General features: G+C 33.6%; 2 protein-coding genes, 1 non-coding gene and 1 pseudogene across 3 annotated transcripts; all 4 read right to left on the reverse strand.

The window, feature by feature from the left end:
• Positions 1 to 5,144: 5,144 nt before the first annotated feature.
• On the reverse strand, positions 5,145 to 7,496 carry LOC149498908 (UPF0481 protein At3g47200 pseudogene; annotated as a pseudogene).
• A 6,062-nt stretch (positions 7,497 to 13,558) lies between these two features.
• On the reverse strand, positions 13,559 to 15,200 carry LOC105637101 (UPF0481 protein At3g47200). The gene has a single exon (XM_089725550.1). The coding sequence runs from the start codon at positions 15,158 to 15,160 to the stop codon at positions 13,787 to 13,789; it is 1,374 nt and encodes a 457-aa protein (XP_089581676.1). The 5' UTR covers positions 15,161 to 15,200; the 3' UTR covers positions 13,559 to 13,786.
• Positions 15,201 to 17,695: 2,495 nt separating this feature from the next.
• Positions 17,696 to 18,202, reverse strand: LOC105637100 (F-box/kelch-repeat protein At1g15670). Its single transcript, XM_020680488.3, has one exon. It carries the CDS (start codon positions 18,200 to 18,202, stop codon positions 17,696 to 17,698), a length of 507 nt encoding a protein of 168 aa, XP_020536147.2.
• A 25,122-nt stretch (positions 18,203 to 43,324) lies between these two features.
• Positions 43,325 to 43,431, reverse strand: LOC149498909 (small nucleolar RNA R71). The gene has a single exon (XR_016319163.1). It is a non-coding gene; the product is annotated as a small nucleolar RNA R71 (small nucleolar RNA).
• Positions 43,432 to 54,801: the final 11,370 nt, after the last annotated feature.

Below are 54,801 nucleotides of genomic sequence, written 5' to 3' on the forward strand. Positions count from 1 at the left end.
TCTCCTATATGTGAGCATATGTCCCTTAGTCCTCTGAAGATATCTCATGACTCTTTTGGCTGCTTTCCAATGATCCATTCCTGGATTGCTGAGATATCTGCCTAACATGCCAACTATAAAAGAAATGTCTGGACGAGTACAAACTTGAACATACATAAGACTTCCTATAGCTGACGCATAAGGAACCTTTTGCATTTCCTGAATTTCAAGTTCACTCTTTGGACATTGTTGATTACTAAATTTATCACCTTTTGCAATAGGGGTATCCAATGGTCTAGAATTCTGTATACTAAATCTCTTGAGCACTTTATCAATATAGCTCTTTTGTGATAATCCAAGAATACCTCGAGAACAGTCTCGATGTATCTGAATCCCTAAAACAAAAGAAGCTTCACCTAAATCTTTCATCTCAAAATGCTTTGAAAGAAAAACTTTGGTTTCATGCAGCAAGACTTTATAATTAGTAGCAAGAAGTATGTCATCCACATATAAGACCAAAAAGATAAACCTACTCCCACTGAACGTATGGTACACACAATTTTCAACAGCATTTGCCTCAAAACCAAACGAAACAATTACTTGGTTGAACTTAAAGTACCATTGACGAGAAGCTTGCTTGAGTCCATAAATGGATTTCTTTAATTTGCATACCAGATGTTTTGGATCTCCAATTACAAAATTTTCTGGTTGCACCATATATATTGTTTCATCAATGTCGCCATTGAGAAACGCAGTCTTAACATTCATTTGATGAAGCTCAAGATCAAGATTTGCAACTAAGGCCATGATTGTCCTAAAAGAATCCTTCGAAGAAACTGGAGAGAAGGTTTCTTTATAGTCAATCCCTTCCTTTTGAGTAAAGCCTTTTGCTACAAGACGTGCTTTATATCTTTCCACATTACCTTGAGAATCCCTTTTGGTTTTAAATATCCATTTGCAACCAATGGGTTTCTTTCCTTCAGGTAATTGAACAAGATCCCAAACTTGATTGTCTTGCATAGACTTATACTCTTCGTTCATTGCCTTAATCCACTTATGAGAGTCAGAACTCTGCATGGCATGATAGAAACTAACTGGATCATCATCTATCATGTCTACAGTATCCTCATGTTCCTGAAGAAACACTATATAATCATCTGGAATAGCACTTCTTCTCTCCCTAGTAGATCTCCTCAAAGGCATTTGAACAGGCTCTAATTCTTGAGGTTGTTGAATTTGTTCTTGAGGAAGAATAGCATTGTCTTGAGTTGGATCTTGAATAGCGACATGAGCAACTGGAGTCTATACGCTATCAGAAATAACAAAAGGAATGAGAACTGAATCATCCTTACTTGATTCCTCTTCAAAGACAATGTTTCTTTCTTTATTTCTCCCTCCAAAATCAACATCCTCAAACAATGTTGCAATTCTCGTTTCAAAAAAAGTTCTGGAAGTAGGATTATAAAACTTGTAACCCCTAGACCGCTCAGAATATCCAACAAAGTAGCTGCTGATAGTTTTGGAGTTCAGTTTTGTTTCATTCGGCTTGTAAGACCTTGCTTCAGCTGGACATCCCCAAACATGAAGATGCTTTAGACTAGGCTTACGTCCAGTCCAAAGTTCATAAGGTGTTTTAGCAACTGCTTTAGATGGAATCCTATTGAGAATATAAGCTGCTGTCTTTAACGCTTCACCCCACAGAGACTCTGGTAAAGTAGAATGACTAATCATACTCCTTACCATATCCATAAGAGTCCTATTACGTCTCTCAAATACACCATTCATGTTGGGAGTACCAGGCATTGTATATTGAGGGACAATTCCACATTCCTGTAGGAAGAGCGCAAAAGGTCCTGGACGTTTGTTCGCCTGAACCGTCATATTTACCATAATATTCACCACCACGGTCAGATCGAACAGATTTAATCTTCTTTCCTAGTTGATTTTCAACTTCGGCTTTATAAGATTTAAACACGTCCAAAGACTCAGATTTTTCATGAATGAGATATAAGTAACCATAACGAGAATAGTCATCAATGAATGATATAAAATATCTTTGGCCATTTCTAGCTGCAATATGGAATGGACCGCAAATATTTGTATGAATTAGTTCTAAAACATTGGATGACCGAATGGCACCTAGTCTCTTTTGTTTAGTCTGTTTTCCTTTAATACACTCAATACAAGAATCCAAACCTGTGTAATCAAGTGTATCTAAGATACCATCAGAAACAAGACGCTCAATTCTTGATTTGGATACATGACCCAAACGTCTATGCCTAAGTACAGTTGAGTTATCAATATTCAACTTTCTTTTGGTACCTCTTGTAGTAACATGTAGGGATTCATGATAACTAGTATCAATGTCTAACATATATAGATTATCACATTCATTCAAGCAACCAGTACTCAAAACTTTTGAATTCATAGATAAAGTGAATACACTGTCTCCAAAAGAACAATGAAAACCAGATTTGTCCAAACAGGAAACAGAAATCAAATTCCTTCTAAAAGAGGGAATAACAAAAGTATCTATAAGATCCAAAAAATAGCCAGTACTTCCTCTACTTCAACCGGATCGCCATTTCCCACATAGACGTATCTTTCACCGTCAGTTGGCTTTCTATAGTTGAGGCAGCCCTGCAATGAAACACTTATATGAGCGGTAGCACCAAAATCCATCCAATAAGTGTTTTTAGGAGCTGAAGTTAAATTAACTTCACAACAGACTAAAACAAGGTACTTACCCTTCTTTGCAAGCCAAATAGCAAATTTAGGATAGTCATTTCTCAAGTGATCCATCTTTCCACAAAAGAAGCATTTTGGCACATAAGGCTTCTTTTGTACTGGATCTACAGCAGTAGCAGCAGCAGGTTTCTCAATAGCCTTTTCAACAGTCTTTGCAGAAGGCTTCTTTCTTTTCTTGTTCTTGCCCTTCCCAGCTAAAGAAACAAAATGAGCACTCTCTCTTTTGTTAGAATTCATCTTTTCCTCCTCATCAACACAATGAGAAATGAGCTCGTTAAGAGTCCATTTATTCGGCTGACAATTATAGGAAGTCCTAATTTGTCCATACTGAGAAGGAAGAGAATTCACAACGAAATGGACTAAAAGGTCATCTGGTAAAGCCATACCCAGCGCCTTCAGTCTCTTTGCAATCTGAGACATGCTAAGAATATGCTCCCGAACACCACCATTGCCAGCAAACTTCATGGAGGTTAATTTTCCTAAAAGTGTTCCCACTTCGGCTTTGTCATTCTTGACATAAGCCCTCTCTAGCTCGGCAAGATAGTTTTGAGCATTGTCCTTTTCAGCTGAGAAAGAGTCTCGAACATATTCTGGGACTCCTTTCTGCATGATCATCAGACCTAAGCGATTAGAACGCTCCCACTTCTCATACTGAACCCTTTGAACATCAGTGCTCGTATTAGTAAGAGGAGCAAGTTCGTCCATCCTGAATGTAAGATCCAAATCCATACAGCCCAGAAAGATCATAATGTCTGATTTCCAAGACTCAAAATTTGATCCCTCAAGTTTAGGGACACAATCAGGATTAAATGACATGTTAGCTGACATCAGAGAAAATAAACAAATAGATAAGTATAAGCTCACAATCCACAAATGAAACAATTCACATAAGTAGAGATCAAAAATGGAAATAAGATACAGACACAACATTAATATTCTCATCTTTGGATGTAAAACATTAACTTGTAATTAGTATCTCAACGCAGCAATCAAATATTGATAACATAGTCCTGACAAATAATAAATCTTCCTTCGGGCCGATATATCACTATCATGGAGAATAATCAAACAATTATCACATACTTATTGCCAAACATGTGTTCAAAACTCAGCCAGATAGCAACCTTCCTTTAGGCCGATTAACTATCCGCAACGAATTCTAATACACCTGTCTAATATTCTAAAATAAATCAATTCAAGCAATAGAGGTCACTTTGGTGACTTATTGATCAAATCAATTTATTTTAAAAAAATATCAAACACAATAGGGACTTAATCACTCCAAAATTTAATCTCAAATCGACAAATTAAATCATTTAATTGTAATTAAAACAAAACAATTGCAATTAAATGAATTGATTGTCTAAATGTTTAATAATCTAAAATTATTTAGCCCAAAATATATATATATAATCTAGTCTTTAAGTCACTAAATTAGAGACTAAGTTATAAAATTGGACTAAATAAATTTGAATAAATAAAGTTCGGGGTCTAATTGAATTAAATATATGTCCATGGGTCTAGACGAAAGAAAACAGGAAATTAGGGGCCTAATTTGAAGTTACAGAAAATTAGGGGCCTAATATGAAATTACAGAAACTTAGGGGCCTAATCTGAAGTTATCCAGGGACCTAACCGTTATTTTCCATCCCTAACCTTAAAACCAAAAAACGATTAGAGAAATGTTCTCCTTTCCGCCGACTCTCTCCAAAGAAACCAGGAACTGTTTTTTTTTTTTTTTTTTAAACAAGATCCGGCCAGCAAAAAAAAAAAACAAAATACCAAACGAACAATTAATCGTCAATGGCGTTAGTTCAAAACCTCTTACCTGTTCTTGGGGAATCCAAAGAACAGTGAGAACAAAATTTTTTTTTTTTTATTAAACAAAACCCTCAATCTGTAAACAGTAGGGTAAACAAATAAAAAAAACATTCGAAAATCAATCTAAAATCTAGTAATTATGCACAAGGCTCTGATACCACTTGTTATAAATTAATCTTAAATAATTCCACAATAACCTAGATCGTGTAAACCACTAGATTCAACAAAATAGATTGAATAAGAAAAGGTTGCGTACCTGACATCGTTGTTCGTCGATCTTGATGTATAGAATTAGGTTTGCAGCCTTCCAGAGAATTGAAGAATCGATTTAGCGGAAGCAATACGAAAGGAACGTAAAACTGAATCGTATTCAATTCCTCTGGAGACCACGACCTTTATATACCTGTAGCGTTAGTATAATTCCTATTTCGGTCCTTTAACGAAATAGAAATTATATAATGGTCTCTACACTTAATATCTATAATCAGTTGATACCTCAATAGTCAATTATTCACAATCAAGACCACATTTGAAATTGACTTTACAATTAGACTGCTGTACGTATTTATTTTACATATTAAGCCCACAATAGAAAATTAAATCCAACATCTACTACCTGTTGCTTCACCTTTAGAAGTAGGGATAAAGATCGAGCGGTATAGAGATAGTAAATGTTCGTCATCAAGATTGCTATGTTGGATGTTATTGACTTTGTGGTCGGGCATGTGTATTTAAAGAATCCGAAGATGAGTTCTTTCAAAGTGGAGGGAACGTTTCTTAAATCTAGAAGTGATATCTCGAATAAAGTTTGAAGAACAAAAAGAGGAATTTGATTTTCTAACGTAACAAAATCTCTCATTAGAGTATATAATATCCATCGTAAGGTAAATATAGGATCCTCAGTATGATCATTGTGGAATAAACCTCCTACAACACAAAGAAGCTCCATGATAAAACAACCATCAAGAACCATCATTTCAACTAAATCATAGCAGTTATATTTCAAGGTTTCTGAATAACTTTCTCTTATCTTCTTTTCTTTGAGTGCTATAGCCTTGAAAAAATCATCGATACTAACACCGCGTTCTTGCGTTCTAGCAAGAACAATGCCAAGAAATCTCCTTTTGTGTTCTTGAATTGTTTGGAGGTTTTTTCTCCCATGGTGGTAAGGGCCTATAGAGACTATTTGAGGTTTAAAGGCTTGGGGATGAATTTTCATTAGGCTTTGAGGAACTCGAAAGATTGAACAAGAACTCTTACCAGATGTTTTGTTAAGCAAATTTGGCAATTTCTTGGTACTTCGTTCTACTAATCTGAACCGCATCTCGTATTCAATCTGTGGAATGATGATGACATGTGGAGAGAGCTGTTAGGCATCAGCTCTGATACCAGTTGTTGGGCATCAACTCTGATAGCATTTGTTGGGCCCTTTCAACCAATTAAGAGAAAATTAACGCAGCAAAAAATAAACTTGTTACACACAGAAATTTACGTGGTTCACCCTCAACTGTTTAGGGCTGTTTTCGCATCGCCCCCGAGCGACCCAAAAACTTGTCCTTTTTGTTTTTGATAGAAAAAGGTCATCTTTGTTAAGAAAAGTGGGGACAAAAACACTTTTGAGATACGATGCCGATAGATCGGTCTTATAAAATATTTTGAGTCGCCACCCATTTTACGACAATGGGACCGTTTCCAATTTTAAAAGTGACTTCATTTAAAACCTAATTTTATTTAAGGCCAAATTATTTAGAGAACTGGTCAGGCGCACCAAGTGCGATTCTAGGTAAGGGAATTGGGTACGTTGGCCCGTTGGAAGCCGAACCCGAAAAATCGGCCTCTTTTAACCTACGATTTCTAATTTGTTTTTAGTTAGAAAAGCCAAACTATTTATTCAAACCCAACCCGAATAAATCGAACCGAGTTCCTATATGGAAAATTATTTTATCGTCCCAAACAAGTTCAATTATTGCATCCATAATCATTCAAACCACTCAAACCATTCAACCCAAAGCAGTTAAGTCAAAGTAAGCAAAAGACCCGCTCTTGCCTTATGGTTAAAGGCGGGCCACAAACCAAACCTAAAAATACATTCTACCCAATTTGAATCCAAGAAACCCTGAAACCCGAAATCATGCATAATTATATATTAATATACTAAACTTGATTAAACTGCAATCTGCCCACAATTGGTTGTCTCTGGACTTATTAAAAGAATTAAATATTTATTTAATCTATTAGATCTGCCAACCATCTTGTATCGCCGCTACAACTCTACGGGACACGCCGCCCAACCTCCTCTTGTCGGGAAGACTTTCGACACAAGGCACTACCTGCAGATCTTTTTTCGGTCTTTAGCTACCACAAATGAACCTTTTGTGAGCTTCCACTGACCATTTCTGAAGGTGCTGTAGAAACCTTCATCATCAAATCTACCAACCGAGATTTGGATGCATGCTCTAAAACTCATTCCTCATCAGTCTTCTCTTCCGGTTTAATTCAATTAAACACAGGCAAATGCATTTTAATTACCATAAGGAGATCTCTCATTTCTCCATATATGTTAATTCCCGCCATTTAGACTGATCATTTTGCTTGTCCATTTTGACTTGTGCAGAATATCATCACCAACATAAACCGTATACGTGAACAGCAGTTTACGTCAATAGTGACCATGAATACTAACAGTCTACTTGAATAGTAACTGTATGCATGAATAGTAACTGTACACGTAAATAGTACTATACGTGAATATTACTTGTATATGTGAATAGTACTATACGTAATAGTGCTGGTCTTAACAATGACGGGCTCAGCAACAATAACGCCAATGGTAACTATTCACCATCAACCGCGAGTTACTATTTTACTATTCATCACTAAGTCGATTCTGCAACGTCTTTCAGAGCGGACAACACCAATAGACTCGTCGTAATTTTCTCTTCATCGTGGTATATTTATTTTCAAAATATATCCACGGACCCGGTACCGCTATCTGACCGGTTGGACCTGCCAAAACCTTTGGCTCTGATACCACTTGTTAGGCATCAGCTCTAATACCAGTTGTTGGGCATCAGCTCTGATACCACTTGTTGGGCCCTTTCAACCAATTAAGAGAAACTTAACGCAGCAAAAAATAAACTTATTACACACAGAAATTTACGTGGTTCACCCTCAACTGTTTAGGGATACATCCACGGGACAAACTCCGAATCATTCTTACACTATTAAAAATAGTAGGTACAGAAATAGAGTAATACAAAAATAGTGGTACACAAAGTGTTTTCCAAAAACACCCCAAAATAATCCTCACTATTTTTCTCTCCCTTAGTTTTAGGAAACCCTTCCTAAAACTAGACACACTCTCTCTACATTTTTTTCTTATTCGTCTTTCTTCTGTGTGTGTTGAGATGAGTTGAGTCATCTCCTATTTATAGGAGAGGTGATGTGAGAGCCGTGTGTGAGTCACACACGGCTTTCCATTTAGTCATGGTTGGTTGCCAACCTTTGCCAACTTTTCTCTTTCTTTCAAATACACGTTTTTCTCTTTTTTTTTCTTTTCAAACTGTGTGGGTCTCACTTGAGTGGGCACCAAGAGCCGACCTTCTGATTCAGTTTGCTGGTTTTGATTGCTGGACGGATTTGACATTTCGGTCAATGAATAGGTTAGGAAAGAGAGAATCAATAGATTAGTTGGATGCTGTATTGATATATTAATTAATTAAAACATTATATATTGCTAGCAATTTCTTTAACCAATTAGAGGGGACCCTACAACATGCAAGTCTTTCGCGTCTCTAGCAGTAGTCAATCTAATACTGCTCAAAATTAATGGTACAGTTAATAGCTAGCTATCTACCGATAGAGTCCTAACGAAATCCATCTTGTCCGTATGCTCTCCGCTGCAAATAATTGAGTTTTAGAAATTATTATACGAAGACTTATTATTATTCATGTCTATTATATAAAACATATATGGACTCTGATCCTCTCACCCCCCCTTAATAGAATTCTGTAAAAGGCACTTCTCAAGAACACACTCACAGAAAAGAGAGAAGTCGGATGTCCAACACAACAAAATGGAATCAAACACAACAAAAAGTTTGATTCTTGTTTAAGTTTATGCCAAAATGTAATGGAAATTTATGCGTACCAAAAGTTGCTTCTTTTTTATGTTTATGCCAAAATGTAAGATTTGCTTTTCGTTTTTTTATAAATTTTTACTTACCAATCTTGATAGATGGATTAAGAAAGCCTTTGTTTCAGCTATTTCATGCAGTTGATAGTTGTTTCACATCTAATGGTTACATTGCATGTGTTTTGTAAGTTTTTTAATCAGCAGCTCATAGCTGATTTTGTTTCCATCAGCTAGATTTTACAGTTTTTTGGTATTAGCTGGAAATTAATTCGTATTTATATTATTTTGGATTTTATTAACCTTATAAAACTAATTGCCCATAAATTTTTTTTTCAAATTGATATTTTTTTATGATCATTTTATTTGTAGTTATTTGAAAATAAGAATTATTTTAAAATTTTTAATTATTATTTTATCTTGATAGATGGATTAAGAAAGCCTTTGTTTCAGCTATTTCATGCAGTTGATAGTTGTTTCACATCTAATGGTTACATTGCATGTGTTTTGTAAGTTTTTTAATCAGCAGCTCATAGCTGATTTTGTTTCCATCAGCTAGATTTTACAGTTTTTTGGTATTAGCTGGAAATTAATTCGTATTTATATTATTTTGGATTTTATTAACCTTATAAAACTAATTGCCCATAAATTTTTTTTTCAAATTGATATTTTTTTATGATCATTTTATTTGTAGTTATTTGAAAATAAGAATTATTTTAAAATTTTTAATTATTATTTTATTAAGATAATACATTAAAATAAAAAATATACATCTACATATATATATATATATATATATATATATATATATATATATATATATATATATATATATATATATATATATATATATTATACACCATAATATATAAAAATAATTAATGTTTTTCATAGTCATTCTATATTTTAACAGTAACCGATGCCAACATTTTATCAAACACGAATAGTAATCACCTAACAGCTATAAGCCACTAACCACCAGCAACTGCTGTCTGCTACCAGCTGGTACGAACCGTTAAACCAGACGGTCTGAATGACTATTTCTTTGAAAATAATAAATCATATCAATATATGTAATACCCTGAATTTTTATTTTCGAAACTTTTGAATTTTTATTAAATCAAAAATCGCAAATTTTGGCCGCGTGGGCTGCAAATGTAATATAGTCTCAATTCGAGCCCGAATTGTCGAATTGGGCCCAAGCCCAAAAGAGATTATTCGGAAATTTCGATTTGAGAACAGTTACAATTTTCAAGAAATAATATGAAACACAAGCGATTAATATATATATATATATATATTATTCTAGAATTAAATATCATTACTATTAATATTTTTATTATTATTGAGTAAATGGAGGAAATGTTATGGAACTTAATAAAAATAATTAAAATAAATCGAACCGGACCCGGGAATTAAATTGATTTTTCGGAAACTACACGAATAACTCAAAAACCAAGTGGAAAACCTGCAAAACGAGTAAGAACCGAGCGGAATCATTGAATTAGAGCAAATCGGTTCGAATCGAACCAGAATGGTCTAGAAGCTTTAGGCTTCTCTTTTCTTTTCTTCTTCTTTTCTTCTTCTTCCTTCTCCATTGCGCGACAGCCCCTCCTCCTCCTCCCTTCCCATCTCCGACCATTGTTCAGCGAGGACTAGGTGGCAATCAACTCGACTGACGCTGGGGGTCATGTTTCTAACCACCTCTCACGCAAAAAGGACCTGCATTAACGCAAATCGGACCTGTGCAAAGCGGCAGCCTGCATCTCGATCTCCTGCGACTTCTCGCCATTTCCGACAGGTTCAACATGAAGGATGGGAACCGATCTACTTTCCCCGCTTAAACGATCATTTTTCCCTCTGTCAATTCCGACAACAGAGCTTGAATTGCGAAACCACCATTAACGGCGACACCAAGCAACTGTCAGGCCCGATCCGGCCAGCTAGGAGACTGATTTCGCTCAACTGATGCCAGAATCGGACTCTTGGCAGAAAAACGAGTCAAATGGTGTAAAGAGTGCTCGGTTTTGAGCAAGTCCGATTTTTCGGCCACCGTGCACGGCGGCGACGAAGGAGGTCCGACGAGACTCCGGTGAGGGCTTCAAGAGGCAGAATGATCTCCTCTTTGCATGGATCACAAAAATAAAATCCGATTTTCGATCGGTACATTGTAAGGCCTAGTTGCTCATTTTCAATATAAAGTTCAAAACTCGAATTAATTAATTAATTGAATATAAGATTAATTGAATTAGTAGGAATTGAAGTTTTATGAATTTAAATACAGATAATTGAAATATATATGAACATCGTATATAGAATCGGACTTCTAGGTAGTTAATGGATAATAAAGACTTTCACAGAAAATAAAAATGCTTAAATTTCAAATTAGCAATCAAATTAATACGTAGATATTGTTACTGATGGTCAATTAAATTACAAAAGGAAAATAACAATTAAAGTACATTGGTGGTATAAGTCAATTATATTGTAATGCGTGATTATTAGGACAGTTCGATATGTAGAGACGAGTAATGTTGGAATTTTCGAAAAAGAGAATTATTAAAGAACTGGACTAGTTAAAATATTAAATGGGAATAACTAAAATTTTTAATATAACTAATACCATTGACTGATGTTGCTAATATTATTAATATTATCGTTATTATGGAATATTAAATTACTAACGACACTTATACGAAAAGATAAACAAATAAACAAATAAACAAGAGTACCGAATTATATAGTTTAATAAATTAAATACTGGCTTTAATTATTTAGCGAATAAGGATTTAATTTCTCGAATTATAATTCTTACTTAAATTTTCCTTCTAGATGCTTGTGAAGTTCCAGAACATCAAAACAAAAACTGAGAGTGGCAGTAATAAAGAAAGTCCTTTAAAGGACAATAATGAACTGTGAGTAGTGTTGATAACTAGTATCATTCGTTTGCATTCATGCATTCACGGTTAAATGTTATCATGCATTAATTTGTTGAATTGCCATATTGTGCTGCATTATTGTTTGATTAAGAATTGCTTGATTACTTGTGATGTGTATATATATATATACTGTGCTTCGTTTGTGTGGAATTGGGATGAAGTGAGTCACCATGGGTTTGTGAGGACGGTCAGTAAATTATGGATCCTGATTATGATGAAATTGTGAAATCGGACTATCGGCCGGGTAAATGGGAGATCGGCGCCCCCGTGTGCACTTGATGATATGATATGATATGGATGATATGAAAAAGAAAAGAGAGAATGTAAAAAGAATGAGAGGACTGGTCATGTGAGGATTAGACCGGTCGGCCAGATATGGGGGATTGGCTCCTTGAGTGCATACATTTGAGAGGATAGGCCGTGTGGGTGGACGGCTCGTCGGGGGTTTAGGTGACGCCACTGACTAATTTCCACGTGATGTGACTATATGAAGGTGATAATAACTGTGATTGCTGTTGTATTGCCATTTGTGTGACAAACTGCATGATCATATAACTAAACGAGTGACCAGATTAAAATATTTTAGTATCTGTGTGATTATGTGGGTGAGACGGTTATCTAACCCTACTCATTGAGTTTGGCGCTCACCCCTGCCTACCTATTTTTTTTCCGGTAATAGAAAGAAAGGAAAGGCTTATGGAGTTGAAACACTTATTGTAGAAGGCTGTTAATGATTTAAATAACGATGTAAATGTAAAGTTAGAGTTCTGCAATTGTATTCTAGATGGGTTGTAATTGGATAATAAGAGCATATATATTAATATTATGGATTGTATTTTTAATACATTGGTGAAATTAGTTAATGGGTCTGAATCCATAATTATGAATAGCATATGAGTTTTAAATAATTTAGGTTTACTACGGGTTTCGAGAGCCTTAAGTCCACCCAGGTTTTAGTGCCGATTCGGTCCGCGGAAATGGATCGTGACAATATAAAAATTCTGATTTAAAATTTATATGTTTAATATGGGGAAAATTGACTTTTACCTGAGTTCCCACATTATTCTATTTTATTTTGTTATTAGGTGTACTTTATTATTTTCATTATTATCATTAACTTTTTATTTTAATGATCATTCACATTTTGATAGAAAAAACATAATTAATTGTCATATAATAGATTGTTAGGTCACTTGCAGTTGTCATTATATTATTTAAGTAATTTTTATTCATTATTTTTTAAATATTATTTATTTGACTAATACATGAAGTCTTCGGTTATTTACTTATCTTATCTTTAGCTATCATTCACTAAGACAGCTACACAGTCCACATGTACCCGTCAGTGATAATATGTTTTCTTTTTTTTTTTTTTTTTTTTTTTTTTTGGTGTGTATTGATATGTTGTTAAGTCTGTATGTTTGACATTTAAATATATATAACCAATAGGCTACGATTTTTTTTTTATTTTTTTATTTTTGTTAATTTTCCTTTCTCCTTGATAGATTAAGGTCGACTTCACGGGATGAGTTTCATATTAGGAATTAGCTGTTAAAACCCAGTTTATGACATTTTATCTAATAAAAGCATTTTGGTCATTTTCATGTATTTTTAACCCAGTCCTCATTTTGAATGTTTGATTTTTTTTTTTTTTCCAATTTTGATGTCGTTTTAGAGATTGAAATTGAATTAGAAGAATTTTAACTATGAAATTTATATAAACTGTGTTTTCATAAATAATTTTTAAGTAATTTTTGGTGTTTTAATTAAACGCTATTTTTTATAGTGTTCTTCAATTTTTTGAAAGTTATATAAAACTCTAATTTTTCAATTATATATATATATATATATATATATATATATATATATATATATATATATATATATATATATATAATGATAATGATACAATAATAATGATATAATGATAATGATAATATATAATAATGATTACACATTTTCTTTCCCTTAAATGTAGAAAATGACTTTCAATAACCGTTTAATTAGCTGCACTTAACATATTCGTATTACAAAAGAGAAAGAAACAGCAGAAGAAGCTTCAATCAACATCCCAACGGATACAAAATTCAAATACCAGAAAAATGAAAAAAGAAATCAAGACAAGTCCATAAACCAAAGAAAAAATAATCATCAGACAGTACCTAAATCAATTGGGCGGTTTTACATATGCATAAACAGCAAAGAAGGTTTGAGTAACGGTAAGGAGGAGGAGAAATAAAGCAGCTGCAGCTGAAACGAATACCCATAGACTCCCAAAATAATTATACATGCATCCTGCCAATGTAACATTCCAAACATTACGATAATACTTATTAACATCCTCTATCACCTTGGCCAGATAACATTTTCCAACATCATAAAAAAGATCTTCCTTTAACTCTCTAAAGAATTCAGCAGCATCTTCATCAGCCCCCGTACAAATATTTCCGCGATCGAGCAAATATCCAGCATCAAAACTTGTATTTATAAGATTGCCCATAAAAGTAACATATGATGTAAAATGTATAGAGCAGTAATAATAACATTGTTCGAACGCAACCGAATTAAGTAAAAATTTTCTTGAGAACTCATCCGAAGGTGAGCTTGGAATTTCAAGAACACCATTAGGTTTAAATACTATATCCAAAAAACTTTCTGCATCCTTCTTTATCTTGATCTTAATTCCTGCTCCAAGTAGCTTTTTAATTGGTCGAACACTTTGGTAGTCTCTACTACCTGTTGCTTCACCTTTAGAAGTAGGGATAAAGCTCGAGCGGTATAGAGATAGTAAATGTTCGTCATCAAGATTGCTATTTTGGATATTATTGACTGTGTGGTCGGGCATGGTGTATTTAAAGAATCCGACGATGAATTCTTTCAAAGTGGAGGGAACGTTTCTTAAATCTGGAAGTGATATCTCGAATAAAGTTTGAAGAACAAAAAGAGGAATTTGATTTTCTAAGATAACAAAATCTCTCATTAGAGTATATAATATCCATCGTAAAGAAAATATAGGATCCTCAGTATGATCATTGAGGAATAAACGTCCTCCTACAACACAAAGAAGCTCCATGATAAAACAACCATCAAGAACCATCATTTCAACTAAATCATAGCAGTTATATTTCAAGGTTTCTGAATAACTTTCTCTTATCTTCTTTTCTTTGAGTGCTATAGCCTTGAAAAAATCATCGATACTAACACCGCGTTCTTGCGTTCTAGCAAGAACAATGCCAAGAAATCTCCTTTTTTGTTCTTGAATTGTTTGGAGATTTTTTCTCCCATGGTGGTACGGGCCTATAGAGACTATTTGAGGTTTAAAGGCTTGGGGATGAATTTTCATTAGGTTTTGAGGAACTCGAAAGATTGAACAAGAAATCTTACCAGATGTTTTGTTAAGCAAATTTGGCAATTTCTTGGTACTTCGTTCTACTGATCTTAACCGAATCTCGTATTCAGTCTGTGGAATGACGATGACATGTGGAGAGAGCCGACCTTCTGATTCAGTTTGCTGGTTTGGATTGCTGGACGGATCCGACATTTCGGTCGATGAATAGGTTAGAAATGAGAGAATCAAAAGATTAATCGGATGCTGTATTGATATATTAATTAATTAAAACATTATATATTGCTAGCAATTTGTTTAACCAATTAGAGGGGACCCTACAACATGCAAGTCTTTGGCGTCTCTAGCAGTAGTCAACCTAATACTGCTCAAAATTAATGGTACAGTCAATAGCTAGAGACGCCATCTTGTCCGTATTTGCTTTTCCTAACGAAATCCATCTTGTCCGTGTACTATGCTCTCCGCCGCAAATAATTGAGTTTTAGAAATTATTATACCAAGACTTATTATTATTCATGTCTATTATATAAAACATATATGGACTCTGATCCTCTAACCCCCTTAATAGAATTCCGTAAAAGGCACTTCTCCAGAACACACTCACAGAAAAGAGAGAAGTCGGGATGTCGAACACAACAAATGGAATCAAACACAACAAAAAGTTTGATTCTTGTTTAAGTTTATGCCAAAATGTAATGGAAATTTATGCGTACCAAAAGTTAAATATCAATTTATCACTAAATTAAATACAATAATTTTATTAATGTTATTTTTATTTTATATATTTATTTTAATATAAAAAATTATATAGCATAGCATAAATATAATTGGTATTTATTATTTATTTTTGTGAAATTACTATTTTAAAAATTTTTTAGAAAATAAAAACAAAAGAATTTTTAATTATGAATTTGTTCCACACATAAGTATGCAGAATTCAATTAAATTATATGTTTTAAATTAGTCATACGAATAATTCATTCACAAATAAATGAATTTTGGAATTCATTTATACCATACAGCGCATATAAATTCAATATAGTTTTCAATTAGGTTGTTTCTTTTTCTTCCAAGTAGAATAGAAACAGAAGAAAGCAATTTTCCAAACACATGTGTGGAAAATTTAGCACAAAGTTGCATTAACAATTTTCCACTAATAAGCAAGTCACTGTCATATGGAGAAAAATAGCTGATCTATCCAGTTAGATAATGGTGTTATGAAACTGTGAATTTCAATTCCAATTTTTTTTTTTTTTTTTTTAAAAAAAAAAAGATCTTTCAAGGATTTGCAAGAGAGTGTCACACTCCAGCATGACAAACACATGTGTGGAAAATTTAGCACAAAGTTGCGTTAACAATTTTCCTCTAATAAGCAGCTTAACTGGTCCGCCTGTAAAATCAGCAAAGCAATAATAACAATTCAAGATTAAAGGACAAAAACCATTATTAAAGAACAAAGGAACAAAAATTCAAATAGGGATAAATTTATCTCTTTTCTTTTTAATAATATATTGATATTGACTTCATTAAATTTAATTTATTTTTTATTTTTATGATTAATTAAAAAAATTGAATCCATTTGATATTTTTATTCTTTTTTTTTATTTATAATGTGTTGAAATAACATTTTTGGCTGCATTAATTTTCTTTTTAGCTGATCAGATTGGTGAAAATTATTGTGATCTTATAAACCATTAAGAACATACTTTATTGACAATTTTTTTTTCTTCTTTTTAAATTATTTAATGGTGATGGGTATCATATAGGTTTGACCAAAACTAACAAAAAAAAAAAGAAAAAAAAAAGATAAGGTAAATTAATAATGCGGATAAAAGTTGACTCATAGCTTATAATTTATTAATTGGATTTATTCAGTAAATTAACTGTTTTAATAGGTGTTAGCTGTTAATTTATCAAAATTCATCTCATTTTGTTCCTGTAATAAAAAATTTTCCTCTTAATTTTACTCGATTCATACATTGGATTTAACTGAGTCTTTCACTCATTTATTAAATTTATTGTTTGAACTAATAAATTTTTTTAATTTATTGGAAAAATCAAATGGCTGAAATAGTATTATAAATATACAATAGAAAGTAATTTGTTTTTTAAATTTATAATGAGAACAGAAGATCTAGAGTAGAAATTCATCAGTTGTGATGAGTTCTAGCGAAATGATAAATTTATATTATGGTACAAACTTCTTTGGCCGGCGTTTGGACAATAATTTCCCAATATGAACTCCACAAAAGAACAAACTTTAGCCCTCATGCCTTTATTTTAATAGAAAAAAACTTCACTAGACATGTGATTTGCCGGTTAGCCGGTTACATAGGTATACAAGTTCTTTAGGAGGAAAATGTTTTACATGACATACGTGTTTAATCACTCTAAATTAAATATTAATTTCATGGTGGAATATTTAAATTAGAAATTTATTTTAAAAATATCCCAAACACATAACAATGTATTCATTTATCTATCAAATTACCATCTTCACCAATTCAGAAAGATCAATTGCAAATTTGCCATCTTAGTACATGCCATTGACTTTACTGTTTGAATTGGAAATCGTCATAGCAAACCCAAAACTTGTATTACATTGTAATGACAAAAGAAGTTTAGCAATACCACTCATTCTTCTATTTACATTATACTGCCATTTTCTACCAAAAACAACTCAAAACGACGTCACCTTAATATTAACTGCATTTGCAACGACATCCGTTCTTAAATCTCTAAATAACAACCTGATTGAACATGGCCAGAATATTGCTGAGGTGTCTCCACTTTTCTCCACGTGTACTTCTTTAAATCCATCTCATACCCCACGTATGGCTCTCCGAATCCTGCTGAGCCAATCACAGACAATTTACCCTGCAACGCTTCCACATGAGCAATATTGCACACGTCAGCAGAAAGTTTGGCAACAGCTTGCCACGTGTTGTCTTTAAATGCCAACACATCAGTTCCATGACACGTGTACAATTGATCATTGCCACTTGTACAGCTTCTAGGACACATGGCATATACTAAGAAGTTCTCTTGCACACCATTCCACTTCCAAGTAGCAACATCGAACACCTCAGCAGTTTTTGCAAATCGACCTTGCATTTCAGTACAATACCAGCCAATAACGTGGAGCTTGCCATCGTGGAAAAGTGCCTTGCACTCATCACGTTCCCTTGCCAAGTCAGGCAGTGGAGCCCACTCATCTTTTGCCACGTCATAAACCATTCCAGATCTGCTTTGCGTTTTTTGATAAATTTTTACTTATCAATCTTGATAGATGGATTAAGGAAGCCTTGTTTCAGCTGTTTCACACCGTTGATAACTGTTTCACATCTAACTTGAATTTGTTTCCAACAGCTAGATTTTAGAGTTTTTTGGTATTAGCTGGAAACTGATTCGTATTTATATTATTTTAGATTTAATTAACCTTATAAAAATAATTGCCAATAAGTTTTTTTTCTTCAAATTGATATTTTTTTATGATCATTTTATTTGTAGTTATTTGAAAATAATTTCTTTAAAATATTATTTTAAAATTTTTAATTATTATTTTATTAAGATAATACATTAAAATAAAAAATAATATATTCACCTTAAATTCAAAAATATACATCTACATATATATATTATACATCATAATATATAAAAATAATTAATGCTTTTCGTAGTCATTCTATATTTTAACAGTAACCAGTACCAACATTTTATCAAATACGAATAGTAATCACCTAACAACTATTAACCACTAACCACCAGCAATTGCTATCTGCTACCAGCTGGTACGAACTGCTAATGACTATTTCTTTGAAAATAATAAATCATATTAATATAAAAATTCTTATTTAAAATTTATATGTTTAATATGGGGAAAATTGACTTTTACCTGAGTTCCCACATTATTCTATTTTATTTTGTTAGTAGGTGTACTTTATTATGTCCATTATTATCATTAATTTTTTATTTTAATGATCATTCACATTTTGATAGAAAAAACATAATTAATTGTCATATAATAGATTGTTAGGTCACTTATAGTTGTCATTATATTATTTAAGTAAATTTTATTCATTATTTTTAAAATATTATTTATTTGACTAATACATGAAGTCTTCAGTTATTTATTTATCTTATCTTTAGCTATCATTCACTAATACAGTTATCGTTCACATGTACCTGTCACTGATATTTTTTTTTTTTTTTTTTTGAGTATTGATATGTTGTTAAGTCTGTATGGTTGACATTTGAATATATATAACCAATAGGCTACGATTTTTTTTTTGGTTAATTTTCCATTCTCCTTGATAGATTAAGGTCGACTTCACGTGATGAGTTTCATATTAGGAATTAGCTGTTAAAACCCAGTTTATGACATTTTATCTAATAAAAGCATTTTGGTCATTTTCATGTATTTTTAACCAAGTCCTCATTTTGATTTTTTTTTTTTTTTTTTTTTTCAATTTGGATGTCATTTTAGAGATTGAAATTGAATTAGAAGCATTTTAACTATAAACTCTATATAGACTGTGTTTTCGATAACAACTTTTAAGTAGTTTTTAGCGTTTTAACTAAACGCTATTTTTTATATTGCTCTCCAATTTTTTAAAAGTTATGTGAAAATCCAATTTTTCAATTTTAAAAATTTCAAATTTAAGTTAAATTGAAAATATATGCTACAATTTTATTTTTGTATGCATATTTATGGCTCAATACATAAATTCACCCATGTACATTTTACCAAAAACCTTATAACACCATCAACTTTCCCTTTGATCTATTGAACACTTTAACTTATAAAATTGCATATATTAAACACTTTAATTGATATATTGAACACTTCAACTTATAAAAATATATCTTAATTATTGAATAGTTGAAAAATGTGAAATATTGTTTTAAAAGTCGTATAAACCACATATCAATTTAATATTTTACATATGAAAGCCAAAAATTTTAAAAATTTGTTGTTTCTAACGCGACGATGTGTGAGATTATTAGAAAAAGAGAATTTGAAGGTGCCAAAAAGTTTTTTTTTTGTTAAACTTCAGGAAATTAAATTATGTATTTAGCCGTGTATTTGTAGATGGGGGCAATTTAACAATGTCATCTATGAGGCTTAAATTTTAACAGAATGTTAGAAAAGAATACAAATAAAGATAATAACAATTTTAGGCAAAAAAAAAAATTAAAAATACTAAAAGTAACCTTACTAGAGAGATATGGGAAAAAGGAAACACTGAAATACATCGATTTGTAGGCCCTAACAAAAAATAAAAGGTACAAAAAAAAATGGCAACGGCGATAGCAACGGTAAATACAATATATACAGAATATATATAGTAAACAAGATATAAACGGTATATATAAATATGTAAAATCAATTAAATACAGAATATATATATACTATATCAGTATCAACCTAAAAAGAATCGAAAGTCCTACTTTGTTTCTTCAAGACATAAACATCATCCATGGAGGTGGTAGTTTTCTATTGAGCATTAAACTGCTGATATATTTATACAAAAATAAAATCGCAGAAGAGAAACTGCAGAATAAAAAACGAAAATAATTATTTACAACAAGAAACGGCAACTGAAAAACATAATCAAAAAATAAAATCAACAGACCTTGTGAATCAAAAAACACAATCATGGAAGAGCAGAAAGAACAAGAAAATATAATGGTGGCTGAATAAGTTTCAAAGACTGAAAAAGATCATTCTATTAATGGTAGCACAAAATGAGAGGAAACAAGAAAAAAGAAATACTGAAAAAAAGGAAACATGAAAAAAAGAAAACACTAAAAAAAAGGAAACACAAAAATATAGTAAACTAAAAAAAAGGAAACATTGAAAAAATGAAAGACTGGCATAAGTAAACAATAAAAAAAAGGCAACACTGAAATATTACAAATGTAACACCCTAACAATAAAAAGGGCACAACAGTAAAAACATACCGTAAATGACAATAATTTAAATATCAAAGTCAAATTGATATTTTGTAAAGATAAGTTTTAAAAATTAACATTTAGTACAATATCCCATAGGACTTTGTGCTAGCCAAAATTGGGCTATATCCAATAAGGATTAAGTAATGGGATTTAAATTACTATTAAAGATGCCCTTATGTGTAGAATGGGGGACAAGAGACACTTATGTCTCATTCTTGTTAATCCATTCAAACCGAATATAGGAGACAGAGAGAAAAGCTACATTATGAAGCTGAGTTAGGCGAGCTAACATTCACACCTAACTGAGTTACACTGAATCAAGCATGGGTCCAAGTTGAGTTGCACTAATTATTGCTGCCGATTTTATCGACTTTTTGCCATACTCACACTCCATAGTGAACATGACAACCAAATGTACCAAAAACTACTTGTTCCGCTTGATCGACTGTCGAGCCGCAGTGTACATGTTGGGAAAAAGATCATTCCGACATTATTTTTCGGGACTTTATTCATTGGTTCTGGCTATCGTTTCCAAAAGCAACGCACACGTTTTATGATTTAACATTAAATTTGTAAATTTCCATTATTGTTTTTGATGGTGATAGAATTAGTTAAATTCGAACATATTTGTTATGAAGTGAAGCTTAAAGAAGAAGAGATCACTTAACAAAATGGTGCGATGTAGCATATGAAGGAAACATTGCATATCACTATGCTCTGTCAATAAAGTTTGTTATAATTTTATTAGAACAATTTAATTAATTAGCCGAAGTTCATTTTCATTTTGAATGTAAGTTGTAATAGTTGTAATGGAGACGTACATTGGATTATAATAAGATCTAATACAATTTCTCTTCTAAATTCTCTAAATTTCTTCTTCCTTCTTCTATCCTTCTCTTCTTATTCTTCTTTCCTAAACTGAAACCCTCCACCGAGTTTTTCTTATAACTGAAACTTATCAACTGGTATCACCCGTGATTCTCGGTTATGCGATACGGAGCTCATGCTTGTGCTCAGAAAGTAATTTGAAAGGAAATATATCTTCTAGTCTGAAAAGCAAAGCAAAGAAAGAGACTGGGCTACAAGATATGGTTCATGAACTCAGGGGCCTCACTGCTAGCCTGAGTAGGCAACAAAAAGAAGTTTTAAGAAATGGAACACGTACTTCCAAAAGTGACTAAACCTATAACTAATTAGAGATTTGTTGTTGTTTTTTTTTTTTTTTTTTTTTGAAAATGATAATACTAAATTGGAGTTCCCACATTTTAATGGAGATGAATTAGATAATTGGTTGATGTGATGTGAATATTACTTTAATGTGGGAAAAATTGCTTCAAAAAATAAGTTTAAAATTGTAGCTCTACATTTAGATGGTAGAGGTATTCAATGGCATTAAGGTTTGATAAAAATGAGAGGAGAAAGAGTCTATGCTAGTTGGGATGAGTATGTAAGATCATCAAGTGCTAGATTTGGAAGTAATGCTTATGCTGATCCATTAGCAAAGTTAAGAAATCTTAAATAAATATGTTTTCTTCAAAAATATTTGGATTCATTTGATGAACTCTGTTATAAAGCGGGAGTATCTGAAGAACAATCATTGAGTTTCTTCCTTTGTAGACTTAAGGATGAACTTCAAATGGCAATTAGAATTTCTAAACTACTACTTTATCAAAAGCCTATGCATTATCCATATTACAAGAATTGACTATTATTGCTAACTAAATTTCCTTTAACTTCCTTATCTCATGCCATAAATCATTCGACTCAAATGCTTACCCTTAGCCGTGTAGAAAGTAACTTTCCTTGCTCACCCATGATAAGTGGACATCCTTCAGCCCAAAAACTTCACTTTCTCAATTTTGCCCTTTTATGATTCTTGTGCACACGTGTCCATTCATGTGCAATTACAATTTTAATTCAACACATGCTCTTTCCTTATTAGTCATGTATTTTTTTTTAAGGGAATGGTTAGTCTTTTTTTTTTGTTTAAATGTAATTATAATATTAACCTAATAAATAAAATTATAATAATATTTTGTATGATATGTCATTAAAAAATTATGGTGATTATAAAAGGAGTTGAATGATGAATTATATAAAACATGTTTTATCAAAATGAATTTAGGTTATTAGAGTATTTTTTTATGAAATATTTCAATTGTTATACACATATATTTATATATGGGTTAATTTCACTCATGGCCTCTAAACTTAAAGGCTATGCACATTATAGTGTCTACACTTCAATTTGTCACTTAAAAAATACATCAATTTCTGAAAGTGTAACAATGAAATACCTTTTGCTGTTTTTTGCTTCAAGAAATATGATCAATGGAAAGCCATATAATGCCACATGGATATATTATTATAGTGCCTATCTCTCCATCATGTTGGATTTGATGTCAAGCTTTTTAATTCACTTTAACCTATCTACTATTTTGCCTTATCTCCCTTCTTATCTCTCCTCTCCTTTTCTTAAATAATTGCATTAAATCCGAGGTCAAGAAACTAAAGGGCTCATATGAGATAAAAATTGGTGAAAACGCAAATGAGAAAAAAAAAAGACACAGTATAAACTTATCAAAAGTAAAAAGCTAACGCAATAACCTAAAAACAAAAATTGGTACTCCAAATCTGAATAAACAAGCACATATATAGTCAATTAACCGAAAATGATATAACAATACCCAAAAACCCAAAATTGAAGGAAGGGAAACAACCCACATGCCGATTTGCAATTCGTAATCCTAATAGCAAAACATAAACAATAATCAAGAACAACATATATATGTGAAATGGGTGATTTTATATATTTAAATAAGAGAAGAAAGGAGTACAGACAAAATATCACTGATAGAATTTGGTCTTGAAGTGGTCGACGACGTCGACAGAAGCTAAGTGGGGAGACCTGAGTATGTTAGACTAGTAATTGGCCATTTGAGATTGTTTTCGCAATCATAAGCCGCTGCGCCATCTCCCTAATCTTTTATGAATCTTCTCTCTCTTCACCAATCTCTACCTCTTTCTGTCGCCCATAATGTTTTTTGTTTTATTTTGTTCTCTTACATCACTGATAGGTTACTAAATCTGATCTCTCCTCTCTCTCAAATTATCAGCCCCTTTGCAAGATGTTCTTGAGGTTTTTTACTTGCCTTTGCAAGATGTTCCTGAGGTTGTTTACTTGGATTAAATGAGGACTGAAGGAAAAGATATTTGCAGTCGACATGTTGGTGTGGTTAAAGTCAAGTAGTGAAAATCCACCGAGGGAGAGAAATCTCAAAAAGAAAAAAAAGGATTTTAAAAAATATTAGAATATTTCAAAGTTTTCCGTTGATTGGATTTCTTAAAAAATGACAAAAAAAAAATCTTATTGTTACACTTTTAACCGTTAATGTATTTTTAAGTGACAAGTTAAAAGATAGACAGGATAAAATGCATATCCCATAAGCTTAGGAACTATGGATGAAATTAGCCCACTTATACATAGTGGGGATACTTTCGTCATTTCTAATTTACATTTCACTAACTTAATTTTAATTCCTAAGAACCCATTTCTTGAGGGGTTTTGACAAAATGTTCTTCAAAAAACTATTATTTAGCCGGATGTAGCTAGAGCCTAGAGGGCTTTCGGATACCAGTGGTATGAATAAAAACTATTTACCAATCTAATATTTGCCCAGCCATGGAGAGAGAGTGTTGCACTAAAACCACCAACTCAATTGCCGGTTTCAATGCAATAAAAAAAAGTCGTGCTGACAAACAGTTAACAAAACATAATTATATGAATAAACAATTATTTTTATTTTGTATTAAGACCATCAATTTAACTGTGGTTTTAATAAAAAAATAAAACTTTTAAATTGTCAAATTACCTTTTCACTAAGACACATAATGCATTTAATGGTTTTAGTACAAATATGGCTGTGACCACTAATCAACAAAAAGTACACGAGCGAATAGTGTTTTGTTAGGAGTCCACCAGGTTAACTAATGGTTGCAATAAAAATATATTTATTAACTCAAAGTGTTTTCATTGAAACACGCATATCATTTGATGGTTTTGGTTCATAAATATTTGAAGTTAAATAATAAAAACATAAATTTCTTTACACTGTTACAAATTACTAAGAGTAATAAAATGCTTCGAGTTGAACTTGTATTATGTTAAAAATCTCTTAATGATTAAAACATGAAAAATTAGTCATATTAATGTCTACACGTGTCCTCATGTGCCACATCTTGGAGGCCTCTTATTACAATGTGGTTTTGACGTATTGTATCTTCTCTAATGCCTTGATATTCTTCTCCATGCTCAATATTTCTATCAACACTCATGCGAGGAACTTAAACCTATTCACATATGGTTGTTGTGGGCTAAAAATGTCAAATGAGTCTGTTGATCAGGTGCCATCATCATCTTAAAGAAATCACTAAATGAGTGCCTAGCATGAGATGTAGATCCATCTCATGTGCCGAAAGACGCTATAGAAGTATTGAAGGCAGATACTATATATTAAAATTTTTGTTCGTGGGCCTAAAGCCCAATTTACAACCACATTGATTTCGCATATTTATCCTAATGAGATTATACTAGGATTTTATTAGTTAGTTCCCTAGTCAAAAAGCATAGAGAATATTAATGCATGATCTCTTTTCACGTTAATTATTCTCAGCAACCACTCTCTCTAAGATGACTCTCCATTGGTAACCACCAAGAAAAACCTTTGGTTTTGGAGCGTGTAATTATTTGTGGACGACTCTAGCAGTCGTTTACATTGACGAGTGGATCTCTTATTATTGGATAGGAATAATCATTGAGCTTGTAATCTTAAGCGTAAGATCGTAATAATTTTTGATTGTCTTTCTAAAGAGGTACTCCACTATTCCTCTTTAATTACTGTGATTATTTTTTGCTAACAGAAATGAGGTTGCCTCGCCATTTCGGTAAAAAAAGTATGGGTTTGTTGGGTTGCCATAATTGGAGTGTACTGAGTGTTTGATGAGATTTCTAGTGCTGCAGATAGTACACTCCACTAAGTTAACAAAACTTATGTTTTTATTACTTAACTTGAAATATTTATGAACCATAAACTACCAGATGCTATGTGTGTTTTGGTGGAAAAAAAATACTTTGAGTAAACAAATATTTTTTTTATTAAAACTATTAGTTAACCTGGTAGACTCTTAACAAAATACTATTCTATGTACTTTTTGCTGATTAGTGGTCAAATTCTATATTTGTACTAAAATCACCAAACGAATAGTGTGTTTTGGTAAAAAGTCCACATGATAATTTAAATTTTTTATTTTGTATTGAAACCACTAATTGAATTCGTGGTTTCCATACAAAATAAAAGTTATTGTTTATTCATATAATTATTTTTTACTGACTGCTTGTGAGTATATGATACTTTTTCTATTGCACTGAAATCACCAATTAAGTTGGAAGTTTTAGTGCAACATTCTCTCTCAATGACAGAATAAACATTAGATTGATAAATAGTTTTGATTTGGCATTAGATTAAGAAATAATTTTTTGAAGAATATTATTTTTGTCAAAAGCCATTTCTTGAAGTGTCTAAAATGCTCAAATCATTTCGAGCAATTATCAGGTACAATTTAATTCTTCACAAGTAAACGTATAAAGCAAAACCTCAATTTGCGAAAATCTCAAATAATATTAATAAATTTTTAGTTTATAGAAATTCCAGTAACATTATTTTTAATATTAATATAAATTCACAATTATAATATTATTTTCATTATATGCATTCCTAAGATTAAATTAATAATTTTTGCATATTTAATTTTGAAAAATATTTGAGTTCATTTCTCCTTATTTACAAGTACTGAATTTTTTTTTTTAAATATGAAAAATTGTAAACTTTAAAAGTGCCAAGATGTGCAAACCAGTGACTGTTTTGGGTTGGGCTGAGCCAAACTATTTTTGAGAGAGGCGGTTCACACCGATTAGGTCGGTCCGCCCACTGAAGGGGCGATTCGAATAAATCAAAAGGGTTTGAGTTTGCTTCTCTTCATGAAAAAATCTTCATTACTACAGCGAGCGCAGGGTTTTAGGTTTTTTTTTTTTCCTTCGAAAATAAAAGTTCGTCGCTTTATCTTCTTTCGATTACCAGTAAAATGTGGCATTCCAACAATAGCTGCATTGAATTACTATGAATGCCAGATTAAGCCAAAACAATTACAGGTTTGTTTCCTTTTTTCCTCAAATTCATGGTTATTCTTATTAAAATATCACCGATTAATTTAGTCACCACCAAAATGGGCTGCTATAATAAGCCAAGACTTGGGAAGCCTTAAACCCAAAGTTGGAGGTCCAAGCCCACATTCTAGAATACTCCACATTACTCCACCCAAAAGATATTTTGTATAATGTCAACATAGTTCTAGAATTCTCCATGTAATCTAAACCATCCATTTTTGTAGACAAATCTCAGCCGTACATTGAGGAGGTGCAAATGCCTATAAATACCACCCCTCACCTTATTTGTAAGAACCAAGCAAACAATAAGCAAAAGCCAAGTAAGTAATCATTTCCTTAAGCTTTGTGAATGTTTGTTTCTTATTAATACAATTATATTTGGTATTTTGTGTTAGTATTATTTTGGTTGCCTTTCCCGTTATTATTTTTGGTGTTATAAATTATTAATCAATCTTGGAGTTTATCACTGCACTTATATCCAACAAGTGGTATCAGAGCATTAATCCCAACAAGTGGTATCAGAGCCTAGTTGTGGTGCTAGTTGTTGTAGCCGTGGTATTTTGTGGTGTTCATTTACAAGTGTAGAGTATCGTTACTCTGCTGGAATCAACAGTCGGGGACTGTTGTTGAAGCAAGATTCACAAGCAAGGATTGTGATCTTGATCGGTCAAGGAGCGTTGTGCATTGGTTAGTGTGAGGAACACCAGTACCTTATGGCGGATTTTTCTGGAGTTGCTAATAGCATCGAGAAGCTAAATAGCAACAATTACGGGAACTGGAGTACCTATATGAGATATTATCTCATAGGTCAAGACTTATGGGATATCGTCGGAGGAGATAATACTACACCACCAGTTGGGGATGCGAAAGCTCTGAAAGAGTGGGAGACAAAATGCGAGAAGGCGATGTATGTGCTGACAGTTGCAGTAGAAGATGAGCAGATGCAACGGATCAAGTCGGCTAGAACACCAAATGAAGCATGGGACATTCTCAAGTCTACTTTCGCCAAGAAGAACAAAGCAAAATTGCAACCGCTCGAAAACGAGTTGTTCTCAATCTCGCAACATAACCTCACTGTAAGTCAATACTTTTCCAAAGTAAAATCTTTATGTGAGGAGATTTCGAAATTAGATCCAGACAACGAGATCAACGAGACAAGGATGAGGAGGATCATCATCCATGGTCTAAGACCTGAATTTAAGGGTCTTGTGACTGCTTCTCGTGGTTGGGCTACATAACCAACCTTAGATGAGTTAGAGAATATCTTGTCCAATGAAGAAACTTTGGACGAAAAAATGTCTAAAGTAACTTTGAAGGATGATGAGAAAGCTCTCTTTGCTAAAAAGAGGGGATTTCGAAACGTTGCGAGAGTATATGGTGGAAAAGAAAGGAGCAATCAACAAGGATGGAGAAAGCATAAGTTGAGACCATCACAGCAAGGGAGAGCAAGGCCAGGACAAAGGAAAGACGACTGGTGAGAAAGTGATCATTGCTATAAGTGCAACAAAAGAGGACATTTCGCCCGAGAATGTCGAAGCAGACGAGTAGAAGGAAACTCAGCATCAACCTAGAACGAGCAACAAAGTGAAGAGGAATGGGATATTCACAATTTCTTTATTCAGGAGGAAGAATATTCACCACAGAAGTCATTAGAGATGATGATGAAAGGACTCGAGCAAGAGTCGTCATTAATATCTATAAGTGATAGAATCAACTATGATGATGATTGGATAGTTGATTTTGGAAGTTCTAATCACATGACAGGAAACAAGGAGAAATTATCGGATGTATCCGATTATGATGGAGATCGTGTTGTATTTACAGCAAATAACACGAGATTGCCAATAGCTCACATTGGAAAGACAACCATTGTTTCTCCCTCCAGTAAGGAGAAAATGGAGTTACAGATGGTTTACCATGTGCCAAGGATGAAGAAAAACTTGCTCTCTGTATCACAAATAGCAAGTGCAGGTAATTATGTGGTGTTCGGTCCTGATAATGTGAAGGTTTATCGTAACCTTAAATTAATCGGAGATCCAGTCATGGAAGGACGGTGAGTAGAATCAATCTACGTCATGTCAGCACAAGAAGCCTATGTTGACCGAACAAGGAAGAGTGAGACAGCTGACTTGTGGCACGCTCGTTTGGGACATGTTAGTTATCACAAGCTTAAGGTGATGATGAAGAAGTCCATGCTTAAAGGTCTTCCTCAGTTGGAATGCCGAGAAGACACTATATGTGCTGGATGCCAATATGGAAAAGCTCACCAACTTCCCTTTGAAGAGTCAAAACATAAAGCCAAGGTGCCATTGGAGTTAATACATTCAGATGTTCTTGGACGGATCAAGCAACCTACAAACAGTAATATGAGGTACATGATTACTTTCATCGATGACTACTCGAGATATGTTTGGGTAGATTTCATGGTAGAGAAGTCGAAAGTTTTTGAAAAATTCAAAGCTTTCAAGAACAAAGTTGAGAAAGAAGTCGGAAATAAAATTAGATGCCTTCGCACCGACAATGGTGGAGAGTACACGTCTGACGTATTCACTAAATATTGCCAAGAGCAAGGCATTTGAAGACAATTCACATGTCTAAGAACACCGCAGCAAAATGGAGTTGCTGAGAGAAAGAATCGACACCTAGTGGAGATTTGCAGGAGTTTGCTCCATGCAAAGAATGTGCCAGCTAGATTTTGGGCAGAGTGCATGAAGACAGTTGTGTACGTCACCAATAGACTACCTCAAGTAAGACTGGAGTTTACATCCCCATTCCAGAAAATGTGGACCATCAAACCAACTGTAAGTCATTTTCGCGTTTGAATGCGTGTGTTATGTCTTCGTTTCGGATGAACTTCAAAGCAAGTTTGACAAAAGGCACTTCGTTGCATATTCATTGGTTATGATGACCAAAGAAAAGGCTGGAGATGTTGTGATCCTACAACTAACAAGTGCCATATTTCACGAAATGTGGTCTTTGATGAGACATCATCTTGGTGGTCATCTCAAGCAACCCTGCTACCAGACTCAAAAGAAATTCAAGAAAAAGTTGAAAAGAAGATAGGAGAGGGAGAGTTCATCCCAGAGAAAGGTCAAGCAGAGCCATCCAGAGTTCAAGAGAAATCGAAGAGCCTATAGAAGATAGGTGCATACGAACAACAGCAGCCAATTCAAGAAGAACAAGATCCAGATTATCCTCTACTTCGGCGATCGGGTCGAGAAAGAAGGCCTAATCCAAAATATGCAAATGCTGCTATAGCAGAAATAAAGGAGCCAACAACTTATGAAGAAGCATCAAAGAAGATGGAGTGGACTACTGCAATGGAAGAAGAAATTGCTGCTTTGGAGGAAAATCAAACATGGGAATTAGTGCCAAAACCAAAAGATGTGAAACCCATCTCTTGCAAATGGGTCTACAAAATCAAAACTCGCCCGGATGGATCTATTGAGCGATACAAAGCAAGACTGGTTGCTCGTGGATTTTCTCAACAGTATGGCTTGGACTATGATGAGACATTTAGTACAGTTGCCAAGATCACTACTGTGCGAGTATTACTAGCTTTAGCAGCTAGTAAGTCATGACCTTTGTGGTAGATGGATGTGAAGAATGCATTCTTACATGGTGAAGTTGATCGTGAAATCTACATGGAGCAACCACCAGGGTTCAAAAGTCGTGAAAATCCTAACTATGTGTGCAAGCTAAGAAAGCTCTCTATGGTCTAAAACAAGCACCGAGAGCCTGGTATGGCAAGATTGCAGAATTCCTTATCAAGAATGGATATGTTATGGCACTAGCAGACTCCAGTTTATTTGTAAAAGATCGTGAAGGAAGACTAGCTATAGTGCTAGTATACGTTGATGATTTAATAGTCACTGGCGACAACATCGAAGAGATTCAACTCATCCGAGAGAATTCGGCTACTCATTTCAAAATGAAAGAGCTAGGAAAGCTCAAGCATTTTCTTGGATTGGAGATAGAAGAAGCCAAGGAAGGTTTGTTCCTCGGACAACAGAAGTATGCAAGAGATCTACTGAAGAGGTTTGGAATGATGGAATGCAAGCCGATATCTACTCCAATGGATGCTAATGTCAAGTTGTGTGCTCATGAAGGGAATGATCTCGAAGATGCTACTATGTATAGACAACTAGTGGGAAGCCTAACCTATCTCACTATGACACGGCCGGACATTTCCTTTGCAGTTGGAGTAGTCAGCCGATTTATGCAGAAGCCTAAGAAACCTCACTTGGAAGCAGTTCGAAGAATATTGAGATATGTCAAAAGTACAATCGATTATGGGATCTTTTATAAGAGAGGTGAAATTATCAAGTTGGAAGGATATTGCGATGCTGATTATGCAGGAGATCACGACACTCGACGCTCGACAACAGGCTATGCATTTAGTCTTGGTTTAGGAGTAATCTCTTGGTGCAGCAAGAGACAACCTACAGTGTCACTGTCCACAACAAAAGCTGAGTATCGGGCAGCAGCAACAGCAGCTCAAGTAAGTGTTTGGTTGTCACAGCTTATGAATGATCTGCATCAACCCATCGACTATCCAATTCCGTTGAATTGTGATAATCATTCGGTTATACAAATGGCTGAGAATCCGGTGTTTCATGCGAGAATAAAACACGTGGAGGTTCACTATCACTTTATCAGAGAGAAGGTTCTACAAGGAGAGATTGAAATGAAATATATCAAGACGGAGGATCAACCAGCCGATATCTTTACAAAGAGTTTAAAAGCAAATAAATATGAAGATTTTCGCCAACAGTTGAGAATGATGAAGAAAGAGAAATTAATCGTTGAGCGAAAGTATTAAAATATCACCGATTAATTTAGTCACCACCAAAATGGGCTGCTATAATAAGCCAAGACTTGGGAAGCCTTAAGCCCAAAGTTGGAGGTCGAAGCCCACATTCTAGAATACTCCACATTACTCCACCCAAAAGATATTTTGTATAATGTCAACATAGTTCTAGAATTCTCCATGTAATCTAAACCGTCCATTTTTGTAGACAAATCTTAGTCGTACATTGAGGAGGTGGAAATGCCTATAAATACCACCCCTCACCTTATTTGTAAGAACCAAGCAAACACCAAGCAAAAGCCAAGTAAGTAATTTTTTCCTTAAGCTTTGTGAATGTTTACTTCTTATTAATACAATTATATTTGGTATTTTGTGTTAGTATTATTTTGGTTGTCTTTCCCATTATTATTTTTGGTGTTATAAATTATTAATCAATCTTGAAATTTATTACTGCACTTATATCCAACAAGTGGTATCAGAGCATTAATCCCAACAATTCTTTCTTGATTTTGATTTTTAATTAAGATTTTTGATTGATTTTGTTTGCTTGAAGTTTAAAATCCTAAATGTTTGTTTGCTCTGTTTGTTTGTTTATTTGTTTGTGGCTGTAGAAATGGCAGCTGACGTTTCAGTAAAGAACCCACCAGCGAATCCCTGCTGCACTGTGGTATGTTGTATGAATTTGATAATTTAACTTTTCAGTTCTTTGCATTGTTTCTGTCTGTATGGTTTTCTTTTTTTTTTTTTTTTTTTTAGATTCCTATATTTTATGTGATTATAATTTTTGGGTTTTAACATTGGAAAGAGAAATGTATGAAGTTAGAAGCTGGGCGAAAGCATCTGAAACAAGCTGTGCGGATTCTTAATGAACAAATTGATAAGATTCAAGTAGAGAATGTCAGTCTTAAGAAAGGTATGTTAGAAATTTGAAATAAGTTGTGTTATTCTATGAAATTTTAGGACTTGATTTGAGCAAATACTGGTGTGCATATTTAGGTTACATCTACTTTTTATTATTATTATTATTATTATTTTCAAATCACCAATTAAGGGGTTGTCTTATTTAATCCTTAGTGGTTGCAATTTTGTAATTAAAGCTGGTGGAGAAGAGAGAAAGTAGTAAGATTTGTCTCACTCAGTTGGGCAGTTTATGTTCTCCATGATCTCTTTGTATTGAAAGATGAAAATAGTTGACTTTTCTTTTTTTTTTTTTTTTTTTGTGGTTTTAGGATACATGATAATACTAATAGCTTCCTAGAAATTAATATTTATACTTCGTGCAGCATACGAGGAGGAGCGGTTGAGGGCAGAAACTGAGAAAGAGGGTAAAGAGAAGGAATTAATAATATAACGAATATATCTCTAACCTAGACCTAAGCTTTTCCTACTAGATTTTGTAAGGTTCTAGTAAACCTCCAACTCTTCTATTTTACAGAGCATGTAAAACTCAATAAAAATATTAATCTCAATCAAAAGAGGGTTGCTTGATAATCCTCACAATTAGATTTATAATCAAAGCTAAATACACTTGGTTTTCAATTTGAAAAATTCTAGTCTACTGAAGATTACATAGAATCTATAATAAACGAAGAAAAATGTAGGTATAAGCATAAGAAGAACAAATTTTAAAAATTGAAAATATCAACTACACCTCATATCGTTTGCAATATGTATATATTCAATATAGAGGAAAAGAACTTTTACTTGAGTTACATATTTACAAATTTTTTTTATCAGCAACAAAAAAATTTTTTATTAGAATTAAAAATATCAAGAGCATATTTACAGGAATTATATATCTACAATTAGGGTATGATTACAAGAATTCACGGAAAGCACAACTGCGTAATTACAAGTGAAATAGACTTACCTAGAGAAGTCAGTCAATAAAAATTGTACACAAAGACTTGGTAGTCTTTCAATATATCTAGTTATCACCGATCTATATTTATACTATATATAAATGTGAGAATGAAGGGAAAATAATGAGATTACTGATATCGTTCTTAATAAAATTTATAATATTTTAAAATAGCCTTAGTTATAATCAATTGGAAAATTACATAGTTAATAGATGTAATTTATAAAAAATATTTTTTAAATAAATACATATAGATAATTAAGAATTTTAAAAGTTATCTTTTTTCTAAATTTATCTTTTAATAACTATATATGATAATAAGATATTTGAAAATTTTTATATTTTATTTTTTAAATATTTTTATTTTATTTTGAGTATAATTTAAAATATTTTATTTTGGAGAGAGATAAAAAGAGAAAAAATATATTCTTTTTTCTTATGTTTATAATTTGTTAGATATATATTCTAAAAATAAATTTTTAAATAGAATATAAATCATATTTTATTTAAGAAATAGATAGAAAAGAAAAAATTATATTCTTTTTTTATGCTTGAAGGAAAAATTGAGGGTTTATTTGAAAAGGATTGAACATTTATTTTATGTAATATTTTTTATTATTCAACATATAAATAATTAAGAGTTTTAAATTTTTAAATTTTATCTTAAATTTATTTTTAATATATATATATATATGTGTGATAATAAGACATTTGATAATTTTTATATTTTATTTTTTAAATATTTAATTTATTTTGATTATAATTTGAAATATTTTATTTAGAATATAGATAAAAAAAGAAAAAAGTATATATTTTTTTCACATTCTTTTTTTCTTTATGTTTGAATGATTTAATTTTATATGTTTTCTACAAAAAATAAATTTTCAAATTTAATATACATAATAATTTATTTAGGAGAGAGATAAAAAGGGAAAAAACCTATATATTTTTTTATGGTTGTATGAAAATTGAGAATATATTTAGGGGGGATAAAACTGAAATAACCGGAAAATAAAATTTCATAGATTTTCATTTAAAATTTTAATTTTTAATTTCAATCAATGGGATTATACAATGATATTTAAAATGAAATGTTTTATTGTTGCTAAATCGAATCCGTAAATCAATTGGAATCTTCAAGCCAGAAGAAAATCTGTAAATCAGATGAAACCAGGCTAAACCACCGAGTTGGACCAAATCAGTTCAAATCCAATCGGAATACCTAGATATTGGTAGAGAAGCCCTTTTTTTTTTTTTTCTTTCTTCTCTTTCATTTCAGCGGCACCAATCTCTCTCTCTCTCTCTATCGATTTTTCTAGCCATCATCTCCACCGGCCGGCATTGAACCAGCAGCCTCCATCCCTCTGCCGACCTCTTCTCATCATCGCGTCACCAGTTCCTCTTTCCTTTTCTCTCGGTTCTCGTCTCTGGTGAACACAGCGGGTAGGCGACTGCGGTCTCTCCTCGGCAGCGACACAGAAGCACCTCCAGTCCTTGCGATTCCAGCCGCCGCTCGCCTCTGCTCAGGTCGCGTCTCCTCCTGGCTCCCGACTCCGGCGAGTGCTGTAACACAGGCGACTTGTAGTTTCCTTTTCTGATCGACGGCGACGATGGTAGCGGCACTAGGCTCTTGTCGAGCCCATTCCGGCTGATTAGAAGGCTGATCTCGCCCAACTAACACCAAAATTGGACTCCTGAGTGAAATCCGAGCCAAATGATCGATTCTGGGATCCACGACTTTTCAGCCACCGCAGGCGGCAGTGACGGTGGCAGTTCGGCGATCAGCCGACGAGGTCCCAAGAGAGAGCATGGATTCTTGATGCTCAACTTGAATTCGAAATCCAATTTTAATCCGTATAATTTAAGACTTATTAAAATTCAATTTATAATTTCAAGTTTAGAAGTTGCGGTTATTAGATTAAAATAGTTTTGATTAAAGTGATTCAGGATTAAGAATGAAATAAGGATTTTTAATAAGTTAAAGCAATATAATTACTGCCATGTAAATAAATTGAGAACTTTAATATATATAGAGTGGATGTTAGATAAAATAAGAAAAACGTATAATAGGGTGGATTTTAAATAAAATAAGTAAAACGGATAAATATATAAATATATTTAATATACAGCTCTTATTTTCACATATTAATAAGATATTATTAAAATATAATTATTAATGTCATTGTCTATCTTATAAATATAATATTTTAACTATACGATTGTTATATAATTATGTACACTATGATTAAATTTATATGTGCATATTGATCTCTTATATGATTTATTATATTATATGAGTTGATTGGATTACTTTTGTTGTGGCTATAATGTGCCTTGTTTATAAGTGAAATTGGGATGAAGTGGTCACCATGGGATTGTGAGAATGATCTAGACCATTGGCCATGTATGGGAGATTGGCGCCCCATGTACATCTAATGAAATATGATGTGAATGATATGACAAAACCACATGGTGGCCTCCTGCTGGAAAAGAAAAAGAAAGAGAGAATAGAAAAACAATATGAGGATTGGTCAAGTGAGGAATAGACCAGTTGGCCATGTACGGGGGATCGGCTCCCTAGTGCACACATATGAGAGGACATGCCATGTGTAAGGACGGCTTGTCGAGGGATTTGTGATGCCACTGACCAATCTCCATTTGATGTGATTATTTGAAGGTGATATTACTTATGGGTGCTGATGTTTTGACATGTGCTTGACTGAAGGTGTGTTCATTATATAAATGTGGAAAGTATCATGTGTGATTGTATGAGCTATGCATTATTTATTATTATTCAATGAGTTTGTGAAACGAATCCCTTTTATAAATTTTTTCCAGAAGGTAGACATCTTGCTGGTTCGAATATGCTCTGCTTCTTTCTCCGCAGAGTTACAATAGAAATTTTTAGTTTTTGACAATATCTAAAACTATAGTATTGTATATAAAAATGTGTCCATCTTTATATTGAGCTCCGTAGTTAGGGGCTCATGAATATTATTATGTAAAAGTTATTAATGTGTTGTTCAACAAACTTGTGAATTTTTTAATTGACTCTCTAAAAGTACGAATGGATCAGTTTGCTCATTTTATAGATGACGTTAATGATATCATAAAAAGTTGTAGGCTCGAGCTATGAATTATTTGAAATGTGGAAGTTAGGCCAAATATATGAATTGATATTAATAATGTCACGTTATGGGTTTATTGTTCCTAAAACTGATTTAAAGGACTAGATTTATGTGAATTAGATTTACTACGAGCCTCGGGTACTTTAAGCTTACTAGGACCCTAGTGCCGGTCCAACCCATGGTTTAGGGTAGTGACAAAAACATTTCTTTTATGTAATATTTTTTTATTAATCAACATATAAATAACTAAGAATTTAAAAATTTTAAGTTTTATATTTTTTAAATTTATTTTTTAATAAATATATGTGATAATGAGACATTTGAAATTTTTATATTTTATTCTTTAAATATTTAATTTTATTTTGATTAAAATTTAAAATATTTTATTTAGAAGATAGATATAAAAGAAAAAGTATATTTTTTGTATTTTTTTATGTTTGTATGATTTGATTTGATATATTTTAAAAAATAAATTTTTAAATAGAATATATATAATATTTTATTTAGGAGAGAGATAAAAAAGAAAAAAGTATATTTTTTTTGTATGGTTGTAGGAAAAATTGAGGTTTATTTGAAAAGGATAGAACTTTTCTTTTATATAATTTATTATTGTTAATTAATTAACTTATTTATTTATTTTAAATTTGCAACTTAAAGAAATCAAATACTTAAATAAACTCATCAACTGACCAATATTAGATCTTAGCATGGTTTGTTTTATAATTTTTATTTATTGACTTGGAGTTAATCTTTTTTTTTTTTGTTCATCAACATTAAATTTAATTAAATTATAGTCTTTCCAATTGAAAAAAAAAAATTACTTTTTGAAATTCAAATTGGTAAGTTTTTAATATAATTTGTTTCTTACTATATGTTGAGTTTGTGAGAGAGTTTTATTCTTAATAATAATTTTCTTTTTTCTTTTTTCTTTTTTGTTACTGAATTAAGTTTTAACTATTATCATTTTAATTTCATAAGAGATTTACATCTTTTTTGAAAACAATAGATTACCTATTGATGATAAAATTTTTTTAATTTTTTAATATTTTTTCTCTTATATTTTAAATTAGTTTGACTTGAAAGAAAATAATATTTATAAAAGTGAGAAAAAACTAGAACTATATATTTCTATATTGGGTACTTTTTGGAGATTCAAGAAGTTGTGTGTATTTCCAAATATTATTTTCTTTAATATACTGAGTAAGTAATACTGCTACTACAGTCAAAGTGATTATATTATCAATTCTGATTATCTTCTCATTTCTTTTTTAATATTGATTTGGGGTTGAGGGCAGGGGTTGGAGATTGAGTAATGACTTGATTTTCTTTTTGGACACCTATTAGGGTTACAAGAATCTAAATTAGGTTTAGGGATGTGATTGAAGTTTATTTTGAGACCACTTTCATTATATAAAAATAAATTAAGTGCATAAGAAGTAATATTACAAGTTAACCAACTGTATTTATTTTAATATAAATAAAACATTATGCTTTAATATTATATCTTAAAAAATATTTAAAAAGTATAAAAAATGAATATATAATAAGCATAATTAATGTGTAATGCCCATTATAAAAAAAAAAAAATAGTAATTTTAAGTTTACAGTGTGAAAGTTTTTAACTTCATTTATTTTTATCAATTAGGGTTTGAACTAATAAATTTTTCATAATTAAGTATATTTGATTGAAATTTATCTCATTCCTTCATTTTATTCATTTTTTTTATCATTAACTTTTTCTTTTATTTCTTTTTCTTGCGTTTCTTTTTGTTTTCTTTTGAAATAAGAAAATTATATGGAATTTTTTGATTTTTTTTTTTTGAAGAAGAGAAATAAGAGAAATATAAATTTTATTTTAAAAAATGAAAAAAGAAAAGTGAATTGAATTTATGTTTACATTACATTTAAAACCTGGTATCATTTGATCTTAACTAAATTAGTTTCTTGGGTTTTTACTTAGTGTCTGACAAAAGAGAATACGAAAGAAAGGAAAGAAGAGAGAGAGAGATCAACATAGAGAGAGAAAAATAAGAGAGAAGGAATTTTTTTTTTTTTTTTTTTTTGAATTCTAAATGAGTGACAACTCAGCTAGACTGACATGGCGTACAACTCAGACTACACATCAGCAATAAAATAGCCACATCAGATACAAATTGTAAGCGTATACCAAAATGGCTGTTCAATATAATTGATAATAAAAAATAGTGCAATCAAGTCCAGTAATAACTTTAATTAGCCCCCCAACTTTTACTAACTATACAATTATATCCTAAACATACTATTTATTGAGTAAAATTTTATATTGGAAAAAGAAAAAGTATTAAGATAAAACCATTTAAAATATGAGTAACTCCAAATTTCCAACTCTAGGATCTTGCAAGTGAAATTCACCTAGGACTAAAATACATTTCCTGTTATCCAATTTTGGGCTTCCATTAATTTGGGTATAGTTAGACAATATTAGCTATTTTAATAATTGTTAACTGTTAGATTTTAGCCGGTAACTATAAGCTTTTAGCTGTTTATATAGTGTTAAATGCTTTGTTTGGAAATAATGTTTGAGGGAGAGTTTAGAGTTTTGATTGTGTCAAAACACAGATTTTGTAAATTATATAATTCAGTAAAGTAGAATATAAAATAGTTGTTAGCGAATAAGATAGCGTTTATTAAAACGTTAATCCATCTAATGTTTTAGCGTTTCCATTTTTTTATTAAAATTTTTTTGACAATTATGTCTATAATTAACCTATATTATCCTTATCCTTAATTCATTTATATTATCCATAATTAATGTATCTTAACATTAACATTAGTTTGAAGTCTTTTGCTATGATATTGTAAGTCTACAATTAATTAAGTTAAAAAATTATATTATTTTACACAAAAATTTAAACAAAATAATTTAATAATGAATTAACAGAGGAATATGTGAGGAAATTGTATTATCATTTTAGAAATGATAATATTTCAATTTATATAATTGGACTATACACTATAAATTGACATTTTCTTTTATAATGAGTTCACTATTATAGTTATAAGTTAAAATTCTAACTCAATATTTAAATATCTCTTTTTATCATTTTAAATTCAACAACTAATCAAACAACTATTTTTACCGAACACTTTTACTCTAAACAGTTATATAAATAGCTAACAGCTAATATCTAACAACTAACACCTATTAAAATAGCTACAGAGCTCATAAAACTGCTAACAGTTACTAAAACATCTAGTATTACTGAACAGATCCAAAATTAAAAGTGTTTTGTAAAAATAATTGTTTAATTAGTTGTTTCACTTAAAACGAAAAAAAAAGCACATTAGTTGTTTAATTAGTTGAATTTAGAAGAAAAAAAAAAAAACAATAGAGATATTATAAAACTATTATAAAACTATATTATCGAAAGCTAGAATTAATAGAGATAGAGTTTTTAACTTGGTCAAAATGTTGAAGGTAGATCAGAAGCTGTTGCCGCCGAGTAGGGCTTTTCTTTACCATTATTAAAATGAACTCACTGTATGTGTACAAGAAAAGACTTATCTACACCCGATGTATGGACATGCTTATACACCAAACAGAGGCAAAACTATGGCCAGTCACCCGACTGTGAGGATCCTGACCGCCTGTTTGACGGACCGTGAATGTAGCATTAGGAAGGCACGTTCCGAATTGTCACAGTCGGTGCGTTGGCCGTATATTCTACTCAGTTTGGAAATTAAAAACACGACAATAGGTCAACAATCTATTCAAAAGTTGATACACACGATCTTAGTTGATTCTCTACACTATAAAAGAAGGGGGCTGCAGAGTATGAAGGGGGGAGAAAAAAAGAAGCAAAAGCTAGTGAAATTCTGATTTAGAGAGGACTAATTGGGGATTAGCTCAAGGAACTATTCCATAGTTAGCAATTGAAACAAGATCTCAATCTTAGGTTCCTTTGTGGACAAGGATGGTTCTACAGCCACCAGTTCTCCTCACTCCTGTTATTTGTAATTCGATTATGTGTTGTGATAGTGTTGATTTTTATAGTGTTTTTATTGTCATTTTCACTAAGATTTCTAGTACTTTTAATTTATATAAATTAGTTTTTATATAATATTTGTATGTTTTTAATTAAAAGCTTCCTTGAAACACAACTCACTTGATTGGGAAGAAAAATTATAGGATTTTGCAAAGAAAAGAACAAAAACAAGGCAAAACACAATTGGCACGCCCTAGCCTGTGCTAAGGAGCACGGCCGTGCCTAGTACAAGGCGAAACAAGCCAAAAGCCAGAGGCGCGCACGCCCCAGCCCATGCTGAGTCGCACGCCCGTGCCTCAATTGCCTCAGACTTCCAGAGAGATGCACGCTCCAAGCCGTGCCAAGGAGCACGCCCATGCGCGCACTAGAGTTAGAGATTTCACCCGTGCAGCTAAAGCACGCCTCAACCCATGCCATCCCGCACGGCCGTGCGCGCTATTAACCAGACTTTCAGGAGAGTGCATGGCCTTACCCGTGCTAGCGTGCACGCCCGTGCTGAGAGTTTTAGACCTTCAGAGCCTGGCACGCCCCAGACCGTGCCAGGTAGCACGCCCGTGCCAAGCAAGAAACTCTGAAATAGAGTCAAAAGTTGCCAACTAATCCCTGCCATTTTCATAGCCCACTTTGGATACTTTCTTCACATGCCAGTCAAGCTTCAAACACAGGCACATGGGCAGCTATAATTGAGAGCAATTTATGGCTTGATTTAGAGCTTTTCCACCTCACAAAGTTGGACTTTATTCATTAAAGGCATCCATCAATCCCATACTCTACATCTTTTCTCCCATCCCTTATTCCATAACTTAGTTTATTTTTTATTCAAGAGTTGTGCAAAGTTCAAGGAAGCCTTCCAAGCAATCCCTCTCTAGTTCTTATTTCTAACTCTTAATCTTGTTTATTTCTTTCATTATCTTTATTGATCATGAATTATTTATCAAGTATTGTTGAGTTTTATTTAAGTACTAAGTGTAACTAAACTCTTATACTAGGGGGTTTGATGTAGCTTAATCTCTTTTCCAATTTATGCAATTAGATTTATTTTTCCTTATTCAAGTTATGGTTTATTAGTGATCTTAATGCTTCTAGGTAGAATTTTCCTTTAGATTGATTTATTTCAATTATCACTATCGGAAGAAGGATCTTTGATAAGAAAATGTTAATAAAACACGTGAGAATAACAACTTGATGCGGAAGCTATATGGTTTGACACATGGGGGGTTTTTTATGATTTATCAAACCTTAAATTGTAAATTCTTAAACAACTACATGACTTAATGATTTAATTCATATTTGATTATGCCATTGGAAAATAGGTAATTAAATGGAATTAAAATAGCTAGCAATACATCGGAAGAGCTTGTTAGTGAATTCAGAGTTGTTTCCCCTAATTGAATAATTAAATTGATTAATGAACTAATGAAATAAATTGGATAGAATTAAGTGAAATCAAAACCCCTAGTAGTCTTACTTCCTTGATTTCTTTCAATCAACTTTTATTTACTTGACTCTTGTTTATTTTACACTTATACAACAATTCTCTCAATCATTGTTTAAATAATAACAAGATAACATAATTTTGGTATTTGGTATACAATCCCTGTGGATACGATACTCTACTCACTCTATATTACTTACAGCGAATTTGTACACTTGCGAAATAAGCTGTCAAGTTTTTGGCGCCATTGCCGGGGATTGGCAAAACCAATATCAATACGAATTATCTTGTTGTTAATTTAGACATTTGTTCATTTGTTTTTATTCATTTTGTTTTTTTTATAGAACATCTCAGGTTTTTATGCAAAGAAGATCTAGAAGAACAGAACCTCTGATCTTTGATCCAGAAGTTGAGAAAACCTGCAGAAGAAATAACACAGCAAGAAGAGCAAGAGAAAATAGATCCGAACAACGAATAAACATGGACGAAATTAATCCTCTTCCTCCAAACATACCTCTTGTTGTGAATCCTCAAATCAGACAAGAACCTAATGTTCGAGCATTGCGAGATTACACAACACCTTCTCTTAATGGGGCAACCTCCAACATCACTAGACCAAGAGTGGAAGCTAATAATTTTGAAATTAAACCAGCAATTATTCAATTACTTTCCACTTTTATTCAATATGGGGGACTCCTGTGAAGATCCTAATGCTCACATCACTAATTTCCTGGAAATTTGTGATACTTTTAAACAAATGGTGTTTCTGAAGATGCCATTAGATTAAGACTCTTTCCTTTCACTCTAAGGGACAAAGCACGATCATGGTTACAATCTTGTCCCGCTGGAAGTTTTACAACTTGGGAAGAGTTAGCCTAGAAATTTTTGGCTAAATTCTTTCCATCTTCTAAAACAACAAAACTAAGAAATGAGATCATGACTTTTGTTCATCATAATCAAGAAAGCTTGTATGAGGCTTGGGAGAGATTTAAAGATTTGTTGAGAAAATGTCCTCACCATAGTTTGCCCAAATGGTTACAAGTCCAAACTTTCTATAATTCGTTGTCACCTAATATTAAAATTACTTTGGATGCAACTACAGGAGGATCTTTTGAAAGAAAAGAGATCGACGAGGCATACAATTTAATAGAGGAAATGGCAAGCAATAGCCATTATCAAAGCAGTTCTGACAGAAGGAAAACTACAGGGATCTATGAAATTGATGCCATCACAGCACTAAATGCAAAGGTTGACAACATGGTAAGAAAGTTAGATTTGCTAACCACTAAATCTGTGAACTCCATCTTGCAAACTTGTGACAGATGTAACGAACCGCATGGAGTTGGAGAATGCATGTTAGATTCTGCAAATCCACAAACTTTGGAGCAAGTGAACTATGTGATGAACCAACAGAGGAGGAATTACCCATATTCGAATCCTTATGATAACAGGTTGAGAAATCATCCGAATCTTTTATATGGTAATTCTAACAATATTTTAAATGCACCACCAGGTTTCTTGCCCCTTGAGAAGAAGTCTCATGATGATCTCCTTACTGCCCTCTCAAAATGGCACATGGATTTCATGAACGAAACAAGAGAACACAATAAAATCCAACAAGCTGCGGTAAGAAATCTGGAGATTCAAATGGGACAATTTGCAAACATGATGGCAGCTAGACCTCAAGGTACGTTACCTAGTAACACGGAGAAAAATCCTAAAGAGCAGGTACAAGCCATCACCTTGAGGAGTGGTAGAGAGTTGGAGGAAAAACCCAGGAAAGAGAAAGAAAAGGAAGAGGAGAAAAAGGCACCTATCATCGATCTAGTGGAGAAGGAAGAGGTAAAATCCTATGTTCCACCCATTCCATTCCCGCAAAGATTGAAAAAGACGCAAGATGATCAAAGCTTCATGAAATTTCTGGACGTCTTCAAAAAGCTTCAAATAAACATTCCTTTTGCTGAAGCTCTTGCTCAAATGCCCACTTATGCAAAATTCTTAAAAGAAATCTTGAGCAAGAAAAGAAAGATTGATGATCAAGGCATGGTAAAACTGACTGAGGAATGCAGTGCAATCATTCAAAATAAATTGCCACCAAAGCTTAAAGATCCAGGGAGTTTTTCTATTCCTTGCAATATTGGCAATTTAAATTTTGAAAAGGCTTTGGCTGACTTAGGAGCTAGCATAAATCTGATGTCTTATGAAGTTTTTAAAATGCAAGGTATGGGGGAGCTCAAGCCAACAAGGATGTCTCTACAATTGGCCGATCGATCGATCAAATACCCCAAAGGAATTGTAGAGGACGTAGTAGTCAAGGTAGGGAAATTCATTTTTCCAGTTGATTTTGTCATCCTTGACATTGATGAAGGAAGAGAAGGATCATTGATCCTTGGAAGACCTTTTCTTGCAACCGCAAGAGCTCTAATTGATGTACATGATGGAAAAATGACATTGAGAGTAGGTAAAGAAGAGGTTGTTTTCGATGTGTTAAAATCTTGTAAACTACCTATGGACTGCGATGATTGCTTTAGAATAGATGTAATAGATACATGTGTAAATAAAAACTTTATATAGCGTAGATAATAATAGTAATAATACAGAAGAAGAAGAAAAAGAAAAAGAAGATACACCACCCAAACAACTGCTGAAGCAGCTCCCTCCTCATTTGAAGCATGCATTTCTAGGTGAGAACAACTCTTTTCCTGTTATTATTTCCTCTCACTTAACGCTTGATCAAGAGGAAGGGTTGTTGTAGGTTCTTCGGAAGCACAAAAGAGCAATAGGGTGGTCGATTTCTGATCTACAAGGGATAAGCCCAAGTATATGCATGCATAAGATCCTAATGGAGGACAACTACAAGCCTTCAATCGAGCATCAAAGACGATTGAATCCAAACATGAAGGAGGTAGTGAAGGCTGAAATTATAAAACTTCTGGACGCCGGTATTATCTATCCAATCTCCGATAGTAGTTGGGTAAGTCCTGTTCAAGTTGTGCCAAAGAAGGGAGGTATGACTATTATCTTTAATGAAAACAATGAATTAATTCCCACTAGAACAGTCACAGGTTGGCGTGTGTGCATTGATTATAGAAAATTGAACAAAGCAACACGTAAGGACCACTTCCCTTTGCCTTTCATTGATCAAATGCTTGAAAGACTTGCAGGTTCCCTTCTATTGTTTCTTGGATGGCTATTCAGGATACTTTCAAATACCTATTGCTCCTGAAGATCAAGAGAATACCACCTTCACTTGTCCTTATGGCACTTTTGCCTATAGGAGAATGCCTTTTGGACTATGCAATGCTCCTGCAACCTTCCAAAGATGCATGATGTCCATATTTTCTGATATGGTTGAGAAATCCATTGAAATATTTATGGACGATTTTTCTGTGTTCGGTTCTTCCTTCGATGCATGTCTTCATAATTTATCTTTAGTAATGCAACGTTGTGAAGATACTAACCTTGTGTTGAATTGGGAAAAATGTCACTTTATGGTCAGTGAAGGTTTTGTCTTAGGGCACAAGATCTCTCAATAAGGAATTGAGGTAGACAAAGCAAAAATCGAGGTAATTGAAAAACTTCCTCCTCTTAACTCAGTGAAAGGGATAAGGAGTTTTCTTGGTCATGCAGGGTTCTACAGAAGGTTTATCAAGGACTTCTCAAAAATCACAAAACCTCTTTGTAATTTATTAGTTAAAGATGTTCCTTTCAATTTTGACAAAGAGTGTTTAGATGCTTTTAACAGATTAAAGAAGGAGTTGATCTCAGCACCTATCATCACTACACCAGATTGGACTCTTCCTCTTGAACTTATGTGTGATGCTAGTGATCATGCTGTTGGAGCCGTCCTTGGGCAACGAAAGGACAAGAAGTTGCATGTCATCTATTATGCTAGTCGCACCTTGAACGATGCACAATTAAATTATGCAACTACTGAAAAAGAATTATTAGCTATTGTTTTTGCTTTTGACAAATTCAGGGCCTATTTAATTGGAGCCAAAACAATAGTCTAAACAGACCACTCTGCCATCAAATATTTGCTAGAAAAGAAAGATGCAAAACCGAGACTAATTCGTTGGGTTCTCTTATTGCAGGAATTTGATCTGGAAATTTGAGACAAAAAGGGAACCGAGAACCTTGTGGCTGACCACCTTTCCAGATTAGAGTTAGGGGAAGAGGATTCAACCGAGCTACAAATCAATGAAAGCTTCCCCCATGAGCAACTTTTGCTAATGGTAAAAACTCAAACCCCCTGGTATGCTGATATAGTTAACTATCTTGTTTGCAAAATCACTCCTCCCAATTTTTCTTATCAACAAAAGAAAAGATTTTTTCATGATATCAAATACTACTATTGGGAGGAGCCCTTTTCGTTCAAATATTGTAGTGATCAGATAATCCAGCGGTGTATACCGGAAAGTGAAATGGAAAGTGTCCTTAAATTCTGTCATTTAATGGAATGTGGAGGACATTTTGGAGCAAACAAGACAGCAGCACGTGTGCTGGAAAGCGGTTTGTATTGGCCTAATCTATTTAAAGATGCTTTTAACTATGTTCGTCTTTGTGATCGCTGTCAAAGGTTGGGTAACATTTCGAAGAGACATGAGATGCCTTTGCATAGCATTCTTGAAGTCAAAATCTTCGATGTTTGGGGTCTGGACTTCATGGGACCTTTTCCACCATCTTACTCAAACCAATACATCCTAGTGGCAGCAGATTACGTGTCAAAATGGGCAGAAGCTATTGCCCTTCCCAATAATGATGCCAAAAGTGTGATGAGCTTCATCAAGAAATATATTTTCACACGACATGGCACTCCGAGAGCGATAATCACAGATGGAGGTAAACACTTTTGTAACAAGTACCTTGATTCTCTACTTTCCAGATATGGTGTTACTCACCGTGTAGGTACTCCATATCACCCTCAAACGAGCGGACAAGTAGAAGTCACCAACCGGGAAATCAAGAAAATCTTAGAGATAATTGTTGGCCAATCAAGAAAGGACTGGTCCAAGAAGCTCGATGATGCTCTTTGGGCCTATAGAACTGCATTCAAGATGCCAATTGGCATGTCACCATATTGAATGATATACGGTAAGGCTTGTCACCTCCCTGTCGAGCTGGAACACAAGGCATATTGGGCGATCCAATTCCTTAACTTTGATGCTAAGGAAGTCGGTCAAAAGAGGTTGCTTCAATTGAACATGATGGATGAAATAAGGCTCCACGCTTATGAAAATGCCAAAATCTATAAAGAACGCACAAAACAGTGGCATGATAAGCGTATCATTCTCCGGAATCTAAAGGTAGGCCAACAAGTTCTACTCTACAACTCTAGACTCCGCCTCTTTCCAGGAAAACTACGCTCAAGATGGTCCGACCCATTCACGATTAAAGAAATTTTCCCGCATGGAGCAGTTGAGATTATGGACGGTGACTGAAGTTTCAAGGTTAATGCTCACCGTCTAAAGGTTTACCAAGGTGGAAATTTTGATCCTGTTAAAACCGCTATCAATGTTGATTAAGATTGAGTCAGGTTCGGTACGTCGAACTTAACGACGTTAAACAAAAGTGCTTATGGGAGAGAACCCATTGTCATTTTAATTGTTTTATTTGCTTGTTGTTTGTTTGTTTTATTCAAATTATAGGAATAATCTACCACTTAGCATGATCATATTTCAAAGAAAAATTGAAAAGGGAGAAGCAGAGGGTAGCACGCCCTAAACCGTGCCCTGAGGCACGCCCGTGCCACATAGCACGCCCAAAGGCAAAGTAATTGGCACGCCCGTGCAAGGTCAGTGACTTTCAATATGTAGGAAAGAAGTGCGCATGCCTTGGACCGTGCCAACACGCACGCCCGTGCCCGCATGCATCAGGACTTCTAGGGGCTTGCACGCCCTCAGGCATGCCGCGCCGCACGCTCGTGCTAGGTAAGTTAAGTTGGCCCTGCAGGAGAAGAGCGCGCACGCCCTAGACCGTGCCAACACGCACGCCCGTTCCCGTTTGCGCTGGACTTCTAGAGAGGTGCACGCCCCAGGCCGTGTCATGCAGCACGCCCGTGCCCGCTTGCGCTAGACTTCTAGAGAGGTGCACGCCCCAGGCCGTGTCATGCAGCACGCCCGTGCCCTCTTGAGATTAGACTTCCAGAGAACTGCACGGTCGAGATCGTGCTGAAGTGCACGGCCGTGCGCGCTACCTTATTTAAACAACACGCCCTAGCGTTGTTTCATTTAAAACAACACGCCCTAGCCGCCAGCAGCCTCCTTCTCTCAAATTCTCTCGTTTTCTCTCATTTTCTTGCATTTCTATCTGATTTTCTTCAATATTTTTCACCATCATGCCTCCCAGGTACAAACGCAGCAGGCCTTTTTCATCTGTAGCATCTAGACGCGGCTCCACCACAAGATCTTCCACTGCTTCCTCCCTTTGATATGGGCTCCGACGACCAGTTGGAGAGGTACAATAAACTTCTATTACGCCCCATTTTACCAAATAAGTTTATTGATATTGATGCTTTATCGATTGTTGGGCTTAAGGATGCCGTGGTTGAACCATTGAAACGTGTGGGGTGGGGATCCTTTATCGAAATGAAAGGCCCTGTGTATCCTCCCCTCAACTTAGAATTTTTAAGTTCACTTTCTGCATCAATTAAATTTCCAGCTGACATTTTTAGGAATAAAATTAAGTTTAGACTCCTTGGAAGAAATTATGAACTATCCATTGATGAAGTTAGCCACATTTTTGGTTTTCCCACCGAAAATGCGGTTAACCAAGTCCCTGCAGATAATATGGATCGTCGTAGGTGGAGTCAGTTGGCAGATAGCAGCACTTATAATGCTAGAGCATCTAAAGCATCAAAATTACAAAGTCCCGCTTTAAGATACATCCATAAATTTTTAGTTCATACAATTTTCAGAAGAAATGAGAGTGAAGGAGTTGTGAGCCGGAGCGAGCTTTACTTTTTATGGGCTATTAATAATGGAGTATTGCTTAATGTTGGATACTGGTTGTGCCAAAAATGGGCCCGAGTCGCAAGGGCCGATAAGGGAGCCATTATGATAGGTTGCTTTATTACACGCATTGCTACCTATCTAAGGGCATGGAATTCGGCTCGACCCATTTATGAAAGCCTAGGAGGTGGTAGAGGGACTAAATTAGATATTGATCTTATGATTCACATGAGGATTGTGGAAAAATTTGGAGATTCCTACCGAGTAATAGGTGCACCAGCAGAAACTACTGATGCTGACTTACCTGCAGCAGCTGACATTGAGGAGGATCAGCCACCTCCTTTCCCTGGTTTTACTTCTGGTGCAGGTACCTCCGGAGCTGGACCTTCATTCTAGGGCACTTCCACTGTGTTAAATGATGAGCTGTTTGCACGTATGTTTTCTCGCATGGATATGTTCGACACTTGGGTCACTGGCATGGAGTCCATGATCACTAATCAATTCCAGTCACTTGAGATCACACAGGGCAGCATCGATTCTCGCATTGACACTATGCAGGGTCAGCTTCAGACTATTCTTCACTTACTGCAGCCACCTCCACCTCATCCACCAGAGGCCTGATGTTCCTTCCTTTATTTAGTTCTCATCTCTTATATTTCTGTTTATTGAATATTTTGGTTTTGTTTAAATATTTCGGTTGTCAATTACTTACAGTTGCATATTTGGATTTTTAATTGTTTTTCAAATTCAATATTGTGGTTATATTTTCGTGTGTTTCTTCCATCATAGCTTGGATGCTCGTCGCATTGTCTCACAACAACAATGGTACTTTTCTCCACTCCTTATTCTTTAATAAACATTTCATAAGTTTGGGGAATTGCATCTAGCTCATTGAGGACAATGTGCTCCATTAAGTTGGGGGAAGCCATTTTTATCTAAACAAAGTTTTTGTTTTAATAAAATAAGTATGGAATAATTATGACCAACATTTAAAATTTATCTTAATTTCATTAACCTTTGAATAAATTAAATAGTGTTTCCAAAGTTAATTGTTTTTAACCAAATTTATATTTTTAAACATACTTCTTTGATTTAACCATTTGTTTAGAAAAATTTTTTGAATCCTAAACTTGTATAGAAAGACAAGGGACACGAAAGCCATGTTACATGTATGTTTTAAATCAATAAAGGATGAAGGTATTATGAGAGAAAAAGAAAGATTGAAGGAATGACGGAAATCCGTTCTAAATGAAGTAGTATGGAGCATAAAATGCAACTACTTATCGCTTACATTCCTATACATATTTATAAATATATAAGTGGTGTGGAGCATAAAATGCAACCACAAAAGAGGCAAAAGATGAGACGTGGCATGGAGCATAAAATGCAACCAATTTAGTTGATAAAAATAGGTTACCTAAAAATACCTTGAGATGAGAAATATTACATGTAAGCTAAATTTGTCCTAAGTACTTACTATTCTAAAGAAGGAGACAAAAATGTTCTTTACTCATGTTTAATAAAAAGAATATGTTCTATTAAATCTGGCTAGAAATAACTAACATAGGAAATATATACAATTTATTCTTATGTTAATAATTTGGATATTTATTAAATTCGTGAAATAATTATTCCATACTACTTCAAGGAAATTTTATTGCTTGAGGACAAGCAATAGTTTAAGTTTGGGGAATTTTTATAGTGTTTTTATTGTAATTTTCCCTAAGATTTCTAGTACTTTTAATTTATATAAATTAGTTTTTATATAATATTTGTATGTTTTTAATTAAAAGCTTCCTTGAAACACAACTCACTTGATTGGGAAGAAAATTGTAGGATTTTGCAAAGAAAAGAACAAAAACAAGGCAAAACACAATTGGCACGCCCTAGCCCGTGCTAAGGAGCACGGCCGTGCCTAGTACAAGGCAAAACAAGCCAAAAGCCAGAGGCGCGCACGCCCCAGCCCATGCTGAGTCGCACGCCCGTGCCTCAATTGCCTCAGACTTCCAGAGATGTGCATGCTCCAAGCCGTGCCAAGGAGCACGTCCGTGCGCGCACTGGAGTTAGAGATTTCGCTCGTGCAGCTGAAGCACGCCTCAGCCCGTGCCATCCCGCACGGCCGTGCGCGCTATCAACCAGACTTCCAGGAGAGTGCATGGCCTTACCCATGCCAGCGCGCACGCCCATGCTGAGAGTTCTAGACCTTCAGAGCTTGGCACGCCCCAGACAGTGCCAGGCAGCATGCCCGTGCCAAGCAAGAAACTCTGAAATAGAGTCAAAAGTTGCCAACTAATCCCTGCCATTTTCACAGCCCACTTTGGATACTTTCTTCACATGCCAGTCAAGCTTCAAACACAGGCACATGGGCAGCCATAATTGAGAGCAATTTATGGCTTGATTTAGAGTTTTTCCACCTCACAAAGTTGGACTTTATTCATTAAAGCATGAGAAATGTTCCCCCAAGAAGTCTATATAAAGAGGAGAAGAAGTCATTCGAAAGGCATCCATCAATCCCATACTCTACATCTTTTCTCCCATCCCTCATTCCATAACTTAGTTTATTTTTTATTCAAGAGTTGTGCAAAGTTCAAGGAAGCCTTCCAAGCAATCCCTCTCTAGTTCTTATTTCTAACTCTTAATCTTGTTTATTTCTTTCATTATCTTTATTGATCATGAATTATTTATCAAGTATTGTTGAGTTTTATTTAAGTACTATGTTTAACTAAACTCTTATACTAGGAGGTTTGATGTAGCTTAATCTCTTTTCCAATTTATGCAATTAGATTTATTTTTCCTTATTCAAGTTATGGTTTATTAGTGATCTTAATGCTTCTAGGTAGAATTTTCCCTTAGATTGATTTATTTCAATTATCACTATCGGAAGAAGGATCTTTGATAAGAAAATGTTAATAAAACACGTGAGAATAACAACTTGATGCGGAAGCTATATGGTTTGACTCATGGGGGGGTTTTTATGATTTATCAAACCTTAAATTGTAAATTCTTAAACAACTACATTACTTAATGATTTAATTCATATTTGATTATGCCATTGGAAGATAGGTAATTAAATGGAATTAAAATAGCTAGCAATACATCGGAAGAGCTTGTTAGTGAATTCAGAGTTGTTTCCCCTACTTGAATAATTAAATTGATTAATGAACTAATGAAATAAATTGGATAGAATTAAGTTTTAATACCCCGAATTTTTATTTTCGAAACTTTTGAATTTTTATTAAATCAAAAATCGCAAATTTTGGCCGCTTGGGCTGCAAATGTAACACAGCCTCAATTCAAGCCCAAATTTTCGAATTGGGCCTAAGCCCAAAATAGTTCATTCGGAAATTTTCGATTTGAGAACAGTTAAAATTTTCAAGAAATAATATGAAACACCAGCGATTAATCTATTATAAATATATATAAATTAATTATTCTAAATTTAAAATCATTACTATTAATATTTTTATTATTATTAAGTAAATGGAGGAAATGTTACAGAATCTAATAAAAATAATTAAAATAAATCGAACCGGACCCGGGAATTAAATTGATTTTTCGAAAACTACACGAATAATCCGAAAACCAAACAAAAAACCTGCAAACCGAGCAAGAATCGAGCCAAATCATTGAATTAGACCGAACCGATTCGAATCGAACCGGAATGGTCTAGAAGCGTTAGCCTTCTTTCTTTTCTTTCTTTTTCTTTTCCTTTCTTTCCTTCTTCTTCTCCAGTCGCGCGATCCCTCCGTCCTCCCTCTCCTTCCGTCTCCGGCCACCAGATTGACGATGGTGGGTGGCGATCGATCCCTCTCATGCCACCGGTCACGTTGTCATCCTCTTTCATGTCTATCAGGCCCTCAACAGCGATGATGCGAGCTCTTCCCTTGCGACGCGATTGCCTCCTTGAACCAACGCGATTCTCCGGTGAGGCGCGACGGTATCGGTGATATTCTATAGCTTAGCTCGATAGGTAATGAATCTTCAATAGTTTTATTAATGGTGTGATCACCGGATGGAGATTTGAGGAGAAATTTAGATCTAGTTTTCAATTTGAGTTGATTTAGGATTTTTGACAAATCGGGTGTTGAACGGTGAAATTGATTTGAGATTTGGGTTCCTTATGTAAAATCGAGTCAGATGGCATGAAAGGCACTTGGTTTCTGGGCATCCGCGACCTTCCGACCACCGTGCACGGCGGCGGCGGCGGAGGTCCGGCGAGACTCCGGCGAGGACTTCAAGAGGCAGAATGGTCTCCTCTTCGTGTGGATCACAAAAATCAAATCCGATTTTTGATCGGTACATTGTAAGGCCTAGTTGCTTGTTTTCGGTATAAATTTCAAAACTTGAATTAATTAATTGATTGAATATAAGATTAATTGAATTAGTAAAAAATTGGAAATTTATGAACATCGATTATAAGGATAATAAAGATTTTCACCGAAAATAGAAATGCTTAAATTCAAATTAATACGTAAATATCGTTAATTATGATTAATTATATTATAAAAGGGAATTAATAATTATAGTACATCGGTGGTATAAGAATCAGTCTAGTTAATTATGCTACTCTCATTTTAATATTGCTAATATTATTAATATCATCATTATTATCGAACGTTAATTTACTAGCGATACTTATCTGAAAGATATAAACAAGAAATAAATAAATAAGAGTAACGAATTTATATATAGTTTAATAAATAAAATACCGACTAAAATTATTATCGTTATGAATATCGTATGAACAATCATATTATCATTATTAATATTAATATTTTGATTAGTATTATCATAAAATATTACTTAACAAATAACTTAACAAATAACTAGACGTTTTATCTAAAAGCGATAAATTAGAATAAATAAATAAATAAGGAAACCCAATATATATCTATAAATATATATATATATATAGTTTAAATTAATAAGTGAATTAAATGACCGGTAACCAAAACTAATAAATGAATGTAAACTGCATTTCCCAAATTAGAATTCTCATTTAGAATTTTCTTTTTATATAGATATTTATAAAGTGTCGGAATGTGAAGACAAAGGCTGGAAGCGCACAATAAGGCAGTCCTTTTAAGGACAATAAAAACTGTGAGTAGTGTTAGATAATTCGCCTCATCCGCCTGCATTCATGCATTCACGGCTAAATGTTATCATGCATTATTGCCATATTGTGATGCACTATTTGTTGATATTAAATATTGCTTGATTACCTTTGATGCGATATTGTTGTGCCTTGTTTGTGTGGAATTGGGATGAAGTGGGTCACTATGGGTTTGTGAGATCGTTACCGTTATATGGATCCTGATTATGATTAGCCGGGTAAATGGGAGATCGGCGCCCCTGTGTGCACCTACCGTTACCGTTACCGTTACCGTTAACCACAGGTTGGCTTTTTTATTTGGGCGCACCTGATAATTTAGATCTGATCGTAGC

This window comes from Jatropha curcas, chromosome 1 (genome assembly GCF_041381405.1).
Source record: "Jatropha curcas cultivar XTBG-Jc1 chromosome 1, XTBG_Jcur_1.0, whole genome shotgun sequence".
Taxonomy (NCBI): domain Eukaryota; kingdom Viridiplantae; phylum Streptophyta; class Magnoliopsida; order Malpighiales; family Euphorbiaceae; genus Jatropha; species Jatropha curcas.

Excerpts from the sequence above, each read along its gene's own strand:
- LOC105637101 (XM_089725550.1), bottom strand. The coding sequence starts at position 15,160 with ATGTCGGATCCGTCCAGCAATCCAAACCAGCAAACTGAATCAGAAGGT.
- LOC105637100 (XM_020680488.3), bottom strand. The coding sequence starts at position 18,202 with ATGGTTTATGACGTGGCAAAAGATGAGTGGGCTCCACTGCCTGACTTG.